This window comes from Sciurus vulgaris (genome assembly GCF_902686455.1).
Source record: "Sciurus vulgaris genome assembly, chromosome: 16".
In the NCBI taxonomy this organism is placed as follows: Eukaryota; Metazoa; Chordata; class Mammalia; order Rodentia; family Sciuridae; genus Sciurus; species Sciurus vulgaris.
In genome coordinates, this window is record NC_136477.1 from 73,850,848 (window position 1) to 73,922,936 (window position 72,089).

Below are 72,089 nucleotides of genomic sequence, written 5' to 3' on the forward strand. Positions count from 1 at the left end.
TTAGACCACTAGAATAAAGACTAAAAGCTACAAAAGAGAGATTCTTTGGCAAATGTACATGATAACTATCAAAAGAAACTGCCAGAGTCAGAAGTTTTTAGTCAGTTTAAGGCCTACAGACACAGGTAGGCCTAATCTATGTTTGCTAGAATCTCTACTAAATGTTATGTTTACGTTCCTGATAACCTAGACAAAGTTAAAGTTTCAAAATAAAGGCCTTGTCCTCTCCAGCCTTTGCTAGGCCATGTTATGGGAGCAACTTCTCAGTTCTTCCACCCCCTGGTAAGGAATTATTGACTTCTGTCATCTTTATAATATGCATTGGCATGTTCCAGATGCTGCAATATTTATTTTGTATCAATCTCACTTCAGTATTCATGTCTTTTTGTTCTTCTCTCGTAGAAGCACCCATCCCCAGATGCCTTTACAACCTGGTCTTCCCCAACCAGACTTCTACCATGGACCCCTCAATTAACCTGATTTCTAAAAAGGGAACTCTAAACTGCTCGCCCCATGCTGCCCCCTTTCAGCTCGAAGAGGTCAGAGTGGTCATCGACCCCCTTTCCCTACAGCAAAGGAGTTCCTAGAATTAGAGGGGTAAATGAAGTCAGAATTGAGGACAGGCAGTTAGTGTAGAAATAGGGGATCAATTAAATTGAGGAAATGAAGTCCATGAAAACCATCTGCCTTTGGAAGTCTGGAAGGAGAATGGGCTTTTTACATCTCACCTGCAAAACCAGCCCCCGTCACTTAGGCAGGAAGGAGAGAGAAGTCTTCAAAAAGAACTGGAGAGCAAAAGATTTTCTTATAAAAAAAGAAATGGGGGAATGTAATGCCTAAATCTGCTCCCCCACCCATCAGGTGCAGAATTTTCCCCACCTCCAAACCACTTGTCAATCTGTGAACATCCTGGCTAGCTATTGGTTCATCAGCACCTTGCAAGTATTCTTCTCTGATATTCCCCTGTTAGCCCGGAGGAATTCAACTGTTTTACTATAGCTTCCCCGCCATTTTTTCCATTCTTCTTCCGTCTGTCCTCACTTTCTCTATCCTCCTGGCTTTTCTACTCTCTCTAGCATGCACCCTTTCTTTTCCTTTCCCTTTTCCTCTCATTTTCTCTCTTACCCTGCAGGGAGACACTGTTTGCTTAATAAACTCCCTTATGGAATTTTCCCGTGTCTGGCGTTGTTCTGTGGAAATTCCCTTACAGTACCCTAGGTACATAGGTATATAAAGAGAGAATCTCTGGGTACAGTTGACAGTGGGGAAATCACTTGAAGTTGATGGCATTATGATGATGATGATAATGGAGACTGACAAACAATAACCTGTGTTCCAACCCCTTGAGTGCAAATTGGAAGAAAAAAGGTTTAAGGTACCATTTTATAAATATACCAGACCAATTACTTTCCTGGAATAAAAGTTATTGTGTAAATTAAAAATACAGATAAAAAACTCAACCCAAAATTAACAACTTCATTTGGAAGTGCCTTCCAGAAAACAAAACAGAACCTGCTCGGCAGAAGATCTAGTAAAAGGGAGTAAGACTTTTAGGCCAACGGGACCCTGAAAAACATGATCAATGCTATACTAACAAATATTTGTTTTAGTAGAAAATAACTTGCCCCAAGGAAAAATAATGATAACCACTTAAGAAAGAGGTATTCATTCTCTTCTGGAAACTTGTTCAAATTGTACAATTGTTACCACCGTTTAACAGTGACGAGTTCTGCTCCTTTTAATGTTGAAGTTTGAACACTAGAGAAGCACACCCAGGCAAGCATATTAAGCAGGTTTTATTTAAAGGTAATAATACAGACTTCTCCCAGGAGGAAGAAGGGGGGCATGGCTGATGTTCTAAAGTCCCAAGAAGTGAGCACACCCTACATCTTTTATAGGTTAAAATCTCTTTTGTTTTCCAGTTCTCTCCCCCCTTATGTCTTCTTCCTGCCTATGTGACTAGGGCTGGTTTTGCATTAAGTGAAAAGCCATGGGCAGGGAGAGGGCCAAGGTGATTCAGGCAGATAAGGGCCCAGGAGGAATTAATTAGCAGCTCCTTGCTTGCAGTCCTTGATAAAGGCAGGTAAATTTGGTAATCAATGGACTCTGGAGATTCTTGACATTCCATTCTTCCAGGGGCAGTCTCCAACTTCCAGAGGCAGATGACTTCATGGCTTCATTTCCTCTATTTGACCTGATCCCCTATTTCTACACTACCTGTCCTTAATTCTGGCTTCACAATGAGTCAGCTTTGCCAGATATCCTATTCTGCCTCATGTTCCTGTTAAAAAATCTCACACTAATGAGTATCAATTTGTGCAAGACATGAGAGCTATAAAATATTAAAATGTGATGTTCATTGCTTTTAGGCTATTTCTTTGTTAGAGAAAAAGATTTTAAGTGCAAAAGAATTAGAGGCAGACTTCAAAGGATTCAGAAAAGCCTTCATTTGTTTGCAAACTTGGACAATGTTGGGGCCCATTTTATGGTTGGGGAAAATGACCCTTAGTTACAGAGGGGATTTTGGTTATATAGGGTACAATGATGTAATCATTGGAAGCTGTGTATGTGCAGTTTTGACCATCAGGGACTAGTTGTACAGATTAAAACTTTAATAGGGGGGTGGTTGTAAAAAATTCAAGTTCTTATTCTGGGATCCATTTTTTCCTAGAGTTTTAGTATTTGCTGTGCCTCCATTTAGGGTTAATTTGAAATGGGGGAAGGTCTAAGTTCAGGGCCCCTTGCTAATTTTAGAGAAGGGTCCACTGGGAGAGGCTTAATTTTTGGCCAATTTCCCCTCCCTCCTTCCAAGCCACAGTTTTCCTTGGGGAGATGCCTTTTAGGAATATTATTTTCCATAACCCTTCAAAGATGACTTAAGATCTTGACCAGTCTTGATTTTTATGAATAACCTAAATATATGTGACTAAATTAATGTTTGTCCAAGCCTTATCTAAATGTTCTGTAAAAATTTTTTTTAAAAAAGTTCTTATAGTTTTAACCAAAAAGTGCTATCTTTTATACATTACATCTGGCATACAAGGGCAACATTGCCATTTAAAAAACTGACATATCTGTCTTCTTTAACTGAGTCTAATTCTGATTATGAACACTGTTCCATCAATATATAAGAGATTTCAGTCTGTCTTTGATTTTTTGTTAGTACTTCTAAGCTCTGCAAGCCTGTAATATCAGTGGATTCTGAATTTTATTATGAAAATTAAACCTGGTTAATATAAGTGATGCTAACTATTCTTTGTATATTAAGTATACTCATGTTCTTCTAATACAAGTTTTAAAATATAAAACTTGAAAGAGCACTTTACCAAGCTGGTGTTCTCCAAACTCAAGTTATATAAAGTGATAATTTTAAACTATTGGAGTTCAATATCGACTGATCCCCAGAAAGTCAAAGTGCAAACACGGCAATGCAAATCACACAATGAGGTTTTATTGCAAGCTTGAGTCTGGACCCCAACCAGCCTCTCAGACCACTACCATGGCCGAGTGGGGAGCAGCCCCAAGGGATGAGAAAGCACTCTAATTAAGAAATTTCCAATCATTCACATACAAAGACCTGTATATTATTTGTGAACATTGGAACAGCTAAACATTTGTTCTCTTTTGGTTGGTTCCTGCCAATTTATTTGAATTTCTTTGGGTCCCGCCAAAACTGAATGGTCCTGGAAGAAGGGAGGAGGAAGGGGGTGAACTATGCAGGAGATGAGTCAGGGCTAGGCCCCCTCCCCTGTCCTTGATAGATAAGGTTTCTGGGCAGGTGGCCATTTCTCTCTTAACAGCCTAGATAAATCCTGGGAGCCCATTAAGTCCTGTTTGTCCTGTATTGGCTCTTGAGGGCAGTAACAGTGTGCCCTTCCCTGGGGGGAAGTTTTACAGACCAGTTCCTGAAATGGCTTGTTCATACAACATGGCTGCATAGATGTCACTGTTGTGCCAGTGGCTTGAGACCCCACAAACACCACGAGAGACCACGATCAATGCAAGCACAAAGAGTCTTTTATTAGCAAGCTCGAGGCTGGTCCTCCATGCACTCAGTAACTGGTGACGCTAAGAGGCCCTGAGCCCATGATTAGCAGGGTTTTTATACTGAAAGGCAAGTAGGTTTACAATGTTCTTTTTGATTGGTTAACATATAAAATTGTATACAAAGCATGTTACTCTAAGTTCTGGTCACCCTGACCACCGAGAGGAGGGTGATCGATATTTTTAAGTTTGCTTTTGTGCCAGCAAAGTTTGCTATTGGGTCAGCCACCTGACCTTTACAGATAAGAGATGAAAATTCTTTGTGACTTTTCTGAGGGGTTGAAGGCAGTTTGGGAAGAGCCTCATATTTACACATGTGTGGGCTCTTTTTATCTTTTCATTCCGCCCTTTTCAAGAACATTTAGAAAGCCAATCTTGGGTCTCTATAGTTTTAACCCTTGCTGCTTCACAGGCTGATATTGGGCCCTTAGCACCATTAGCTGTACTGTATTTATTCTATCTTTAACAAAAGCAATTAACTTATTGATTATACAAGGTCCTATAGTTAAAGCTAGTAGCAACAATAATAGGGGTTCCACTATAGTGGACACCAGAGTAGTTAACCAAGGGGAAAAATTGAACAAGAATTCAAACCAGCTCTGACTAGCTTCCCGTTCTTTCTGTTTGCTAGTCCTTCTCTGACATTTGCCATAGATTCCCTCACTACTCCAGAATGATTAGCATAAAACCACATTCTTCTCCCAGGGTTTCACATAGACCTCCTTGTTTACAGTCTTTAAAGTCAGGTAAATTTGGTAATCAATGAGCTTTGGAGATCCTTAACATTTTATTTTCCCAGGGGCAGTCTCCAACTTCCAGAGGCAGATGGCTTTCATGGCCTTCATTTCCTTGAATTGATCCGATCCCCTATTTCTACACTAACTACCTGTTCTTAGTTCTGTCTTCATCAACCCCCCACTTTAGCTTTAGGAACTCCTAACTGCTGTAAGGAAAAGAAAGGGGCGCCGATCATTCTGGCTGCTTCAAAGCTGAAAGGGGACAGCATGGGGCAAGCAGTTTAGAGTTCCCTTTTTTAAAAATCGGGTCAATCGAGGAGTCCAAGGTAGCAGTCTGTCTGGGGAAGAGAAGGTTGTAAAGTAATCTGGGGTGGGTGCTTCTATGAGAGAAGAATAAAAAGACATGAATACTGAAATGAGATTAGTACAAAGTAAATGTTGCAGCATCTGGAACATGCCAATGAATATCATAAAGATGACAGAAGTTAATAATTTCTCACCAGGGGGCGGAAGAACTGAGAAGTTGTTGCCATAACAAGGCGTAGCAAAGGCTGGAGAGGACAAGGCCTTTATTTGGAGATTTTAACATTGTCCAGGTTATCAGGAGTGTTAACACAATATTTAAGTCTTAATGTCATTGATATCCCCAGAAAATAGTTAAGCTACTTAATGTCATCTGATTTTTGTAAAATATCCCTTTATTGGTATAGCCTGTGTTTAGTAGAGATCTCTATATTTCTGTTACTTAGGGCTAGATAATCATACTAGCAAACATAGATTAAGCCTACCTGTGACTGTAGGCCTTAAATTGACTAAAGTCTTCTGACTCTGACAGTTTCTCTTGATAGTTATCAGGCACATTTGCCTAAGAATCTTTTTTTCACTTGTAGCTTCCAGTCGTTATTCTAGTGTGCTAATACAAGTGTACATCTTAAGTTATATTTAATTATTGTTTCTTTTAAATGCCCAAGAATTGCTATAGTTTGGTTTTAACTGTTTTGCTGGGTGTCTAAGATCAAGCTGGTCAAACTGACCTGGTTCCTGTCTTGTTAAAGAGTCAACTGAGTTCCCACAGGGGTCACTGATAGAGAACTTAAGAGTGGCTTCTTAGCCCCACGAGTGCCTTTGGTTAGGCAGGCTCTCCTTGATGAGTTGGCTTCCTTTGGAAGCATCAAGGAATGTCTCCCTTTTTCCATGACCCTCCTTTGCAGCAGATGCAATGAGTGATTTTTCATCCTCTAGTCTCAACAATCTCCTTGATCAGGAGGTTGTGTGACCCAGAGTTGAAATGCTCCTTAGAGAAGTTCTCTTGTTCATGGGTTCAGGCTGACTGAGGGCAAAAGACCCAAATACTGGTCTGTCTTGCCCTCTTTTTTTAATTCCAATCTCTAAGTTTGATCTTCAATCATCCAGCAAAGCCAATCTCACCAGTCATAAAGTAAGAGTACTGGGCTTTAACTTCAATGTCCATAACTTTACAGTTATTTACCTTTTATCTAACTGGAGCCTGTATTAGTGCTGGAAGTTACCACTATCTCTTCTATAGGTGATGACTTATTACCACAAGTTACCTAGGTTGTGTGTTCTTGAAACAGCTACTTCTGCAAAACATTAACAGGTAACAGTTTTACAAAATGAAATTAGCAAGAGTAAAACTATATATTCAGCTTGTATAATAGCTATCTTGAATTTTGACTGAGAACCACATTATATCCCCTATTTGAGATCATAGTAATTTTACAACAAAAACCAATCTTTTGACTATAACTTTAAATAAGCTGTAGTCTGGCTTATTTTGGAGTCACTCTAACATGCAGCAGGGTGAGGCAGAGCCTTATCTCAGGTAAGGCAGGGCTCTTCACAAATCTTAAGTAAAATGTTCTAATCCTGAAGTTAATTTTTTCTCCTTTTGCCATGACCAGCATGACCAAATTTTCAAGTTCAGTGAGGGGCAAAGGAGTATTAGAAAATGAAGGTTTATAAACACAGATTTTGAAGATTAAGCTGAGATCAGATGGAGCTCTGTTCTCTGATGGAGATGCAGATCTAAAGAGTTATGTTAGCAATCTTTATACATGTCTTATTATTAGGTTAAAGACCATGTAAGCATTATTCTTTGCTTTCAGAAGAGTTACAGAGAGTAGAACATCTATGCAACTTTTTTCCACAACTGCAAAGTGCAATGTTAGGAACTCTGTGTAGCTCTTAAAGAAGTCCACTGTCCAAAGTTACTGTAAGGTGGGCAGGAACTAGAGAAGGGAGCTGATGAAACACTGGTTATCTAGCAAAACAATTTCTTTCTGCCCAAGAGCTGTGTGCCTGAGATCAATGTAAGAGCTGACAGGACTCCTGTACAGAGCCTCCCCAGGGAGGGTACTGCCACAGCAGTTAGGCATCTTGTGCTCCTATACAGGAACAATGCCAGGCACCAGGCAAGCTATAGTCATGTGTTCAGAGACCCCAATCTTAGTCATTTTGTCCCATTTTTGCTATTGCACATTACACTCTTTCTTAAATGTCATTTTAAGAAGATTACATATATTGATTCCTGAGTCTATATGAACATTAGTTAACACAGTCTAACATTATATTCAAAACAGGAATCAATCAAAGAAAGGCTGAGAGAGCTTTCAAGTTTTCTTTTGCGTAGCGAAATGCTTTCACCTTCTACTATATGAACCTTTAAACAAATCAGGCTCTCACTACCTCTTAGAAATACATTTACATTTAAACTTATCAGTGAAATAAGTAACCAATTTTACATATATCTTATTGATCATAGGTCCCATAATAGAACATTAAATGATAGAAATAAATCCCCCAAAAATGTACTTTATTTTTAAAATTGACATTACAGATAAGTTTATCCTGGAGAATAGGAGCTTGATAAATTTCCTGCTTTAAAGATGAATATCTGGAAATTTGAACACATTTAATATACAAAGAGTGACCATTTCACAATTACCTTGATACCTTTATGTTAACCAAATTTAGTTTTGAAAGAAAAATTTAGACTCTAATATAGTACAATAATTTAACAGTTGTTTAACCATAATTGTATAAACCTCAATTTTCAAGACTAATTGTCCTAAAGAATGAAATTTAACAGATATAATGTTAAGAGTAATTAGTGTCTCTAAGAAATACTTGTCAATTTAACATAGAAATGAAACTTTGGTTTATATCAGTACAGTAGTATTTGACTTTAAGAAAAACCTTAAACAGCTTTAACTGATTGTTTCACATACTTGTAACCTACTTAGTTACATGCAAACTTGTTGACATTTGCCCTTTACTTACACAGACTTTCTTAGCACTTACTTAGACCCTCATGTATGTCATCATATAAACACTTTCTTATCCAGAAAGATTTTGTTCTTCACTAAATATAGTTCCATTTCTAGAGCCTTTTATTTTCTCTTTCCTGTCTGTTGACACCTTTTTGTTGACATTTTGAAGCAACTCTTATGAAATTTCTGAATTTAGATAAATTACTCCATTTTAACAAGATAAAATACTTTGTTGTTTATAGTACTCTAACTGAAACACAGGAGATGGTAACTCTAAATCCAAATCTAAGAGCTCCTTGGAGCTTTGCAGAACTGGAGGGGGAGCAGGGGAAAGTGGTAAGGAAACAGATGGAACGCTTAACTTCTGGGTTGGGGTTTTACGTGTTAGGACATAACTCTTAATAACCTTGTTTTTAGTAATGACACAAAGCAATTTTAAACACTTTTTAATTTACCAATCTATGAAAACACCAATAATGTTTAAGTATGTTACTCCATGGAATTAAGAACTTAAGAGTACTTAATGTTATTTAACAGTTAGCATTTTAACTTTGCAAATTAATCAGATGTTGCTAACAAACACATTTGAGTAGTCCCATACATGCTTAATTTAATTTACTTATTTTGAAAAAAAAACAAAACAAGATATCAGACACCGCAGCAACCTCGTTTTCAATCCACGTCACGGCACCAGATGTTAGTTTGGAAAAAAGTGGCGTGCAGTTGTGGTTCATCACTAGCTCCCAGAAACGCTCCACAGATACAGGTCTCATACAAGGAACCATTTATTTGCGCAGACGAATTTATGTATGCAGGGGGAAAGGGGGAAAAGCAAAGAGGGAAGATGGCGTATGGTTCGTCTCAGACACAGAAAATTTGCGGGCTGAGAGGAACCAATCACGGAGGAGAATTCTTACAGACTGACTGATGGGCCAATGACATAGTGGGACATAATGCTGGAGGCAGGAAGCAACATAAGCCAGAAATTCCTGTAACGTGAGAGGCGGGCTAACGCAGATTGACAGGTGGTGGGGACGACGGGAAATTCCTGTAACCGGAGAGGCGGGGAAACGCAGATTGACAGGTCATTGGGAGGTGGGAAATTCCTATCACGGGAGAGAAAGATGGCTTTATATCTTACAAGACAAGTGTCCTGAACAGTTTTTGCCATCTCTTTCCTGTTGAAGAAAAATCCTAGAGACAATTGATATTAGACATTGTTTAACATCAGCATTTCATTAGTTTGTCCACCTAGGGACTTGCAAGTTATTTCTAAATACATTTCACTTTTATTAGTTTACCCAATTTGAGTTGAACCTTTAAATCACATGAATTAAAAGTATCTGGATCCATTTTTAAATTTTAATTTTAGAAGTGCTCAGTTTCGATACAGACAAAACATGACATCAGACAGCATGACATACAAATAACACAAAATCAAAGGCCTTGTAAAGTTTATCTCCATTGCAAAGTAACAGATGTTTAAAAATAACTCTAGAGTTGGATAAAAATAGAACTGATCAAAAAAATCATTATGTAGGATCAAAATATGAGCTCAAAAATGCAGCATTAAAGAAAAACAAAAGAATCCTAGAAAATGAGTTAGTTCTGTGTAGCAGTCCAAGAGTTTAAAACAGACACCTTTTTCTTTTTTTTTTCTGTCTCAGGTCCCCCCCCCCACTCATCCCGCTGAGACTGCTGCAGTTTACATTGCAATGCAGATTTCAGCAAGGGGGGGGGGGGTTGCCTAGGACCTTTTAACCCTTTTTTTCCTGGTTGAGAAATCAGGTTAGGTTTGAATGCAGAAAATCATGAAACATTATTTCCCACTACTTTTGAGGAATAGAGCTGCTATATTATACTCCTTACTGCCATGGGTACTCCAAGAGTACAGAGGGGGAGGGGCAGATGGCAGGAGACCTTTGTTATTATTAGTGTCTCTCTCCTCCTCCTCAGAAGTTACAATGTTTGAAGTGAAGGCCTGGGGGTCATTTTCTTGTCTTTTGGTTTCACCTTAAGCCTGCATTGCAAGCTGGGAGTTGCTGAGCTCTCCGCCTAGGGGGATTGGAGTAAACAAATCTCTTAGGAACAAGGAGTAGGACTGTAAAGTAGTCTGCAATGAGTATCCCTAAGCCTAAGAATAGGGGACCTGAGGGAGGACAAAGGGAGCCCATCCCCCCACAAACAAAGAGGTGCTTAGGACAGACTAGTGACGGGTAACTATGCGAACTAAGGGAATCTGGGCATTTCCATACTAATTGTCCCAGGTCTTAATCCTACAGTTTGGATTCCTATGTCTGACCAGCAAGGGAAGGGGAGCATCCAGGAGGGAGTGAATGTGCAGGAGTATTGTGTCGCCCATTTTACCCTCCAAAAATGAAGAGACAGAAATCTGCACCTCAAACAGATGTGGGGTGCATGGAGAGAGAAGCTTACTTACCTCACTCAGCGTAGATCTTGATGAAGATTGGCTACTCCGTGGAGCAGAGTGTAGCCAACCCATTCTCCTTTAGGTGGTCCACACCAGAATTCCATCCTCCAGTGCAGACCTCTGAGAAGTGACTCAGGAGGAAAGTCTTAGAAGTCACCTGAGCCTGTTCCCTGTATAATTCCAAAAAAATGACATGAATTTGACCGTTGATTAGTATTTTTCCTTTCCATTAGGAGATTTATAGACCCATTTTCCTCCAGATTAGAGATGAGAAATTTAAGAGTGAGAAACAGTGAGCATAGTAGCAGACTAACACAATGAAGAATTTAATATGAGACAAGAGTAAAGACCATATGGTACAATTCACAAACAGACAGACATATAGTGGGCTAGACCAAATTGGCTAGTTGGTATTTTGTTGACAAAAACAAAAATTTCCGATTGCGACAAAGAGTCACCCAGATGCAACACAAAAGTTGCCCAGATGCGACAAAGAGTTGCCCCGATGGGTTGAGGGGACGTCTCCTGAGACCCTGCTGGGGTCCTATAGCCCTTCCGCTAGGACTTTTCCAGCCCAGAACCAGAACCTGCAGGCAATCCAGACAAGAAAAAAAATGCAGCAATGCCTTACTCACTGGCCAATGATGTCACTATGACTCTATGATCAGGTGTCTGGGTGGGCTTGGGGTATCCTGGGTGAGCCCCCAAGATATTGTGCCCAGTGGCTCAAGACCCCACAAAGACCACCAGAGACCACGATCAATGCAAGCACAAGGATCTTTTATTAGGAATCTCGAGCCTAGTCCTCCGCACACTCGGTAACCCGTGACACTGAGGCCCCTAGCCCATGTTTACCAGGGCTTTTATAATGAAAGGCAAGCAGTTTTACAGTGTTCTTTTTGATTCGTTAACATATAAAATATAAATTCGTTAACGTATAAAAGCATGTTACTCTAAGTTCTGGGTCACCCTGACCACCAAGAGGAGGGTTTCATTATTTTTAAGTTTGCTTTTGTGCCAGCAAAGTTTACTTTTGGGTCAGCCACCTGGCCTTTACAAATCAGATAAGAGACAAAAATTCTTTGCAGCTTTGCTGAGGGGTTGAGGGCAGTTTGGGAAGAGCCTCATATTTTCACAGGTGCGTGCTCTTTCTATCTTTTCATCACCTTGTTCTCAAGAATAGGAACAAGGTCAGTTTTGACCAGCTTGATCTTAAACACCTGGCAGGAGAGTATAGCCTGAACACAGTCCTACAGGAACAACTAAAAGAAAAAACAATGACTTTTTTTTTAATATAACTTAAAATGTACACTTCTGACAACCCTACAAAAAGTAAGTGAAGCTGGAGACTGTAAAAAAGGATTTTATATGTAAATGCCTAGTAAGTATTGAAAGAATGGACATTTTTTTAAGCTGTCTGTTTTATCTCAACTCCCTAAGGTTTCCCTCCCAGTAATGGGAACAAAGCCCTTAAATCTGTTCCAGGAAACAGCCCCAAACAGAGAGTAAAAGAGTAAATGGAGCCTGATAGCCAGATAGTGCTCAAACAGTAGGATTACCAGAAACTATTGACCAGAATCTACACCTGTTGTAAAACATTGTGAAACATGTTGTCAGCAAACCCAGACCCCCTTTGAAATTTCCTGGCAGCTTTGTTCCCCCTTTTCCCCCTTTCATGTGTGACCCCTCCCGATGTGTGGTTTCTGCCTTTATAAACCTACAAGATTTTCTGCTAGGGACTCGACTCCTGGAGTTGGGTCCCAGCGCTCTGGAATAAACACCTCTTGCGGTTTGCATCAAGTAATGCCTCCTGCAGTTGATTGGGGTTGCCGTCCATCCATGGGACAGAGTTGGGGTTTCCTTTTTGGGGGGCCTTACAGTATCACAAAGGATTCTAGACACACAAGTTTTCCTGTGTTTCAGAAGCTGGCTGAAACACTAATTACTATTGTGTTAATTATTTACACAAAAAAATAATGCATTACTGTCTTGTTTATTTTCCTAGCATAAATCTTGCCCTATATGTACTTTTTTCAGTCACCTGCCAACTACCACCATGGACCTCTGGACTGCTAGGATGCTAAAAACCCTTAACTGTCCATACCAAACCTGACAGAAAACAATAACTTTAGGTCACTTCCTTTTGACTTTGCCATCTCTCAGCAGGAAACATCTTTAAAATGTCATTGCACATTTTTCCATAATAAATAAAATGTAGAAATTGACTGTGGGGAAATGTAGCAGTGGTCCACTTAACTTGTTGAATATAGCTCTGAGACTTATTTTTAAAAGGGGCATGTTTTCCTTTTTCCTGTTCTCCCTCTTTTTCCTCCCTATCCTGGGGGCAGGGAACAAGATTACCTTCAGTTATCTGGTCTCCACAGGAAGAAGATATCTGTCAGAGGATCTAGGAAGTGAATATCTTTGAAATTAACAAGTGAATGTTAACACATTATCTGGGCATCCTGGGACCCACTTTCAGGGCACACCTAAAATGTAACCTTTGAATAGCCCCTTTAAAGTACCCTTTTTCAGGGCTGCATGTGGCTCTTTGGCAGTGCAATTGCCTGGCATATGTGAGGTCCTGGATTCAATTCTCAGCACCACATAAAAATAAAATTGTATTGTGTCCACAAATTAAAAAAGAAAAAAAATATCCCCTTTCTCCTTCAGATGGGGAGAATCACAGTCTCTAGGACAGGAGTCCCCTGTGCTTCTCCTTTGCTAGCAAAGCAATAAAATTTCTTTTTACTTATCTCAAAACCATGTACTCATTATTGAATTGACATTGGGGACAAGGACTGACTTTTGCTTACACTTGGACACTTGGTTAGGGTTGCCAAGAGAAGATCAGGGCTCCTGACCTGGCATATTGTGACTCATCACTGCTTAGCAATTGTGCATCTGAATCCACATCCTCATATTCAGGCAGTGAAGGAGGGAGTGGACTCCAGCAGACCAGAGTGGCTTAGGCCATGGCAGAATAATTTTAGGGTCCAGCAGGGAATACTCTTTTGTTTTCTGTTTTTGTTTTGGGGAGACTGCTTACTGTTTTGAAATAGTGACTGGAAACTAAGTCATTCTCCACACCATAATTGTGAACAAGAACAGAGCCAGAATCTAATACATGTAATTAATTCATTTTCCAGAACACATGGGCATTTTTAAATGTTACAACTGAAAGGAATATTTGTAATAGAAGTGAAATATTGAGAAAGGTTGTGTAAGTTATCCCATTTGTATCTAAGAAGTGGCAAAGCCCAGGTTGAATTCAGGTAGATCAGCTACACTGCTGGACCCTAATTCATGACCCTATCCCTCACATGTTCTGCACAGGAAGCCAGAATTAGTGACAGGAGAGACTGTGATGACCCTCAGCTTCTTTCCTCACTCAGAACCAGGAATATGTCAGCAATAATAGGGGTAGCAGCTCAAGGTGTCAGCCTGGTACCCACAGTGTACTCTCATCAGTGGCAGCATTTTGACCTCACAAAATGATTGACATAGTTTTCCATTTTAAAAAAAGAGCTCTTACATTCATCGTGTTCCACAGTTCTCACAAGGCCTAAAGAAAATGTAACCTACATATTATTGGTGAAGAAATGGAAGTGCTGAGAAATTAAGGGATATGTCAATGGCCTTGAAACTTGTAAGCAGCTACCCTCAGGGCTTGTAATCAAGGGCTACCCTCAGGGCTTCTGTTAATCATGGACCCTTTTAAGAGAAAATACTCATTATTTTTTTGATAGGAAGTATAGGGTTATAAAAAATAACATTTCCACAAGACAACCCTCAGGAAAATGGACAGTGTGACTTGGGAGGAGAGAGGCGAATTAGCCAAACCTCTCCAAATAAATCCTTTCCCAATAACAATTGGCCCCAAGGGAAAAAGTAAACTTTCATCCCTTCCCAACTTCCCAACCAATAGGCCCTGAAGGGAGCAGGAAAACACTGAAATTCTGGGCCCTATATTTTTACCCTTTCCCATTGCTGATCCAAATAAGGAATAGACCTGTTTGAGAAAGGAGGTGGAGTGTTTCACCTAATTCCTGTATGTAAAACACCCTGGGAGGTTTGCTTTCCAGGTTCTTTAGTTGGTCTTCTCCTTCCCTTCCTTTTTGATTTATTGAACCATGATGGAATATTTTTTTTAATTTTTAGTAAATGTTTATATATATATATTTTTTATTTCCAGAACATAGCTAAGGTGAACTTCTTAAAATCAATCCATTTATGAGACACGTGGAAACATTATTTATTTATTTTTTCTTTTTATTGTTTGTTTTATTTAGTTATACATGACAGCAGAATGCATTTTGATTTATTGTACCCAAATGGAGTATAAATTTTTATTTCTGTGGTGGAAAAGTTCTTCACTAAAAAATGTATGCATAGTTTTCTTTATCATTGCCAATTCACATTGTATGATTGCACTGATAATTAGAAATAATTCATATAAAGAGGAAGTCTTCTTCATTGTTGTTAATGAAGTAGAATTAATTTCTACTCGTAACATTTTACTTTAGGGATCATACCAATTGCTACTTATTGAAACATATGTAGTTCACTGTTTCTCCATGGTTTTATGGTGAAGGACAGTTTTTAAACTTTTCCAAACTGTTGTAGAACAACACTCAAAATACAATAAAAATGCATATGTAGAAAAATGAGATGAAAACATCTAAGATACACACAATGCAAATCATATGTTGGTTTGTGTGACAGTGTTCGATGGTATACCTGTTTCTAAAGTTTGAGTCTGGATTCCTGTGCTGAGCATTTTATGACCCAGGCATGGTCTGAAGCATCCACAACTGCATCTGACATGTGGAGGAACATCCCTATGGAATGTGGGACCCCTCTGTCAGGGTGGTTGGCCATGACTTAGCAGTGCAATTGTCCTTCTCAAGGGACCTGCTGGAGAGGTCCTTGAAGGTAGATTAATAGCCCTTATCCAACACTGAATATCCCAAGAGTTTAAATTTATGTTAAGTTTATCTCTCAATATTTTCCCTGTGAGGAATTAAAACTGAGGATTTAGATTACATTCACTTAAAATGTTTTAAACTGGAGCTGGGGAGATAGCTCAGTCGGTAGAGTGCTTTCCTTGTAAGCACAAGGCCCTGGGTTCGATCCCCAGCACCCCAAAAAAATTTTTTTAAACATATTACATGTTAACACACATAGTATTTTTAGTAAAATATACTTTTAACACACAAAAAAAATCAATGGAAAGAGTGGTATTGTAAAATTTTGCAAATCTTGCTGTTTGGTTAATTAGAACACAGCTGGATTCCCCTCTTTATACATTTTATTTTAAACTTGTATCATGTAACTTGTGGAAAAGTCAACTCTATACTCTTGAGAGAATTAGAATAAAAAAAAGGCAAATAGCATTTTGCTATTACAATAAAACAGCTTTGAACCTATGGTACCCAAGAAGCAGCTCTGGTGTCCCAGAATCTGCCTTGAAAATGCTGTTCTGTATCATGACGTTTTACCATGCTCTAGGGCTCACAGTGAATTGTTGGTATATAAAAATCTTTCACTTTTTAGAAATAATTGTTTTGTTCTTGTGGTTATCTTCCTTCAGTTCCTTAGTCCCTTGATTTTTAGTTAAACTTGTACTACATGAATTGACATGTTTTTGTCCTTATACTTTATTGAGATATAATTGATTTATAAAAAATTGTACACATTTAGCTTGTGCCCTTAGGAATCTTCAGAACATGCAGGATAATAAATGTATCCATTCCCCCCTGAATTTCCTGCTCCCCCTTTATTGCCTTCAGTTTGCAAGAGAGTGCTGCTGTGTCTTTTCAAGTTTCACATGTGTGTATTCATTTTTTCCATTTTAAGTACTGATTATTTCTTTGTGTATATTAAAATTTTGTTTATTCATACACTTATTTACATTTGATATACATGCAGAATTTAGGTCTCATCAATGCAGTTGTTGCAAACATTGCTCTGTGGTATTTTTGTAGAACTCTTTTTGCATTGTTCTTGATTAATGCCCTCTGAAGCTTCTTAACTTTATTCTTGATTATTCTGTTCCTCATTTTTTTTGCCTTCATGATTTTATAATGATCGAAATAAGTCACCTTGGCTTTCCTTTCTCTGGCATCAATCTTCTCAGTCCATCTTGTGGCGGCCCATTTTGTACTGATATCTGCCTTCTGCCAGGCTTGTTGAACACATTTCTGGTGGGACCTGTGAGGGAACTTGAGCATGAAATCAGTGAGGTGCACACATTTGAAAGGCATGGCCTGTCTCTTTTCCTGAGTGCAAGGTTCATCAACCAAAGCCCTGTTCTGATCAATAACATCTACAATTGCAATCAGCTTTTCAGCATGAGGCCCAAAGGAGACGTAGGCTACCTGGCCAACCTCTTCAAAATGCCTGAAAACCATGCCGGTGGGGCTGGGTGAGAAGAAGCTATATTTGGCACTTTTTAGGAGCATAATGTTTAAGATTATTATGTGCTTTTATGAATCGACACCTTTCTCCTTAAATGACCATCTTTATTCCTAATATGATGGTATCTACCTAGAAGTCTACTTTGCCTCATAAACAAGGAATCAAGAGTAGCATCCCTAGTAATAGGACTGAGTGATATCATCATATACCTCCTGACATGATACATGGGGTATGTACCTAAAACATAGTCATGTATTGATGGGGACAGCTCTGGCCTTGAGCACTTTCTCTATATTAGGGATGGTTCCAACACCCTCATATCTTCATGTCCTATCCTCCAGACCATTCTGCCAGTGATGGTATTTCTCAGTTTACAGATGATGAGATACTCAGGTGGGACATTTTTTGCCCAGTGATGAACCCAGGATAGAGAGCCCAAAGTCTGACTTCAAAGCTCTGTTGGTTATGTTGACCTGTTCACAGTGCTCTGAGGTGCAGACTGTGAGCTCATGTTGTCTTTCCTTGGATGTAATAAATATTTTCTTCAGAAGGCAAAGTCTCACAACCATGTCTTATGATTTCTTCTCTTCTCAGCTGAAATTATTCTGTGTATATCTCATTGTGGCTTATCATCTGCAGTGTCTTTGGAATTTTCCCATGTTTGCTGGATAAGAGACTCTTTTCCCAGGTTCACTGTTTCTATGGAGTGACTGAGTTGTATTCTAATCAAGCCAACAACACTCCTTGTCAATGATTGAATCATAGCTTCTGTCACAGTATGCTTACACAGGGGTTTATGTAACTGATAACACCTATAACACCAGTATTTGTAGTTCACAGAGCCTTTCAAACACATGGGCTGGGTGGAATGTCCCCATGCATAGATAAGAAACTGAGCTTCAGTGAGATGTGTCACCAGTCTGAGGTCACTCAGCTAGAAAGAACAGGACCAGGGTAGGACCCAGGCATTTTGACTACAAATCCATTACTTGGACATGGTCAATCCTGCTTACTTGGAATCCTGGAGTAGTCATATCTCCCAGGATGCCCTGGACCAATCCTTCTGTAGACACTGCTGCATTCTGAGCTGTTTCTTTGTTTATTGCTTTATTTTTCATCACCTGAATTTTCAAACATACATGAAAGCATGGTGTGATATATTTCCATGTACCTGATCCCCTGCTTCAGTATTTATCACTACCTCTGGATTGCATGGTTGACAGTTTCAACATGTAGCTGTAAAGGATAAAACTTCCTCATTATTTACATCTTACTTACTATTGTACCTTTCTGTTTAACAGTTAGCTTGAGGGCTGGGGAGATAGTTCAGTTGGTAGAGTGCTTGCCTCACAAGCACAATGCCCTGGGTTCAATCCCCAGCACTGCAAAAAAAAAAAAAAATTGGCTTGGATCAAAGTATAGATAAATGCCACACATTGTAGTTTGTTGAGCAGTGTCTTAGTTTATTCTTGTATTTTCCCTTTTAATTTATTTATTTTGGTACCAGGGACTGAGCCTGCAGTGCATAACCACTGAGCCACATCCACAGCATGTTCTATTTTTTGTGACAGGGTCTTGCTTAGGGCCTTATTAAGTTGCTGAGGCTGACATTAAACTTGCAATCTTCTTCCTGCCTCTGTCTCCAAAGTCAAGCTACTGAGATTACAGGTATTTTTTTTCCATTTATTTTTATATAAATAACACAAATGCAAAATACACAAACATTGTGTGGGGGGTTAATTTACATCATATGTTTAGTTTTGAGGTGTATATTCATACATACATACCCACACATAAAATCTTGTGATATGATTCTTTCTAGAAGAATCCTTGTTCTTTGGGGGCAGAACCTGAACTGACTGGGAAACTCTTTTCCACCCCATGCTACTGCTCTGGCCGCATGTCTTGGAAAATTGTGGGGAATTTGGAACCTAGATTTTTTTCTATTCTTACACACTTGGTTTCTGAGAAACCAAGGACTTTACTCATTTGACCTTTAGTTTAATGGGCAGCTGAATTTGGATAGTCTGACAACTTGGTAAAAAAAAAAAAATCACAGCGTTCATAGTAGAACAGGACTTTGGAGAAGTTACTGCATAGAAACCTGAAAATTCATTGGACATTCAACAATAAGGTTGTGTGTGTGTGTGTGTGTGTGTGTGTGTGTGTGTGTGTGTGTGTGTGTCTGAGAGGAGAGAGAAAAGCAGATCAACATTTTAGCAACATTTCAGTACACTGAAATAACAAGACTTGAGACGTAAATAATGTGGGTTTTGATTAAACATTTAACAAAATCAGATTAAGATAGCCACAAAAATCTTCTGTGGTGAAGATTAGTTGCTTGAAACTAACTCATACATTTAGCAGACCTCAACTGCATACCTCCTTGTATATTGAACTTTGGTGATTTCTGGGAGAGTGAAAAGAATGAAGATCAACCTTGGGGTTGGGGCACAGTCATAGACACTATAAAGGGCAGAAAATGTGGTGTTCTATGACAGCCAACCGACTTTCTTCCTGGAACCTTTCTCCTTTTGCTACCTATATGCCCATCCAGGCAACCTGCCATCCCCAGCGAACATGCAGTTCACTTGAGCCTACTTTCTTCTAAGTTGTCTTTGCCTGTCCAGTGCTGTCATGGGGTCCTAAATTATTTTTCTCATGGGCCTGTCTCTTCTGGTCTCAGACTGTCTGGGGGGCAGACTGTGTTGCACTTTGTCACCTCCAGTCACTTTTATCTTTGGGGACTTTGTATTTTGGATAGCATTAGCCATAATTCTTGGGCTAAGAGTCCAAGCATCCCTAAGCTCTACCCTGAATCCCACCACTTGGAAGCTGTACAAGCTCATTTCCTTTCCTTGCTGCATTTTTATCAGTGAGAGGAAGTACATGCTGGATGGAACCTATTGATCTTGTCCCCATGGCAATATACTGACCTATGAAAGTCAGATGAGTACTGGACTCTGAACACTTAGCCTTCTATCTCTGTCCTGTAAAACACTGGACTGCCCCAAAGAAATAAGTTCCAAATGCTTGCAACAAGTGGGCCATGACTTGTTAAATTTTCAAAAAGTAAGACACCCCCAATGTAACATATACAAACCCATACCTCCCCTGTAATCTGAAGCAGCTTTCTGCCCAGTAAGTGAGCCATCTGACTCCTGACCTCACTGCTGAATAAAGCTTTGGCTGAATACATGAGGTCTTCACCATCTCATTCACTTTTGGGTTTATAATTTTACCATTTGAACTTATTTGAAAGTGACATAGGTAGTCCCTGAATATTCATCATTTCACTTAGTTTACTCAGACTAAGTATGTAACTCTCAAAATGTGTGACTCTAAAGCATAATTATAGTAACTTTATTAACTCCTTGAAGTTATATCCATTTGATTTGATTTAATTTTCTTATTTTTAGTTAAAAACCTCGCAACTTTAGTAACTTTGAACAACTAAGAGAAAAGTTATATTTCTGTATGCTGTATGGTATTTAATGTTTATAAACCTGACCAGGGCAAAGTGTTGTAGCTCAGTGGCAGAGTATCTTATTATTGCATGTTGAATCCCTGGGGTGATCCTAGGCACCTCTGACACTCACATATGTGTATGCGTGCGCACACACACACACACACACACACACACACACATGAAACATTTACTTTGAGAACATTAATGCTCTTTGGAAGCGTACTGGGTATTAAACCTGGGGGCACTTTACCTCTTAGCTACATTCCAGCTCTTTTTATTTTGAGACAGGTTTTTACTAAGTTGCTGAGGCTGGCCTTAAACTTGCAATGCTCCTCACAGGTATAGATCACCACATCCTGCTGAGAACACTAATACTATTTTAATATTATTCCTATTTACAAAAGTTTACTGAAAGTGCATACACTGTAGAAACATCAGTGTCAATTTTTCAATTTGTGAGTGTAAGCAGAAATAACCAATACAGTTTTGTCACCATAATAAAAATACAAATAATCAGGATGGAAGCAGACCGCAAATGGATCAGCAAGCTTTTCTTTATTCTGCAGCAAAGTCCATCAATCAGGCATGGGAGGGCTCATTCTCTGGGTATGGAAATGCCCCCAAGGTTATAGAATAAGTCTAAGTTTTACAGTTTGCAATGAGGGTTAATTAATCTGGAGACAGCAGATGTGCTAGTCAGAGAGTCAGGGACCTAATGGTGCAGGTTATAATTTTAACTCAAGAAGGCTGTTGTAAAATCTTTGAAATGCATTGCAACTGGGTAAAGCTCAGAACTAGGTATTCACTGGTTATCTTCCTCTGGGATCCACTTTTTCTAGAGCTTCATTATTTGCTTTTCTCCTTCCAGGACTCATTGGCAATGAGAAAGGGTAAAAGTCCAAGACCCAGCATTTCAGTATTCACCTCCTCCCTTCTAGACCCATTGTGATTTGGAAGGGGTGTGTGTTTGCTTTGGTGTAGATGCTGGGGATGAACCCAGGAGGAATCAAAGTTTGTTTTTTTTCTTTAGGGCCTATTGTTACTTGGAAAGGATATACTGGGAGAGGTTTAATTTTGACTAAATTCCTCTCCCTCCTCCCAAGCCACAATGTCCCTCCATTTTTTCCTAGACTGTCTTGCAGGAATATATTTTCATAACCCTTCAGTGAGCATGCTAGGTGTAAGCTCTTGGTCCACAAATGACAGAGACAGAATACAGGAAACAAACCTCTCAGATCAGCAAGTTTTCCTTCATTTTGCTGTGAAGTCCATCCATCAGCCATTGGAGGGCCTATTTTCTGGGTAAGGAGTTGCCCCCCACCCCGGTCACAGAAGGTGTCTAGGTTTTTATAGTTTCACTGGAGACTGTGGACACAGTTTGAACAATCAGGGTTAGTTGTACAAGTTAAAACTTTAACTGAGGAAGGTAGTTGTAAAGTTTGAAACTCATTATCTGGGAAAATGAGAGTCCAGATCCTAAGGGATGATTACTCAAATATTGCCCATTGTCCATCCCCACCCATTCATTGTTTCCCAGAGTTTTAATATTTGTTGTGCCTTCATTTAGGGCTAATTTGCAATGGGGGAAGGTCAAATTCCAGGGCCCAGAATTTCAGTTTTTGCCTCCTTTCTTCAAGATGCACTGGGATTGGGAAGGGGTAAATATTTGCATTTGGTGAAGATGCTGGGGATAAGCCTGGGAAAGGATGAAAGTTTGCTTTATCCCCTCAGGGCCCATTGTTATTGGCAAAGGGTGTTCGGGAAGAGGTTTAATGTTTGGCTGATTTCCCCTCCCTCCTTCCTAGCCACACTGTCCCTCCATTTTTCTTGGGGAGATGTGTTGTAGGAATATTATTTTCCATAATCCTTCACTAGGTTAACTTGGTCTGATGTAGACAATTTACAAACACATCTAAAATATATGTGCTGTCAAAACATACCACAAACATATGCATACAGGTGAGAATACAGACAGATGGTGAAAGAATGGACATTTTTTTAAGCTGTCTGAGGTCACCCTCCCAGTTATCTTAACTCCCTAAGGTCACCCTCCCAGTCATCTCAACTCCCTAAGGTCACCCTCCCAGGAATGGGAACAAAGCCCCTAAAGCTGTTCCAAGAAACAGCCCCAAACAGAGAGTAAAAGAGTAAATTGAGCCAGATAGCTAGATAGTGCTCAAACAGAATGATTACCAGAAACTATTGACCAGAATCTACGCCCTGTTGTAAAACATTGTGAAACATGTTGTATGTTATCAGCAAACCCAGAACCCCCTTTGAAATTTCCCTGCAGCTTTGTCCCCCTTTTCCCTTTCATGTGCGACCCCTCCCGATGTGTGGTTTCTGCCTTTATAAACCTACAAGATTTTCTGCTAGGGACTCGACTCCTCGAGTTGGGTCCCAGCGCACTGGAATAAACACCTCTTGCGGTTTGCATCAAGTGACGCCTCCTGCGGTTGATTGGGGTTGCCGTCCATCCATGGGACAGAGTTGGGGTTTCCTTTTTGGGGGCCTTACAATGGAAATAAAGATCTTGTGATTGTTGTTTGTTTTAAAATTGTAGTCACAAGGGCTGGGGAAGGAGCTCAGTGGTAGTGTTTGCCTAGTCAGCTGGAGGCCCTGGGTACTACCTTCAAAAAAAAATTAGTCATGAGACATGTACAGGAGTTTGGTAACTTATAAAGGTGATGGGAATCAGTAGAGAAAGCAGAGGCCTCAGAAACAGCCCAAGTGTCAGTTTTTAATCAAAGTGACTTGATATTGGGCTCCTTTAAAAACCCTCTAAAACATCTGATTATTGGGTTCATTCTGGGACACACATATCCTTTTAACCTTTTTCTCTCCTCTCCACAACCTCCACTGAGAACCACACCCTGTAAATTATTCATTTTCAAACAAGTCATTTATTAGGTTAAAAATGGGAGAGGGGGTGAGTTTTTATCTCAAAGAGACAGAGGAGGGCTGGGAGAAGAAAGCAGTCAGTGGAAGAACTCAGACTGAACTCAGACTGAACTCAGACGAGCTGCGTGAGACCTTGGGTTCTGGTCTCCAGCAGCAACAGTTTTAAAAGGAAACACAGGAAATAAATACTGTATAATTTTTAGCAGAAAGGAGTTTGGAGAACCCAGTGTGATGGTGCAGGCCTGTCATCCCAGTAAATGGGGAGACTGAAACAATGGATCACAAGTTCAAGATCAACCTCAGAAATTTAGGGAGACCCTGTATCAAAATCAAAAATAAAAGGTCTGGGTATATATGTAGATCTGTACTACAGCACCCCTGGGTTCATTCCTCACAGGGGAAAAAAATTCAGAAAGGAGTTTGGCTAGACATATTGATCTATTGAATGCCTTGGGTAGGGTAATACCTATCTTGATTTCCTTTTATTGTGGGGGGAGGGTCCTTTTTAGTTTCCTGAATTACACACACACACACACACACACACACACACACACACATATTGCAGTTGCTATAGGTACTCTGAGACTGATAGATGGATTTTAAACAGCTTCCAGAAGTGTATTTTTGTCTTTGTGATCACTTGATATGCCAAAATAGTAAGTCCTTTGCAATCTCAAGCATCTCACCTATCCATAAGATTTTATTGCCTTATTTTATTTTATTTTTGCTTCTCTTTCTTTATTATGGAATATGAGGTATCCCCCAAAGCTCACATGTGAGACAATGCTAGAATGTTAGGTTCAGAGGAGAGGTGATTGTGTTATGACGGTCTTAGCCCAATCAATGAATTGATCTGAGAGGGATTACTGAAGTGGAAGGGTGTTGCTGGAAGAGGTAGAAATTGGGGTGTGGTTTTGTGTGTTTAATTATATGTGGCAAGTGAGTTCTCTCTCTCTCTCCCTCCCTCCCTCCCTTCCTGCTTCTCTCCCTCTTCCCCTCTCTCTCCCTCTCCCTGTCCCTCTCACTCTCCCTCTCATTCTCCTTTCTGAGAACCATCATGTGAACTGATCCTGTGTCACACTCTCCCACAATAATTTTAGTCTTCACCTGGGGCCCTGAAGAATGGAGCCAGCCTTCTATGGACTAAAAATCTTTGAAATTGTGAGCCCTCAAATAAAATTTTCTTCATCTACAATTGTTCTTGTCAGAACTTTTTGTCACCATAGCAAAAAAAAAAAAAAAAAAAGACTGAAAGCTTTCTTTTATGATGCTGTGCTAACAAAGAAATTAAGGGCCTTGTGCATACTCCATAAATACTGTAGATCACTGGTACACACATCCTCAGCCTTTGCCTTTATTTTATCTCCTCCATACCCCAGAGATTAAACCCAGGGAAGGCCTCAGGCCTACGTAGACCAAGACAAATGATATCCCACTAAGCTTTTCTTCCCAGCCCCCATTTTTATCACATTTTGTTTTTGTTTATAAAATTTTAATCTTTTTTAAACTGTTAAAACATTTCATTCTTTCCTACAAAATACTTTATAATTTTAAAAAAATACATGGAAAATGATTTTTTACAGCAACTACCCAAGTTGTTGCTTATTTTTTCCAGCATTTTATGATCTTTTACTTGTCCTTGGCATCAGGGAGCAGATGTTTACCTCAGAGAAAAATATAGATTTCACTTTCTGAATGTAGAGTGGGTTGTCTTTAAATTATCTGAATAAAGTATTTCTTTCTGAGTACGTAGCTCCATTTATACCTCCCATTTTTAGAAAAGAGGTGAAAACAAACAGACATTTCTGCCAGTGACAGATTAAACAGAAACCAAAACTTTTAGTCATCAGCAGAAGTCCTCACCTTTAGAGGTTCTGACTAGATGGGAACTTTATAGGTACTTTACTAAGAAGTCAATGTTGTAGCATGGAGCGTGGGCTTGGGTTCTTTGTTTCACAAATTTGAAAAATGAAATCCAGGGGCACAAGGGTAAAAGCAAATTAACAGGATTTGTTAGCATAATAGAAAGAAGGTTAGTCCTCCCAAAGAGGGAAGGGCCCCAAAAGAAGGACCCCAGGGAATGATGATTGATATATCAATCCACCAATCCAGTAGGGGTTTGTATGGATTTACAGAGTAGAGAGTTAGTCCTCTACCCAATCCCAGGTAAGGCACTCAGCATCCAGGAGCTCTTCATCCACCCACTGTATTGTCAGGTGACAGAGGAAATCAGTTCACATTGTCAGGTTATTGTCATCCCCATTTTTGGTCATTGTCTGGGTACCAAGGCAGCAGATACTTCACTGAATCAAGAACTAAAGAGAGGCGGTCAGTGTAGATAAATAGTAATCAGGTCAAATTTTGAAAAGAAGGCTGGTTTGTGTCTGGGAAGTTGGCAACTGCCCTTGCCCCTGGGAGATTAGAATATTACTGCCTCCAGAGCCTTTTGATTACCAAGATTATGTGACTATACTGCCCCTTCCAGAAGGTTGTTAATGAAGCACCTGCTGAGCAGATGGGGAGAATGCCTCCTGGACTGCTACCTGCATGACTCACTCCATTTGGCCCTTCCCCCAGCCCATCTGCTTCTCACTTTTTGGATATCCCTCTGTCATCTCCTGGGCCTAGTAATGTACGCAGGAAGGAGAGAGATAAGGGGAAAGAAGACAGAGAATAAAGCAAATCTAAAGTGTATAAAGGGGGTAAGATGATCTCGCTTCTTGGAATACCAGGACACAAGATATGTCCCTCCAGGGACAAGTCTGTTTTACTATTTTTAAAATAAAACCTGCTTTCTACACTTGCCTCAGAGGACTTCTCTAATGTTCAAAGTTCAAGATTTGAGGAAACAGAATGTAAGTAATTCCACGGAACCACGCCAGACACGGGAAATCACATAAGGGAGTTTATTAAGCAAACAGTGTCTCCCTGCAGGGTAAGAGAGAAAATGAGAGGAAAAGAGAAAGTACATGAACTAGAGAGAGTGGAAGAGAAAGGAGGAGAAAGAAAGAGAGTCAGGGGGAGAGAAAGCATGAGAGAAAAGATGGGGTGATAGCTATCCCTAAACAGTTGAATTCTGCCAGACTAACAGGGGACCAATATTGGAGAAGGATACTTGCAAGCTGACTGATGAACCAGTAGCTAGCCAGGATGTTCACAGATTGACAAGTGATTGGGAGGTGGGGAAAATTCCTGCACCTGATGGGCGGGGGAGCAGCTTACACAGAACACATCACTGGAAACTGGCAGTATCATCTCTATCATTTAGTTCTTCTCCTTCTCCTTACATCGGAGTAGACCTAACCTTGTTGAGGCTTGATTTCGTGCAGTGTCTCAGTTCTACTGCAGAAAGAACTGCACTCTAGAAGCCAAGTTTACTGTCTGTCCATTTTAACCCTTTCTCCTGCCTCAACACGAGAGTATGTGTGGGTGGAGAGAGAGAGAGAGAGAGAGAGAGAGAGAGAGAGAGAGAGAGAGAGAGAGAGAGAAAGCTATAGATCAAGGCTCTTGTTTACATGAGGGACATCCTGTTCATGACTTACCATGTGTAGGAAAAATGAGGCATGACAAATGGCCCTTTTTCTTTATTTTTTTCTCACACTCCTTCCTTCTCCTTCCAGTACTGGGGACTCAACCCAGGGCTTGGTGTATTTTAGGGAAGTGCTCTGCTACTGAGCTATATTCCTAGCCCCATGGCTCTTTTTAAATTTACAATTGCTCCAGTGATTGCAGCTTCAGATAATTAATAATCTGAGCATATTTTGAGAAGGCATACCTCAAGACTCCTTGAGTTGCAGAAGGTACTCACTTTATGGTTTTTCTTCCTTCCATACAAAGTGTCATTGCTTTAATTTTTAAAAGATTTTTTAATGTTGTATTTCTTCACACTTTTTAAGCTTTATTTTCATGAGGTGCTGAGGATTGAACCCAGTGCCTCACACATAAGCTAGAGCTCTACCAGTGAGCTACAACCTCGGCCCTCTTGAATTTTTTCTTTTTTTGGGTTGTAGTCAATAGAATAACTTTGTTTTATTTATCTTTAAATGTGCTGAGACTCAAACCCAGTGTCTCACACATGTCAAGCAAGTGTTCTACTGCTGAGTTGCAATCCTAGCAAACACACATTCCAAAGAACTGTGGGTAAAGCTCAGTGGTAGAGCTTGCCCAACAAACTGGAAGGCACTTGATTTGCTGCCTTCACCCCACACTGCCAAAAAAAGTCCCAAATAAATAACAACAAAAACACCATATTGTACCACCATCACTGACATTCATATCTATGATGATTTTCCTGTCCTCACAACACTGAAATATCTCAACACAGAAAGCTACATTTTTTTAGAAAGTTTTATTTTCCACCTATGTTGTGCATGTATTTTACCTAAAATTAATTTGCTATTTGACTTAGATTTTAGAATTAGTAGATTTAAAGAGGTGTGTGTGTGTTCTGTGCATATCTCTCATGTAACATGCACCAGATATGTGTTACCCAAGTTCAAAATCTCAAAATCATCTTGTTTGTGGTTTTTAAATTTTTTGTACTTCACTCAGAACAGCAGCACAAATTATTTCACTTATACAGTTGTATTTTCTTTAACAAGAATAAATCAAATAAACCAATGAATAATCATTTTCTTGAATCTCACATGCACCCAATGTGTATATACTAAGCATTTGCTGTAGATTGCCTAGTAAAATACTAAGGCTAGGGTCATTTTACATATGGTCTATTGAAGCCTGATGTTTACTAGAGAAAGCATCATTATTATAAATATTTGATATATGTGCAGCCAGGAAAACAGCACATGCCTGTCATGGGTGACATGGTGGTGCAGCAACTCAAGAGGCTGAGGCAGGAGCTCCGGAGTTCAGTTAACCTCAGGAACTTAGTGAGACCCTAAGTAAATGAATTAATGAATAAAAAATAAATAAATAAATAAACAAATAAATAAATAAATGGGGCTGGGTATGTGGCTCTGTGCTCAAGTGCCCCTGGGTTCCATAAAAAAAAAAAAATAATTGAAGAAAAATATCATTTTGTCCTTTTTGTTTTTTTCTCTTTCAACCGCACCCAGGCCCTAAGAACTTCATTCCACTGTCTCAGGGAGAAGTGTTGTATTATTTTTCAAATTTATTTGCTGATAGATCTTTATTTTATACATCTATTTATAAGTGGTGCTGAGGATAAAACCCAGTGTCTCACACGTGAGGCAAGTGCTGTACAACTGAGCCACAACCCCTGCCCAAGTGTTTTATTCTTGACCTCTGGTAGTGACAGGTACAGAGAAAACTTCTTGGGATGTGGGGTGGGCTGGGCCTGGAGGTAAGGGTGGGTTCTGACTTAAATGACAGAATGGAATTAGGATTCTTTGCCAAAGGCAGGAGAGAGTGACCAGAGACATCATCTGGGGCATGGTTGAGACTGAGGAACTTGATCAGATAAGAAGGGTGAAAGTAGTGTCTCCCCACTCATTGCTTCAAGCACAGTATATAACAAAAAGAAAAAAAAAAAGAAAAGACCAAACCAGGCATGGTGTCCTATGTCTGCCTATTTTCCAAGGAAGTTGGGAGGCTAAGGAAGATAGGAAGATCTGCAAGTTCAAGACCACCCTAAGCAATTTAGTGTGGCCCCATGCAACTTAGTGAGACCTTGTCTCAAAATAAAATATAAAAAGGGCTGGGAATGTGGCTCAGTGGCAAAGTGTCCCTGTGTTCATTGCCCAGTAACAGAAACAACAAAAAAAGAAAGGACCAGAAAGAAGCCCCATCCCTCCTTTTCCCCTGATGCTTGGATAACTGCTCCATTTCTTCTTCCTCAGCCAGAGCTAGATGTCTATAGAAGAAAAAAACATGATGGCTAGGGGTTGGGGATCATTTCAGCCGTGATAGAGCATGCACAAACTGCTGAGCATGCCAGAGGTCCTTGGTTGGATTCCTGGGGACCTACAACAAAGAAACAAAGGAAACAGCAATACCAAAACAAAAACAAAACAAAACAAAAAAACATAAAACACAGTTGATTCTGTTAGCATAAAAAGACCAGGCCAGATGGATGCAAACTTCATGAATCATTTGTTTAAAATGAAACAGAGTTTCATGCTTCTGATGAACCCACTATCTTAGTGGAAAATGAGCCACTGAAAAAAGGAGAGAACTAGGTTTATACAGGTTATTCTGAGAGGTTGTAAGTCCCCCAAAAAGGAAACCCCAACTCTGTCCCATGTATCGACGGCAACCCCAATTAACCGCAGGAGGCGTCACTTGATGCAAACCGCAAGAGGTGTTTATTCCAGCACGCTGGGACCCAACTCGAGGAGTCGAGTCCCTAGCAGAAAATCTTGTAGGTTTATAAAGGCAGAGATCACACATCGGGAGGGGTTGCACATGAAAGGGAAAAGGGAAAAAAAGCTGCCGGGAAATTTCAAAGGGGGTCTGGGTTTGCTGATAACATACAACATGCTTCACAATGTTTTACAACAGGGCGTAGATTCTGCTCAATAGTTTCTGGTAATCCTATTGTTTGAGCACTATCTGGCTATCTGGCTCAATTTACACTTTTACTCCCTGTTTGGGGCTTGTTCCTGGAACAGCTTTAAGGGCTTTGTTCCTGTCACTGGGAGGGAGACCTTAGGAAGTTGAGATAAAACAAACAGCTTTAAAAAATGTCCATTCTTTCAAGGTGACTTAATGAGCATGTCAGTTTGGACACTCAGAAATTTGGGATGTTTTACTGGACAAAATTGGAAGGGTCTATGTTCAGCAGTCAGCTTGGGCACTCAGGAAACAGGTTTTTGAGAATATGAAATTTTTTATCGGGCAATATTTTTATTTGGTAAAGAGCGGAGGCTCTGGGAGGATCAGCTTTCAGTGTTTATGTCTTTCCCTTCATGGTCCCCCAATGTATTGTTGCTGGGAAAGGATTTATTCTTTGGCTTCTTTTCTAGGGATTGTTCTGTCATTGGGAAAAATGAACTGGGAAAGCTTTCAATATATGGCTTTCTTTTTTATTCCCTTTTCTCAGGTCTCACCATTCTGGACTTTTTTTTTTTTTTATCCAAATTTTAGACTCTGAAAGGAAAGGGAAAATTGGACATTAAGGTATCTAGTTTTGTGCTGGTGATACTGCTGGTTATTGTTGATGAACTTTGATTCCTCAAATGTTGCAGTTTGAACATTAGATAAGCAGACTGAGGCAAGCATATAAAGCAGGTTTTATTTAAAAGTAGTAACACAAATTTCTCCCGGAAGAGCGAAGGGGGCCTTTGTCAGTATTCCTCTCTCCCAAGATAGTGAAAGCACCCTGCTTCTTTCTTTTTCTTTTTTTATTTGTGGCACTGGAGATTGAACCCAGGGCCTTATGCTTACAAGGCAAGCCCTCTACCAACTGAGCTATATCCTCAGCCCCTGGAAACTTTTATAGACTAAAGTTTTCTTTGCTATCCTACTCTCTCCACCTTTATCTCCTTCCTTCCTAAAAGATGCTGGTGGGATGGTCAAAATATGAGAAGCAGATGGTCAGGTGGAAGAACCAAATGGAGTGGTTCAGGCAGGAAGCAGCCCAGGGGGCATTAACTAACAACTTACTTTCTGCAACATTTTGGAAGGAGTAGTAAAGGCCAATAATCTTGGTAAACAGAGGACTCTGGAAACATTGATATTCCAATCCCCCAGGGGCAGTTTCCAATTTCCGGAATTCAAACTGGCCTCCATTTTCTCCATTTGACCCATTCACACATCTATCCTAACTGCCTGTCTTTAATTCTGTCTTCGCTGGGAGGGGGTAACATAGGAAAGGGAACTTTCTTTTAGAGTCTTAAAATTTAATATAGGGGTCATGCAGAGGGGAATGTGTGTGGTAAGTTCTGAAGCCATTTTGATTAATGTCAGTTCTCTTTATGTTGCTCCAGAAGATCAGAGTGGCAGAAGGAGAGATGCCCTGAGATGTTTCTGAGATATTGTTGTTGAACTGATTACTTTATTAAGAAATTAAAACTAGGGCTTGGGATATAATTCAGTTGGTAGAATGCTTGTGTTGAGAACAGGGTGATATTTGTGCAGCTAACTGTCTTAATCACCAGGATGCAGGCAGTTGCCACTGCACCCTCAAAAGCCAATACAGTGCAAGCAGGACTGCTGGGCCCCCATGCTTATCGAGGTTGTTAAGAAATATTTGTCTGAGAAATGTGCAGCTGCCTAGAAACCTTAACTATCAAGGACAGGGGGCCTAACTCCGACTCATCTCTTGCATAGTCCACCCCTTCCCTCCTCCCCTCTTCCTCTAGGACCGTTCAGTTCTGGTGGGACCCAATGAGAATCAAATAGATTGGCAGGACCCAACCAGAGGAGGACTAATGTTTAGCTGTTCAAATGTTAACCAATTAAAAAGAACACTGTAAAACTGTTTGCCTTTCATTATAAAAGCCTGCTGAACAAAGGCTCAGGGCCTCTTAGTGTCACCGGGTTACCGAGTGCCCGGAGGACCAGGCTCAAGATTGCTAATAAATGACTCTTTGTTGCTTGCATTGATTGTGGTCTCTGGTTTTCTTTGTGGGGTCTCGAGCCACTGGGCACAACACTTGCTTCACAATCACATGGCCCTGGGTTCAAATCCCCAGTACTGCCAAAAAAAAAAAAAAAAAAAAAAGAAAGAAAGAAAGTAAGTAAAACGAAAATAGGGGAAAGAAAAAACATTATACAAGTTCATGAAGATTAACTAGTTCTGTTAGGTTAGGGGAAATAATTGTAGCACACAGAATAAAAATGAATTAACTTACTAATGTTATGAGAATAATACTGAAGCCAGAATTAAGGACAGGTAGTTAGTGTAGAAATAGGGGATCAGGTCAAATCAAGGAAATGAAGCCACGAAGCCATCTGCCTCTGGAAGTTGGAGATTGTTCCTGGAAGAATGGAATGTCAAGGATCTCCAGAGCCCATTGATTACCAAATTTACCTGCCTTTATCAAGGACTGCAAGCATGGAGCTGCTAATTAATGCCCCCTGGGCCCTTGCCGGGCTGAATCACCTTGGCCCTCCCTCTGCCCATGGCTTCTCACTTTATGCAAAACCAGGCCTAGTCAATTAGGCAGGAAGGCGAGATAGGGGGGAAAAAAACTGGAGAACGAAAGAGACTTTAACCTATAAAAGATGTAGGGTGTGCTCACTTCTTGGGACTTTAGAACATCAGCCATGGTTCCCTTCTTCCTGCCGGGAGAAGTCTGTATTATTACCTTTAAATAAAACCTGCTTAATATGCTTGCCTTGGCGTGCTTCTCTAGTGTTCAATCTTAAACTTTAGAAGGAGCAGAACTCGTCACCATTAAATGGCGGTATCAATACTAGCATGAAAGGTGAAGATTAACTTATTTTTTAGTGCTAAGAAAATGACTTTGGCATGTAATATAAATGAGGACTTATTCTTAATTAATGCCCAATCAGATTTAGGATGTTTTTCCCATGTTTTCAGGGGTCTGGTTTCTTTGCAGCATAGCAAGCATGATTAACCTAGGAATTGTATTCTCCTGGTGAAAGAATGGACATTTTTTTAAAGCTGTCTGAGGTCACCCTCCCAGTTATCTTAACTCCCTAAGGTCACCCTCCCAGTCATCTCAACTCCCTAAGGTCACCTTCCCAGGAATGGGAACAAAGCCCTTAAAGCTGTTCCAAGAAACAGCCCCAAACAGAGAATAAAAGGGTAAATTGAGCCAGATAGCCAGATAGTGATCAAACAGAATGATTACCAGAAACTATTGACCAGAATCTACGCCCTGTTGTAAAACATTGTGAAACATGTTGTATGTTATCAGCAAACCCAGACCCACTTTGAAATTTCCCTGCAGCTTTGTCCCCCTTTTCCCTCTCATGTGCGATCCCTCCCGATGTGTGGTTTCTGCCTTTATAAACCTACAAGATTTTCTGCTAGGGACTCGACTCCTCGAGTTGGGTTCCAGCGCGCTGGAATAAACACCTCTTGCGGTTTGCATCAAGTGACGCCTCCTGCGGTTGATTGGGGTTGCCGTCCATCCACGGGACAGAGTTGGGGTTTCCTTTTTGGGGGCCTTACATTTGGGGGCTCGTCAGGGATAAGATGGCCCCCCCTCATCCACGGAGTCGACCTTGGAGGTAAGAAGGGGTACCCCGAAGTTGTCTGTCTTTGTCTTGTGTTTTGTTAGTTGGTCTGGTTCTGTGAGCACGCTGTCGGTTTCGGTGGCAGCCGTTCGGTGACTCGTGAGAGGGGCCGGACAGTGGCCGGTAGATGTGCCTGGGGGGCCACAGGTTGCGGCCGTGGGGGACGCCCTAAGAGTAGAAGGAGAGCCAGGGACGCCTGGTAGTCTCCGTCGGTAAGGGCGCTGATGGGGTTCAATTGGTGGATCAGAGATTGGCGCCCGTCTGGTTCTGGTTCTGTTGTGTGTTTGTGGCGGAGGTGGAGGAAGGGTTGGAACAACTGGGGGGTTCTCGGCACGGGCTACTCTCAGGTGGACCCCAAAGGTTCCTTCTCTGGATTCCCCCTCCTGACAGCCCTGAAGGGTAACTTAGCAAAGTAGCTTCAGTCTCAAAAGTAATGAAAAATAAGGTCTCATAATTTTAACATCCAACCTGTCCGGATGAGATGGCTAAAATGCCTTAGACACAGAGTTTCTGTTAAAACCTGTTTGATGCTTCCAGATCTCAGTCCAGGCTTACATTGAAATATAAATAAAAGAAGCCTAAAGGCTCAGTAGGAGACCAGTCTCAAACCCAGGGAAAGAAAAGGTAAAAAGAGTCTTTAAAACTCCAGCAAAGTAAATGCTATATTTTTAATTATATGTTTTTTTGAGCTCATGATTTTTTGATCAGTTCTATTTTTATTCAACTAGAGTTTTTGAACATCTGTTACACTGCAATGGAGATTCACCTATAAAGTTACAAGGGCTTGATTTTGTGTTATTTGTAAGTTGTGCTGTCTGATGTCATGTTTTGTCTGTATCAAAACTGAGCGCTCCTAAAATTAAAATTTAAAAATGGATCCAAATACTTTTAATTCACGTGATTTAAAAGAGGTTCAAATTGGGTAAACTAATAAGAGTAAAATGTCTTTGAAAATAACTTGCAAGTCTCTAGGTGGTCAAGCTAATAAAATATTGATGTTAATAAAATGTCTAATATCAATTGTTTCTAGGACTTTTCTTCAACAGGAAAGAGACAGCAAATACTGTACAGGACACTTGTCTGATATCTTGGTTTTTTTTTTACAGAATAAGTGAATTAGAGTTAACATGTATGGGATTACTCTAATGTGTTTGTAGAGACATCTGATTAATTTACAAAGTTAAAATGCTAATTGTTAAATAACATCGAGTACTTTTAACTCCTTAAATTCCATGGGGTATCATACTTAAACATTATTGGTGTTTTCATAGGTTGGTAAATAAAAGGGTTTAAACTTGATTTGTGTCATCACTAAACTAAAAACATGGTTACTAAGAGTTATGTCCTAACAAGTGCAATTCTATATATAAAGGGTCCCAAAAGTTTCAACTGTGTTTCAATTAGAGTACTATAAACAACAGAATATTTAATCTTATTAAAATAGAGTAATTTATCTAAATTCAGAAATTTCAAAAGAGTTGTTTCAGAATGTGAAGAAAAAGGGGTCAACGAATAGGAAAGAGAAAATAAAAGGTTCTGGTTATGGAAATATATTTAGTAAAAGGAATTAGGAAATGTTTCTGGGTAAGAAAGCGCTTGTGTGATGAAATACATGAGGGTCTAAGTAAGTGCTAAGAAAGTCTGTGTAAGTAAAGGGCAAGTTTCAACAAGTTTGTGTGTAACTAAGTTGGTTATATGTATGTGAGACAGCTAAAACTATTGAAGTTTTTTTTCCTAAGGTGAAATACTAATGTTCTGATATAAACCAAAGTTTAATTTATATGGTAGAATGACATGGTAAAATGACAAGGATTTGAAACACTAATTTACTCTTAACTTTGTGTCTATTAAGTTTTATTCTTTAGAACAATTAGTCTTAAAAATTGGGGTGTATACAATTATGGTTAAACAACTATTATAGAGTATTGTACTTTGTTACAGAGTCTACATTTTTCTTTAAAAACTAAAATTGGTAAGATAAAAGTGTCAAGGTAATTGTGAAATGGTCACTAGTTGTATATTAAATGTGTTCATATTTTTCAGGACCACAAGTTTTTAAAGCAAGGAATTTATTAAGCTCTGCTATCCTCCAGATTAAACTTGTCTGTAATGGTAATCTTAAACTTATAAAGAGTAAATTTTATTGGGGATTTATTTCTATCATTTAATGTTCTATTATAGGACCTGCTATCAATAGGGAATGTGTAAAATTTGTTACTTTTTACACTGGGATAAAGAATTTCAAATGTAAATGTATTTCTAAACATTAGAGTCTGATTTGTTTAAAGGTTAATATTGTGAAATATAAAAGAAACATGAAAACATTTTGCCACTTAATCACAAAAGGAAAGTTTAAAGCTCTCTCAGCCTTTCTTTGATTTATGTTTTAGATACTATGTTAAATTGTGTTAATTATAAAGTTTATATAGACTCAGGAAACAGTATATGTAAACTACTTAATGATATTTAAGGAAGAAGCAAAGATCAACATCAGAATTAGAACACTTAAGATCTGGAAAGAGCCCTGCCTTACCTGAGATAAGGCTCTGCCTCCCACCTTACTGCATGTTAGAGTGACTCCAAAATAAGTCAGACTTCAGCTTATTTAAAGTTATAGTCAAAAGATTGGTTCTTGTTGTAAAAGTACTGTGATCTCAAATAGGGGATAGAATGTACTTCTCAATCGAAATTCAAGATAGCTATTATACAAGCTGAATATATTTTTACTCTTGCTAATTTCATTTTGTAAAACTGTTACCTGTTAATGTTTTGCAGAAGTAGCTGCTCCAAGAACAAACAACCTAGGTAACTTGTGATAATAAGCCATCACCTATAGAATAGATAGTGGTAACTTCCAGTACTAATGCAGACTCCAGTTAGATTAAAGGGTAGATAACTGTAAAGTTATGGACATTAAAGTTAAAGCCCATTACTCTTAATTTATGACTGGTGAGACTGGCTTGCTGGATAATTAAGATCAAACTTAGAAATTGGAGTTAAATACAGAGGTCAAGAAAAGTCCATATTTGGGTCTTGCCCTCAACATTAGCCTGAACCCAGGGAATAAGAGAACTTCTCTAAGGAGCGTTGCAACTCTGGGTCACAAAACCTCCTGATCAAGGAGATTGTTGACTAGAGGATGAAAAATCATCCAGTGCATCTGCTGCAGAGGAGGATCATGGAAAAGGGGAAACATCCCTTGATGTTTCTAAAGGAAGTCACCCCATCAAGAGACCCTGCCTAACCAAAGTCACTGGTGGAGCTAAGGAGCCGCTCTTAAGTTCTCTATGAGTGACCCCTGTGGGACTCAGCTGACTCTTTAACAAGACAGGAACCAGGTCAATTTGACCAGCTTGATCTTAGATACCCAGCAAAACAGTTAAAACCAAAATATAGCCATTCTTGGGCAATTAAAGGAAATAATAGTTAAATGTAACTTAAGATGTAGCCTGATAACTATCAGAGAAACTGCCAGAGTCAGAAGTTTTTAGTCAGTTTAAGGCCTGCAGACTTTCCTACGCTACACAGGTAGACTTAATCTATGTTTGCCAGTATGATTATCTATTTGTAAGTAACAGAAGTATAGAGATCTCTAGTAAACACATTTTATACCAATAAAGGGATATTTTACAAAATCAGATGACATTAAGTAGCTTAACTATATTTTTGGGGGACATCTATGGCAATGTTAAAGTCCCCAAATAAAGGCCTTGTCCTCTCCAGCCTTTGCTAGGCCTAGTTATGGGAACAATTTCTCAGTTCTTCCACCTCCTGGTGAGAGATTAACTTCTGTCATTTTCATGATACTCAGTGGCATATTTCAGATGCTGCAACATTTACTTTGTGCTAATCTCATTTCAGTACTCATGTCTTTTTGTTCTTCTATCATAGAAGCAGCCACCCCCAGATGACTTTACAACCTGCTCTTCCCCAACCAGGCTTCTTCCTGGGACCCCTCGATTGACCCAATTTCTTAAAAAGAAGGAACTCCAAACTGCTTGCCCCTCGCTGCCCCCATTCAGCTTCGAAGCAGCCAGAATGACCGACGCCCCTTTTCATTTCCTTAACAAGCAGTTATGGGTTCCTAAAGCTAAAGGGGGGAATGAAGCCAGAGTTGGGAATAGGTAGTTAGTGTAGAAATAGGGGATCGGGTCAAATCGAGGAAATGGCCATAAAATCATCTGCCTCTGGAAGTTGGAGACTGCCCCTGGAAGAATGGAATGTCAAGGATCTCCGGAGGCCATTGATTACCAAATTTACCTGCCTTTATCAAGGACTATTTATCAAGGACTGCAAACAAGGGGCTGCTAATTGGTGGCCCGCCCCCTGGGCTCTTGCCTGCCTGAAATCACCTAGTCACCTTCATCAGGGAAAGAATAAGTGCTGTACAGGTACTAATGCTCAGGCAATAATACCAGTCCCTCCACCAAGGAAATAGCTTTGGAGAAGAGTATATAGAGACAGAAGTTCCATGATTAGAATTTACCAGAAAAGAAAATGGGGAAATGAAAGAATGGACATTTTTTTTAAGCTGTCTGAGGTCACCCTCCCAGTTATCTTAACTCCCTAAGGTCACCCTCCCAGTCATCTCAACTCCCTAAGGTCACCTTCCCAGGAATGGGAACAAAGCCCTTAAAGCTGTTCCAAGAAAAAGCTCCAAACAGAGAATAAAAGGGTAAATTGAGCCAGATAGCCAGATAGTGATCAAACAGAATGATTACCAGAAACTATTGACCAGAATCTACGCCCTGTTGTAAAACATTGTGAAACATGTTGTATGTTATCAGCAAACCCAGACCCCCTTTGAAATTTCCCTGCAGCTTTGTCCCCCTTTTCCCTTTCATGTGCGACCCCTCCCAATGTGTGGTTTCTGCCTTTATAAACCTACAAGATTTTCTGCTAGGGACTCGACTCCTCGAGTTGGGTTCCAGCGCGCTGGAATAAACACCTCTTGCGGTTTGCATCAAGTGACGCCTCCTGCGGTTGATTGGGGTTGCCGTCCATCCACGGGACAGAGTTGGGGTTTCCTTTTTGGGGGCCTTACATTGGTGGTTTAGTCATTTCCATCCTGCTTGAAAAACTATGCAAAACAAGAATAGGGATACCATTAACAGTATAGTTAAAATTAATAATCCATTTATGTTTGTAGAAAAGCCCCTAAAAGTGTTAAAGGAAGAAATACATTCAGCTACACTTCCCCAAATTTCTTCATTATCAAAAGTAGTGGATTTGGCATTAACTATGACCAGGATCTGAGATTGTTTTTAACACATCTAAAGAAACATTATAAAAATTATCAAGTCCCATTAGATGATGGTGTACACTCTGCTTTTAAATCTCAGTGTAATTGTATGGAAATCTAATAACACAAAAGTGAGTAATATTATAATGCCATTGAAGTCTCTGAATCTACTCTAAGTCTTTTATTTGTTTCCCTAGCCATATAACAGATTTTTTACTTTCAGGACCTCACTCAGAATTTCCTGTTCAATATGTACTTGAGTTTGCTGGGTTTCATTATAATTTTTATGAAATTGCTGAAGGTAATATGTTCTTTGGACCTCTTGTTTGAAGGCTATGACCACCATAGAGACAGAGGTAATGGTGCCACACAAACCAACAATATCAGCTATTAATAATCTGATAAATCATTTAGTCCAGTGCTTTAAATTCTTAGTGACTCCTGCATGAAAGTTACTGAAGGTAATTTTTCCACTTTTTTTTTCACTTTTATAGGGAGCCAGGTACCTACTGGCCCTTTAAGAATCTTAAGAGTTTGTTCTGGGTGCTGCTATATGGTTTTCACATTTAACATAATATATATTTTGTGAGACATTTTACTGTATTTGAATGTGTAAGGAATTTCCACAGAACCATGCCAGACATGGGAAATCATATAAGGGAGTTTATTAAGCAAACAGTGTCTCCCTGCAGGGTAAGAGAGAAAATGAGAGGAAAAGAGAAAGGAAAAGAAAGGGCACACGCTAGAGAGAATGGAAAGCCAGGAGGATAGAGGAAAGTGTGTAGGACAGACAGAAGAAGAATGGGAAAAGATGGTGGGAAATCTACAGTAAAACAGTTGAATTCCACCGGGCTAACAGAGGACCAATATCAGAGAAGGATACCTGCAAGCTGACTGATGAACCAATAGCTAGCCAGGATGTTCACAGATTGACAAGTGGTTGGGAGGTGGGCAAAATGGCTGTACCTGATTGAACAGCTTTATACATTACATTTCCCCATTTCTTTTTTTATAAGAAAATCTTTTGCTCTCCAGTTCTTTTTGAAGCCTTCTCTCTCCTTCCTGCCTGAGTGACTGGGGTTGGTTTTGCAGGTGAGATGTAAAAAGTCCATTCTCCTTCCAGACTTTCAAAGGCAGATGATTTTCATGGATTTCATTGTCTCGATTTGACTGATCCCCTATTTCTACACTAACTGCCTGTCCCCAATTCTGACTTCATTTACCCCTCTAATTCTAGGAACTCCTTCACTGCTATAGGGAAAGGGGGTGAAGACCATTCTGGCTTCTTTGAGCTGGAGGGGGCAGTGTGGGGCAAGCAGTTTGGAGTTCCCTTTTTATAAATTGAGTCAATTGAGGGGTCCAAGGTAGAAGTCTGGTTGGGGAAGAGCAGGTCGTAAAGGCATCTCGGGATGGGTGCTTCTATGAGAGAAGAATGAAAAGACATGAGTACTGAAATGAGATCGATACAATATAAATATTGCAGAACCTGGAACATGCCAATGTATATCATAAAGATGACAGAAGTCAGTAATTCATCACCAGGGGGTGGAAGAACTGAGAAGTTTTTCCCATAAAAAGGCCTTGCAAAGGCTGGAGAGGACAAGGCCTTTATTTGGGAACTTTAACATTGTCTAGTTTATCAGGAATGTAAACACAACATTTAGTAGAGGTTCTAGCAAACATAGATTCATGTGAATTAAAAATATTTGGATCCATTTTTAAAAGTTTAATTTTTATGCGTGCTTATATTTAACACAAAAGTAAAGGCCTTGTAGTGTTTATCTGCATTGCAATGTAACAGATGTTCAAAAATAACTCTAGAGTTGGATAAAAAGAACTGATCAAAAATCATTAACCTAGGTATGTAGGATCAAAATTGTGAGCTCAAAAATATAGCATTTAAGAAAAACAAAAGTCCTAGAAGAAAAATGATAATGGTCATTAATTATAGCATGAGAAAATGAGAAGGAGAGAAAAGTTGAAAGGAGAAAAGTATTCTGAGTTGTAGCCCAGGAGAAATTTAAAATGGACACATTTTTCTTTAGGCTTCAGACTGGTTTCCCACAGCGCCTTCCCCATTTACATTTCAATGTAAGCCTTGAATGAGATCTGAATCTGAAAGGGGCTAATATGTTCTAGCAGAAACTTGATGCTTAGGTCCTTTTAATTTAGGTTTGGAGGTGCTTGATCTTGCAGGGAGAGCTAATAAGTGAGAAAGAAAAGGTTTGAAAATAAGGAATCCCTTTCGATCTGCCCTCTCGCTCACGGAAGCTGTGTGCCATTACACAAACGGATTTTGATGGCTTTAAGTACTGGGGTTGGGCAAAGGGTTCCCAGGGTGGAATTTGCCAGGTTGGAGGGTCCAAATTCCATGGTGGGGACTGATGCAGCCAAGTCTGTGGCCAGGGCATCCCGAGGCCAAAGTACTGGGCTGGAGATGAGGGGCAGCACACTGATCGTGTTGTCACACAAAAATCAATGTAGGGTCAGGCAAAAGCCGATAAGAGTTGAGGACCTGATTTCAGGAATTTCGAAGACAAGTGCATGAGTGCGAGATGAGCCTCAACTGTGAGAGAGATCTCCACCATAAAATCAGGAATCCACCCAGCAGATAAACCGGCAAACTCACCAACCTGAAGTCTGGTGATAAATGCAGAGCAGAGTGTTCGGGCAGAATGGAAGGTGGGGCCGTATCTGGGGGTACTGGGGGTCTGATGGGGTTCCACTCCCTTGAGAGACAGTGGAAGATCCCATCCAAGTCTCGGCACCAATGTAAGGAATTTCCACAAAACCACGCCAGACACGGGAAATCACATAAGGGAGTTTATTAAGCAAACAGTGTCTCCCTGCAGGATAAGAGAGAAAATGGGAGGAAAAGAGAAAGGAAAAGAAAGGGCGCATGTGAGAGAGAGTGGAAAGCCAGGAAGATAGAGAAAAGTGTGTAGGACAGACAGAAGAATGAGAAAAGTTCGTGGGGAAGCTACAGTAAAACACTTGAATTCCACTGGGCTAACAGAGGACCAATATCAGAGAAGGATACCTGCAAGCTGACTGATGAACCAATAGCTAGCCAGGATGTTCACAGATTGACAAGTGGTTGGGAGGCAGTCAAAATTGCTGTACCTGATGGATGGGGGAGCAGCTTTGTACATTACAGAATGGACCCAGATGATTAAACATAGGGATATAATACATATACCATGAGGCAGAATTCTTTATGAAAGAAACAGTTAAGATAGAAAACAGTTTTTGATTTCCCATATTGAGACTCACATTTCAGACCCAAAAATCCTGAGTCAGACATTTTCCATGTTTAAGGTCATACTGAAGCTGTTCAACCTTGTTTCTTACCATTTCAGCTTGATTTACATAGAATATGTAAACATAGTGATACTGCCTTTTAATGATGACAAGTTCTGCTCCTACTAATGTTGAAGACTGAACACTAGAGAAGCACACCAAGGCAAGCATATTAAGCAGGTTTTATTTAAAGGTAATAATACAGACTTATCCCGGGAGGAAGAAGTGGGCCATGGCTGATGTTCTAAAGTCCCAAGAAGTGAGCACAACCTACATCTTTTATAGATTAAAGTCTCTTTTGTTCTCCAGTTCTCTCCCCCCCTTATCTCTCCATCCTGCCTAATTGACTAGGCCTGGTTTTACATAAAGTGAGAAGCCATGGGCAGGGGGAGGGCCAAGGTGATTCACCCAGGCAAGGGCCCAGGGGGCATTAATTAACAGCTCCATGCTTGCAGTCCTTGATAAAGGCAGGTAAATTTGGTAATCAATGGGCTCTGGAGATCCTTGACATTCCATTCTTCCAGGAACAATCTCCAACTTCCAGAGGCAGATGGCTTCATGGCTTCATTTCCTCAATTTGACCTGATCCCCTATTTCTACACTAACGATCTGTCCTTAATTCTGGCTTCATTCCCCCCTTTTGCTTTAGGAACTCCTAACTGCTGTGAGGAAAAGAAAGGGGCACCAATCATTCTGGCTGCTTCAAAGATGAAAGGGGGCAGCATGGGGCGAGCAGTTTGGATTTCCCTTTTAAAAATCCGGCCAATCGAGGGGTTCAAGTTCGAAGTCTGGTTGGGGAAGAGCAGATAGTAAAGTTCTGGGGGTGGGTTCTTCTATGAGAGAATAACAAAAAGACATGAGTACTGAAATGAGATTAATATGATATAAAATGTTGCAGAATCTGGAACATGACAGTGAATATCATAAAGATGACAGAAGTCAATAATTCCTCACCAGGGGTGGAAGAACTGAGAAGTTGTTCCCATAACAAGGTCTAGTAAAGCTGGAGAGAACAAGGCCTTTATTTGGGAACTCTAATTTGACCAGGTTATCAGAAATGTAAACACAACATTTAGTAGAGATCTCTATACTTCTGTTACTTAGGGCTAGATAATCATCCTAGCAAACAGATTGTCTACCTATGTAGCTTAGGAAGGTCTGCACACCTTAAACTGACTAAAAATTTCTAACTGGAAGCTTCTCTTGATAGTTATCAGGCACATTTGCCTAAGAATCTCTCTTTTGTAGCTTTTAGTCTTTATTCTAGTGGACTAACAGAAGCGTACATCTTAAGTTACATTTAACTATTATTTCTTTTAAATGTCCAAGAATGGCTATATTTTGGTTTTAACTGTTTTGCTGGGTGTCTAAGATCAAGCTGGTCAAACTGACTTGTTCCTGTCTTGTTAAAGAGTCAGCTGAGTTCCCATAGGGGTCTCTTGTAGAGAACTTAAGATCAGCTTCTTAGCTCCACCAGTGTTATTGGTTAGGCAGGGTCTCCTTGATGAGGTGGCTTCCTTTGGAAGCATTAGAGGTGTCTCCCTTTTTTCATGACCCTCCTCTGCAGAAGATGCACTGAGTCATTTTTCATCCTCTAGTGATCTCATCAATCTCCTTGATCAGGAGGTTGTGTGATCCAGAGTTGCAATGCTCCTTAGAGAAATCCTCTTATTCCCTAGGTTCAGGCTGACTTTGAGAGCAAGATACTGGTTTTCTTCTTGGCCTCTTTATTTAATTCCCATTTCTAAGTTTGATATTCATCACCCAGCAAGCCAGTCTCACCAGTCACAAAGTAAGAGTACTGCGCTTTAACTTCAATGTCTATAACTTTACAGTTATTTACCCTTTCATCTAACTGGAGTCTGTATTAGTACTGGAAGTTACCACTATTTGTTCTATAGGTTATGGCTTATTATCACAAGTTACCTAGGTTGTGTGTTCTTGAAACAGCTACGTCTGCAAAACATTAACAGGTAACAGTTTTACAATGTGAAATTAGCAAGAGTAAAAGTATATTCAGGTTGTATACCAGCTATTTTGAATTTTGACTGAGAACCACATTATATCCCCTATCATAGTAATTTTATAACAAAAACCAATCTTTTGAATATAACTTTAAATAAGCTAAAGTCTGACTTATTTAGGATCCATTCTAATATGCAATAAGGTGGGAGGCAGAGCCTTATCTCAGGTAAGGCGTGGCACTTTACAAATCTTAAGTGTTCTAATTCTGATGTTGATCTTTGCTTCTTTCTCAAATGTCATTTTAAGAAGTTTACATATTTTGATTTCTGAGTGTATATGAGCACTAGTTAATACAATTTAAGATTATATCTAAAACATAAATTAAAGAAAGGCTGAGAAAGCTTTTAACTTTCTTTTTGTGTGGCAAAGTGGCAAAATGCTTTTATGTTTCACAATATTAACCTTTAAACAAATAAGGCTCTAACATTTAGAAATACATTTACATATAAAATTCTTTATCTCAGTGTAAAAAGTAACAAATTCTACATATACCCTGTTGATAACAGGTCCTATAATAGAACATTAAATGATAGAAATAAATCCCCAATAAAATTTACTCTTTATAAGTTTAAAATTACCATTACAGATAAGTTTAATTTGAAGAATAGCAGCTTGATAAATTTCCTGTTTTAAAAACTTGTATACCTGGAAATATGAACACATTTAATATAGAAAGAGTGACCCTTTCACAATTACCTTGACACTTTTATATTACCAAATTTAGTTTTTAAAGAAAAATTTAGACTCTATAACATAGTATAATACTCTAACAGTTGTTTAACCATGTATAAACCCCAAGTTTTAAGACTAATTGTTCTAAAGAATAAAACTTAATAGACACAAAGTTAAGAGTAAATTAGTGTTTCTAAGAAATCCTAGTAATTTTACCATGTCATTTTACCATAAAGATTAAACTTTGGTTTATATCAGAACATTAGTATTTCACCTTAGGAAAAACCTTAAATAGCTTTAGCTGTCTCACATACATACAACCAATTTTGTTACATGGAAACTTGTTGAAACTTGCCTTTTACTCACACACAGACTTTCTTAGCACTTACATATACCCTCATGTATTTCATCACACAAGCACTTTCTTACCCAAAAACATTTCCTTTTCCCTTTTCTATCTGTTGACCCATTTTGTTCACATTCTGAAACAAGTCTTAGGAAATTTCTGTATTTAGATAAACTATTTTAATAAGATTAAATATTTCTTTATACTATTATTTTTTTTCAGGCTTGCATTATTTGTTTGTTTATTTCAGTGCTAGGCATTGAACCAGGGTCATGGCTACTAGGCAAGTGCTTTACCACTGAGCTACATTCTCTGCCCATTTTATTTTCTTTATTTTTTAATTTGTTTTATTTTTTTATTGTAAACAAATGGATGCAAGTTGTTTCTGTTTGTACATGGAGGAGCAGCATAAAATTTGCATATTCATACATTTACATAGAGTAATGATGTTTGATTCGTTCTGTTATTTTTTTCTTCCCCCCACCCCTCCCACCTCTCTTTTCCCTCTATACAGTCACTCCTTCCTCCATTCTTGTGCCCTGCCACCGCCCATTACGTGTTATCATCCGCTTATCAGTGAGATCATTCATCTTTTGGATTTTTGATATTGGCTTATCTCACTTAACATGATATTCTCCAATTCATCCATTTGCCTGCAAATGCCATAATTTTATCATTCTTTATAGCTGAGTAATAGTCCATTGTGTATATATATATATATATCACAGTTTCTTTATACATTCATCAATTGAAGGACATCTATGTTGGTTCCACAATCTGGCTATGGTGAATTGAGCAGCAATGAAAATTGATGTGGCTGCATCTCTGTAATATGCTAATTTTAAGTCCTTTGGGTATAGGCCAAGGAGTGGGATAGCTGGGTCAAACGGTGGTTCCATTCTAAGTTTTCTAAGGATTCTCCACACTGTTTTCCAGAGTGGCTGCCTTAATTTGCAGCCCCACCAGCAATGTATGAGTGTACCATTTTCCCCACATCCTCTCCAACACTTATTGTTGCTTGTATTCTTGATAATCACCATTCTAATTGGGGTGAGATGGAGTCTTAGTGTAGTTTTGATTTGCATTTCTCTTATTACTAAATATGGTGAAAATTTTTTTATATGTTTGTTGATTCCTTGTAGATCTTCTTCTGTGAATTGTCTGTTCATCTCCTTAGCCCATTTGTTGATTGAGTTATTTGTATTCTTGGTGTAGAGTTTTTGAGTTCTTTATATATTCTGGAAATTAATGTTCTATCTGAAGTATGAATGCCAAAGATATTTTCCCACTCTGTAGGCTCTCTCTTTGCATCGCTAATAGTTCCCTTTGCTGAAAGAAAGCTATTTAGTTTGACTCTATACCAGTTATTGATTCTTGCTTTTATTTCTTGTGCTATGGGAGTCCTGTTAAGGAAGTCTGATCCTAAGCCAACAAGGTGAAGATTTGGACATACTTCTTCTATAAGATGCTGGGTCTCTGGCCTTATTTCATGGTCCTTGATCCATTGTGAGTTGAGTTTTGTACAGGGTGAGAGGTAGGGGTTTAGTTTCATTCTGTTGCTTATGGATTTCCAGTTTTCCCAGCACCATTTGTTGAAGAGGCTACCTTTTCTCCATTGCATATTTTTGGCACCTTTGTCTAGTGTTAGAAAATTGTATTTATTTGGGTTTGTGTCTACGTTCTCTATTCCATACCATTGATCTACCTGTCTATTTTGGTGCCAATACCATGCTGTTTTTGTTACTATTGCTTTGTAGTATAGTTGAAGTTTGGGTATTGCGATATCCCCTGTTTCTTTCTTCCTGTGAAGGACTGCTTTAGCTATTCTGGGTTTCTTATTCTTCCAGATAAATTTCATGATTGCTTGCTCTATTTCTGTAAGGTACATCATTGGGATTTTAATTGTAATTGCATTGAATCTGTATAGCACTTTTAGTAGTATGGCCATTTTGACAATATTAATTCTGCCTATCCAAGAACATGGGAGATCTTTCCATCTTCTAAGGTCCTCCTTAATTTCTTTCTTCAATGTGTTATTGAATTCTCTGGTTTCTTTGGTTGGATTTTGTTTGGAAGATCTATCTAGTGGTGAGAGTGGTGCTTTAACGTCACACAGAATTATTGTCTTGTAGTCTATGTGATTCCTGAAATTGAGAAGGATTTGTTTGATGTACAGGGATGCACCATTGTTTGGGGCATAAATATTTACTATCATTATGTCTTCCTGATTTATGGTTCCCTTAAGCAGTATGAAATGTCCTTCTTTATCCCTTCTGACTAATTTTGGCTTGAAGTATACTTTATCTGATATAAGGATGGAAACCCTCGCTTATTTTCTGAGTCCATGTGCATGGTAGGTTTTTTCCCATCCTTTCACCTTTAGTCTGTGGGTGCCTTTTTCTATGAGATGAGTCTCTTGCAGGCAGCATATTGTTGGGTCTTTCTTTTTAATCCCTTCTGCCAGTCTATGTCTTTTGATTGATGAGTTTAGGCCATTAACGTTCAGGGTTATTATTGAGATATGATTTGTATTCCCAATCATTTGGCTTATTTTTGGTTTTTAAGTTGGCTTGGTTTCTCCTTTCAGTGGTTTTCTTCTAAGGTAGTTCCTCCCTTTGCTGACCTACATTGTTGTTTTTCATTTCCTTCTCATGGAATATTTTGTTGAGAACATTCTGTAGTGCAGGCTTTCTATTTGTATATTCTTTTAACTTTTGTTTATCATGGAAAGATTTTATTTCATCTTCAAATCTAAAGGTTAGTTTTGCTGGGTATAGGATTCTTGGTTGGCAACCATGTTCTTTTGGAGCTTGAAATATGTTGGTCCAGGCCCTTCTAGCTTTTAGAATCTGGGTTGAGAAGTCAGCTATTATCCATATTGGTCTCCCCCTATATGTAATCTGATGCTTTTCTCTCGTGGCCTTCAATATCCTACCTTTATTTTGAATGTTAGGCATTTTCATTATAATGTGCCTTGGTGTGGATCTGTTGTGATTCTGTGCATTTGGTGTTCTGTAAGCCTCTTGTATTTGATTTCCCATTTCATTCTTCAGGTTTGGGAAATTTTCTGATATTATTTCATTGAATAGGTTGTTCATTCCTTTGGTTTGTATCTCTGTGCCTTCCTCAACCCCAAAAATTCTTAAATTTGGTCTTTTCATCATGTCCCATTGTTCTTGGAGATTCTGTTCATGATTTCTTACCATCCTCTGCTTGGCAACTTTATTTTCAAGATTAAATATTTTGTCTTCATTGTCTGAGGTTCTGTCTTCCATGTGGTCTAGTCTTTTGGTGATGCGTTCCATTGAGATTTTATTTGGTTTATTTTCTCCTTCATTTCAAGGATTTTCTTTTTTTTTTTTTTGAGAATCTCCATCTCTTTGTTGAAATGATCTTTTGCTTCTTCCAGTTGCTCTTTCAGCTTATTGGTATTATCATTCATTGCCTGCATTTCCTCTCTTATCTCATCCTTTGCTTCACAAATCATCTTAATCATGTATAATCTGAAGTCCTTTCTGACATTTCTTCTAACATACTGTCGTTGGATTCTATTAATATAGAATCTAGATTTGTTTGGATCATTTTCTGCCCTTCTTTTTTCATGTTGTTCATGTATCTTCCCCTCTAGCAGTACAGATCTGGTGTATTGCCGATTTCCCCCTGTAGGCTTATAGTGGCCCTATAGGTTTCCAAAACCCTTTCTTTAAGGGGAGATGAATATTAGCAGTGCCCAAATCAGATACTATGCAATCCTAGACCAATTAGCCCCTATGGGGACAATAACAAAATTGTCATAGTAAAAAAATTGAGTTCAAATATTATCTTCGGTAAAACAAACAGGTTTGCAATAATGTCTGCAGTATCTAATGGAGGACAAAGAGGATGCAGAGGGATGTAGAATGTGGCTGTTAATGGGATAAGAATATACAGAAGTTCTAGAAATTAGAAAGGGTGAGAGTGTAATCAAAAGAAATCAGATGTTAGCATGCAAAAAAGGGAGAAGAGACTCTGAAGGGACAGGTAAACAAAAGGAAAAGAGAGTACAAAAAGTAAAGAAATAAAAACTTAAATTTTTTAAAAAGGAGAAAAAAGAAAATGTACTGTATAACAGTCATATACTAATGAAACCTCCCAGTGTTCTGTAGCCTGATGCATGAGAGGTACCTGACAATGAGCTTCAAGCCTCCAGCAGGCGTTGCAGGATGGGATTTGCCCCACCCAAAGATCGGAGCTACCGCTTCCAGGATTTTCCAAGATGGCCGCTCTGGCTTCGAAATGTGTTGGCAAATGGGGAGCTGCAGCTCAGGGGTGGACGTGGTCAGCTGGAGGTCCTGGAGATGGTATGCGGTTGATCTGGCAGGGGTCCTGGAGTTCCAGTGTGTTTGGTGTAGTTGTGGGATCCTTGAGGCCTGTGCAATCAGTCGGTCTGGGGTCCCAGTGATAGGGCGCAGTCAGTTTGTCTGGGGGTCCTGGTGACAGGGAGCAGTCAGTTGATGTGAGGACCCTGGAGGCAGGGAGTGATCTGTTGGGCTGAGGTATCCTGGAGACGGGGCTCAGGCAGTTCGGCCAAGGTCCTATGGGGCCTGGCTGTTGTCTCAAATTGGCGGCAGCCACGTGTAATCAAACCTGTAGGTACTGTAACAGTGAACTTCCAGGCAGCAGTAGGCAGCTGGTTCTCCACTAGCGGTCGGCGATCAGTTTGCTGACTGTTGTCGGAGGAACGGGAGGTGAACCTCAAGCGTTGGGTGATGGATAGGTATAAGGCAGGCGATGGACAGGCAAGAGGCAGGCAAATGGCTGATGATAGATGCCTGACAGTGAGCAATCTGCTCTCAAAAAAGGCATTGATATGCTGGCAGACTGCAGGTCATCACAGCAGACAAATGGGTAAACACCAGGAGATTGATAAGCAGCAAAAACTTCCTCACCGAGAAACAGACATCCTCTGCTTGAAACCGGCGTTACGGACCAACAAGGAACGAAGCCTCCTTCTAGTCTGCTATACTATTATTTATAGTACTCTACTTGAAACACAATTGAAACTTTCTGAATTTTGTATGTAGAATTGTACGTGTAAGGTTTAAAGCCGCTCCCCCACCCACCAGGCACAGGCATTTTGCCCGCCCCCACCACTTGTCAATCTTTGTTCTGCCTGCCTCTTCCTTATAGGAATTTCCAGCCTCCCCATCACCTGTCAATCTGCGTTCTGCCTGCCTCTTATGGCTTACACCACCTCCATTTTCCTGCTTCCCACGTTATGTCTTAACATACTATTGGCTCCCTCCAGCCCACAAGATTCCAATATCTGGGAGAAGCCATGCACCGCCCACAAGATTCCAATATCTGGGAGAAGCCATGCACCATCTTGCCCCATTTTGCCCCTTCCTTTCCCCCTGAATAAAGTCCCTTGTGTGAGATCTCATGTCTGTGGAGCATTTCTGGGAGCTATCGGTGAACCACAACTGCCCTTAACATCTGGTGCTGCATTTTGCATTTTTTTATTTTTCCTAACATCTGGTGCCGAAAACTGCCCCTTAAATCTGGTGCCAAAACCCAAATGGGTTCTTTCCACTGAAGCAGAATCTCATCCAATAGTCTCAGCGCCCATGGACAGAGGCTCACCTTCCATTTACCTGGATGCCCATTTTCTGCATGCAACGCCGGACTCCAAAATTGGTGAGTTCCCCTTAGGCAGGTCCTCTAGACCACTTAAACACATCTCAGCTGATCTGAGAAGTGGCTGTTGAGTAATATCTGGGGCTCTCAAGACTGCCGAGGTATGGGGGTGCCTCCAACGGTTGGCCCCTATAGTAGGTCCTATAGTTGCTGGGTTGATTCCTGATTTTGTGGTGCTGAGATTCTTTTTCAGGGTTTGAGGCTCATCTTATATTTTTTTCATCTCGCTCAAAATCCTGGCCAGGTCCTCAAACTCTCTTGGCTAATGCCTGTTAGACACTAGTACTGGTGATGAGCAGACTGTGTACTAACCTTCTCATTGCCTAGCACGTGGTTGTGGGACACAATTAATCACTAGCTCGGTGGGTCTCAGTCTTCGCAATGCGATCTAGGACTTCTACCCCAGCAAACTCACCCCTGAGATGTTTATTAAACAATCTCAAACACCTTCACCTGTTCCCTGAATTAGAGCTAAACTGTCCTTTAGATAGTAAGTCAGAATGGTCTATTTATGACACCCTAAATTCTAGCTTTATACTAGGTATAATTATATGCATAATTATACTAGTTATAATTAAGTACATATGTGGGCAACCTGGTGAATGGAAAGGCTTTTCCCCTTCGTGCTTTTCCTTTCTTTTATGCTCAACCAAATCTCTGCTCTCCTCAAAAACCTGAACATGTTCTCTTGGCTTCTTCTCCTCCTTTTAATCCTTCTTTCTCTTCTGAGTTTGATCCAGCTGATGAATCATCTCCTTACAGGCCTTCTACTGCAGAAGCCCCTGTTCATTCTTCTTCTTTGCCTCATTCTGTTTCTCCTTCCGCTCCTCCACTCAGCCCACCAAGTCCTCCCACCAGGCGGTCTCCTAGCTCCTTTATGGGAGGTGGCTGGTGTGGAAGGAGTAACCAGAGTCCATGTCCCCTTTTCACTGTCCAATCTGTCTCAAATAGAGAAGTGCCTAGGTTCCTTCACCTCCAACCCTACAACATTCATTAAGGAATTTCAGTACCTTACCCAGTCTTATAACCTTACCTGGCATGACATTTACATGATCATGTCCAACACCCTAACCCCTGAGGAGCACAGGAGAGTCTGGGAACATGTGCGCAATTATGCAGAGGAGATTCATCAATTGAACCCAACCCACCCCATTGGGGCTGAAGCGGTACCGGATATGGAGCCCCTATGGAACTATAATACTGAGGCTGGGTGTCGACAGTGGGATAGGTTTCAAACCTGTGTCATTGCAGGTCTACAAAAGGCTGCTATTAAACCCATTAACTATGATAAACTTCAGGAAGTAATACAGGACAGAGATGAAAACCCATCAGCATTTCTAAGCCACCTTACAGAGGCCATGTTCAAGTACACTAACCAGGATCCTGAGACTCCAGAGGGACGGCAGCTACTTATGACTTATTACTTTTCCCAAATTTACCCTGACATAAAGGTTAAGTTAAGGGAGTTCGATAGGGGGACCCTTACCCCACAGCCACAGGTTCTAGCAGTGGCATTCAAGATTTATAAGAGAAGGGGAGAAAAAAAAAAAAAAAAACCAAAAACTAACATACCAAATGCTGGCTAAAGCCTTTCAGCCAGCTAGACCTGTCCAACTATCCACTGCTAGGGGCACCCAAGCTCCCAGAAGACCTCAAAGCTCATGCCTCAAGTGTGGGCAAGAGGGCCACTGGGCACGAGCCTGCCCCAACCCCCGGCAGCCCCCAGGGCCTTGTCCAAGATGCCACCAACTAGGACATTGGGCAATGGATTGCCCTGGTGCTCAGAGAAGTGTCAGGTCATCCTTGGCCCCTCCCTCCAGTGACTTGCTGGGATTGGCAATGGATGAATGAAGGGGCCCAGGACTTCTGCACCTGACGACCATCAGGTGCAGGAGCCCCGGGTGAGCCTTACAGTGGCAGGCAGGCAGATCCCTTTCCTTATAGACACTGGAGCCACCTTCTCAGTGCTGTGGGAATTTTGGGGACCCACTTCCCATGCCAAATCCTCTATTGTCAGGGTAGAGGGAAAACCATATAACCCCTTACAAACCCCTCCAATAAGCTGCCATATAGGACAAATTGGCTTTACTCATTCCTTTTTAATAATTCCTTCATGTCCCATTCCCCTTATGGGAAGGGACATCCTAACCAAACTGGGTGCCTCTATTTCCTTCTCACCCACCATGCACCTTAGCCAAGACTCCTCTGCTATTCCTCTCCTTATGACTCTAAAGAAATATACAGATCAAACAGGGTCCTCATATCCCCTTCCTCCCTCCCTGGTTGACCCCAAGGCCTGGGACACTCATACACCCTCTGTAGCTAAATGCTTACCTGTACTCATTCATCTAAATGACCCAACATCCTACCCAGCCCAGACCAAATATCCCCTTCCCTGAAGGAGCCTTATAGGACTTCAACCAATCATCCAGGATTTATGGCAGAAAGGCTTCCTGTGCCCTGCCAACTCATCTTATAACACCCCCATCCTGGCTGTTAGGAAACCTAATGGATCTTACCATTTAGTGCGTGACCTTCACATCATTAACTCAGCAGTGGTCCCCATCTTTCCCATTGTGCCCAATTCTTACACCCTGCTGTCCTCTATCCCTTCTTCCACCACATACTTTTCAGTGCTAGAACTCTTTGCTTTTACTTGGACTGACCCTTTCACTCGAGTTTCTTCTCAGCTAACCTGGACTGTTCTCCCACAGGGATTCCAAGATAGCCCTCATCTCTGGTCAAATGCTAACCCCTCTCCAGCTCTTGATCCTCAGGCTTCTTCCAAATGATACTTGGCCACTCCTGTGGGACCCCTTCATCTCAGACTGAAGATCATGAAACCCTCCACCCTTTCTTCCATTCCAGAAATTGAGAACCAGACAACTGAAATTCCAGACAACCACGCTCAGCCATGAGGACTGGATTCCTGTTTGTAATTTTCCTAACCACTGAGTTTTTTTTCCCAACAGAATGCCAGATGAAAAAGGGAAGCCCCCTTGTCTTTTACTTCCATGTCAACTAATCAGCTTGTATTACAGAAAATATCAGGATCTTACAGAAAATCAGAGCCCAACTACAGGTGTGACCCCAGAGGAACTATCAAGTCCCCAACTCTTCCTGCCACAATGATATCTCTCTCCTGAATCAGCTCTGCATCCACACTTAGCAGGAAGCAATTACAGAAGACTTACCTTCATCCATGTACCCCAAAAAAAAAAAGTTTTTTTTTTTTTTATAAAAAAGGAAATGGGGGAATGTAAGTTATAAAGCTGCTCCCCCACCCACCAGGTACAGCCATTTTGCCTGCCCCCATCACCTGTCAATCTGCGCTCTGCCTGCCTCTTACGTTACAGGAATTTCCGGCTTACACCACCGCCATTTTCCTGCTTCCCACATTACATCCTAACATACTATTGGCTCCCTCCAGGCCGCGAGATTCCAATATCTGGGAGAAGCTACGTGCCATCTTGCCCCTTTTTACCCCTCCCTTTCCCCCTGAATAAAGTCCCTTGTGTGAGATCTCATGTCTGTGGAGCATTTCTGGGAGCTAATGGTGAGCCACAACTGCCCCTAATATCTGGTGCTGCATTTTGCATTTTTTATTTTTCCTAACATCTGGTGCCGAAAACTGCCCCTTACAGTACCTGTTAGGTCATAACTCTTAGTAATCTTGTTTTTAATTTAGTGATGATACAAAGCAATTTTAAACCCTTTTTATTTACCAACCTATGAAAACACCAATAATGTTTAAGTATGTTACCCCATGAAATTTAAGGAGTTAAAATACTTGATGTTAATTAACAATTAGCATTTTAACTTTGTAAATTAATCAGATGTCTCTACAAACACATTTGAGTAATCCCATACATGTCAACTCTAATTTACTTATTTTGTAAAAACCAAGATACCAGACAAGTGTGCTGAACAGTATTTGCCATCTTTTTCCTGTTGAAGAAAAGTCCTAGAAAAGTCCTAGAAACAATTGATATTAGACATTTTATTAACATCAATATTTTATTAGCTTGACGACCTTGTGGTCAAGAGACTTGTGAGTTATTTTCAAAGACATTTTACTTTTATTAGTTTACCCACAATTTGAATCGAACCTTTTTAAATCATGTGAATTAAAATTATCTGGATCCATTTTTAAATTTTAATTTTAGGAGCGTTCAGTTTTGATACAGACAAAACATGACATCAGACAGCACAACATACAAATAACACAAAATCAAAGGCCTTGTAATTTTATAGGTGAATCTCCTTTGCAATGTAACAGATGTTCAAAAACTCTAGTTGAATAAAAAAATAGGACTGATCAAAAAATCATGAGCTCAAAAAAAAGTAGAATTAAAAAAAAAAGAGTCCTGGAAAAATGACCCAGCCGTTAATTACTTTAGTAAAGCACCATAAAATTTACTTTTGCTGGAGTTTAGGTAAGACTCTTTACATTTTTTTCCCTCTGGTTTGAGACCAGTCTCCTACTGAGCCTTTAGGCTTCCTCTATTTACATTTCAATGTAAGCCTTGACTGAGATCTGGAAGGATTTAACAGGTTTTAATGCCAAGGGAATTTTAGCCATCTCTCATCAGGACAGGCTTGGATGTCAAAGAATATTATGAGACCTTATTTTCCATTACTTTTGAGAATGAAGCTACTTTGCTAAGTTCCTCACTGAGATATGCCATTGGTTATTTAGTTGCCTATAACTGCATATCTGGGATTTATTTTCCCCTCAGTGACAAACAGGTTAAATCTTGCTTCATAGGTAAGTTGAGGACAGGAGCTTGAAGTAGGCCCCTTTGTTATATTCCTGGGGCAGAATATTGTCCTATGGTGGCTATTTCTTGTAGTATTGAACATGTTGATGACATAATTAAGCTTCATTTTTTGAGATCTTATAATTTCTATCGGCTAAGAAGTTTAAGAGTTCTGTAATGGCCTTTTGATATTCCTCCTGGGTGGAGACACATAAAGGTTGTCCTTTACTTACTGGAGAACAATCACAGAAGGTTTTATCTCTGAATTTTGTTAAGTCCTTAGCTAAGGTTTGTCTGGAACAGGTGAGGGCCATCTAAATCCTGAGGCGATACTGTCTAGGTTAGTTGAGATACAGTATCTTGTTCCTCAAAGGCAAACAGAAATTGCTATTAAGAATCTAGCATAAACAGGAAAAGCCATCTTTTAAATTGAACTTAGTAAACCAAGCAGCAGTGAGAATCCAAGATAAGTGTATGAATTAAGAACTACAGGGTGGGGGAAATTACTGCTTCATTGTTCTAAGGTTTTGGACTAGGCAGTTTGCTTTTTAACTCTTAAAATGGGTGAAATGCATGAGCTATTGCAAGACATTAAAATTTTCTGTCATTTTGAATGATCTTTAATAAGTCCTTTTTCTTGCCTATATGTTCCCTTTTTTTTCTTTTTGATCTCTATTAAAAATGGAAGGTGCAAGCTGGAGATCATCTGAGGACTGATCAGGGCCACGTGCCAATTTTTGTAATTTACTCTAAATGTTTGGGGCTGACTGATAAATTTATACTTTAAAAGTAGGTGGCCATAAATGGATTCAGGATTCAGGGTGGTGTGTTTTCTTATTGCCTTCCTAAGTCTCTCCATGAAAAAAGCAGGACTTTCCTGAAGGCTGCATAATAGTTTTTTAGGCATCCTACTCATTATTCGAATCCCAGTTAGGATGGTTTCTGGGAACTGCCTGTGCTCTAGATAGTTAATAGCATGATTTCCCAGGTGAAGTCAAAAACCTGGCATAAGTTTTGAAACATCTCAATGTTTATTAGGATCTTCCAAAGGCCTCCTTAATTTTTTTTTTTTTTTGCCTGTCTTAAGTTGGGAGAGTCCCCTCGATTTTCCTCCCTTAGTAGGGGATTCCTCAAGGTTTTCTCGTCTCATGGTAGAAATTATTGATGTCAAGCATGGTAACATATGAAAAGCACTTTTCATTTGCAATTTAGCAGTATGCAGGCTAGTGGTGAACCTGGCAATACTGTTGAGAGAGAAGCTCCCTTCTGAGTTAGAAGTATTACGGACATCTCCCTAACTAAGCTTCCTTACAGTCCAGAAAAACCCATCTCTCACTACTTGGCTTTGCCAAAGTTACTTCTGGCCTTCTTTGATAAAGTACTAGGGTCCTAGTTTGCCCTGTGCTAGAGACCCTGGGAGGATTCAGACTTAAGGGCATTACTGCTTTCCTCCATGCCACTAAAAACTCCTAATTATGAAAAATGATGACAAAAGTAAACAGTGTGCCTTTTGCCTATCTTTTTGCTCTGTAGACTAAAGGACTCTCCAGAGGGTGAGGGCACATCTACTGGTTGTTAGGCGTATAATGCCCTTTGCTAGGAGGGTCTCACGGGAGGGGTTTTTAAATGACTCCCTCTTGCAGCTTAAAAAGAACACAGTGAACGCATTTAAGCATGGGAACAGTAATGGGGAGACTCTTGATGTCTAGACTAGTGAAGGCTAACTATGCGAACAAAGGGAACCTGGGCATTTTCATACTAATCATCCCAGGCCTTAATCCTACAGTCTGAATTCCTAATGTCTGACTGGCAAGGGAAGGGGAGCATCCAGGAAGGAGTGGATGTGTGGGAGTGTTGTGCACTGTATGGCCCATATGGAGGCAAAGGTAATTGGTGCTTTCCCTCAGTGCCATTTGTCTACCGATCACCCTGGATACCACTCAGGGCAGTTGGGAGAGGGAGTCCAGAGAAGGAATCTTTGGGGTCCACCTGAGAGTAGCCTGGGCCAAGAACCCCGCAGTTGTTCCAACCCTTCCTCTGCTTCCATGCATCCTGGGCAGATCAGGACTAGGGACACGGTGTACTGGTGGCAATTGCGCTCCGGACCTGGAGAGAAAAGTAGGAAACAGCTTCAGCAGAGTCCAACATGCCTATAGAGCAGATGATTGGAACTTGCCTGGGCCGGGAAACCTCTCACCCAAGTCTTAAGAATGGCAGCTACACTAACTGTGTTTAAGTAGATGACGAGTGCCCATTTTGCCCTCCCAAAATAGAGACACAGAAAGATGCATCTCAAACTGATGTGGGGTGTGTGGAGAGAGAAGCTTACTTACCTTGGCGTAAATCTCAGTGGGACCTCAAATCTGATACCACCATTTACCGGTGACGAGTTCTACTCCTTCTAAAGTTGAAGATTCAACACTAGAGAAGCACGCCAAGGCAAGCATATTAAGCAGGTTTTATTTAAACTTAATAATACGGACTTCTCCCGGCAGGAAGAAGGGGACCATGGCTGATGTTCTAAAGTCCCAAGAAGTAAGCGCACCCTACATCTTCAATAGGTTAAAGTCTCTTTTGTTCTCCAGTTTTCCCCCCCCCCTTATCTCTCCTTCCTGCCTAATTGACTAGGCCTGGTTTTGCATAAAGTGAGCAGGGGGAGGGCCAAGGTGATTCAGCCAGGCAAGGGCCCAGGGGGCATTAATTAGCAGCTCCATGCTTGCAGTCCTTGATAAAGGCAGGTAAATTTGGTAATCAATGGGCTCTGGAGATCCTTGACATTCCATTCTTCCAGGAACAATCTCCAACTTCCAGAGGCAGATGGCTTCATGGCTTCATTTCCTCTATTTGACCTGATCCCCTATTTCTACACAAACTACCTGTCCTTAATTCTGGTTTCAATAGTATTCTTCCCTTATAGGTTTTGCAGGAAAACAGATAACAGGGAGTCCAATTGATTTCATAAAATCAGGATCCAGTAAGTAACCTGTTGGATATCTACAATAACCTGTGTTATTTTTATTGTGAACAGAGGTTCTTAATCCTCTTGCTTCTATATTAATCCTGGTGTATTTTTTAGCACTAAGAGTAAGGAAATAATTTGGGGACTCTCCTACATCTGGTGTTTTGGGAATGGGTAGGCTTTGGTTATGGGATTAAATGTCAATTAGAGGAGTAAGAAAAACTAAGTATAGAGGCTAGTTTAAATTTGGTAGGCAGGAATAAATGTGACCCTCACAGAGAACAAACCTCTGAAGTTTGGGGGCTTCAGCGCTGTGGACTGACAAAGTGTACATCTTAGGTCTGTTTAAAAGAACTATTGTTTTTCTGCTAAAATGCCCATGCATGGCTGTATGTTGGTTATAACTGTTTTTGCTAGGTGTTAAAGAACAAGCTGGTCAAATTGACCTTGTTTCTATTTGTTGTTAAGAGTCAGGTAAGGGCTGGAGATATGGGGATATAGCTAAGTTCATAGAGTTCTTGCCTGTTAAGCATAAAGTTGTGGGTTCAATCCCCAGGATCCCCACTCAAAAAAAAATAAATAAATAAAAGTCAGCTGAGTTCCCACAGGTGTCACTTTGGGGAACTTGATAGCAGCTTCTAGCTCTTTTAGTGTCTCTGTTAGATAGAGTCTCCTTGATGAGGTGGTTTCCCTTGGAAGCATTTGGTGTGTCTCTCTTCTCCAATGACCCTCCTCTTTGCAGCAGGTGTACTGATTGGCTTTCCATTCTCCAGTGGTCTCACTAATTTTCCTGATCAGGAGGTCATATGGCCCAGAGTTGTAAAGCTGCTTAGTAAAGGGTTATGGAAAACAGTATTCCTCTATGACAGCCCCCAAGAAAATGGAGGGATGGTGTGGTGAGGAAAGAGGGAGGGAAATTGGCCAAATATTAAACTTCTCCCACTGCTTTCTTTCCTAATAACAATGGTCTCTGGGGCAAAGGGGCAGATACTAAATACTGGGCCCTAAACCATGACCTTCCCCCATGGCAAATTAGTATTAAACAGAAGCACAGCAAATACCAATGGGCAAGATTTGAGTACTCATCCCTAGGGATCTGGATTTTTATCTCCCCAGACAACAATGAGATTCAACCTTTTACAACCACCCTCCTAAATTAAAGTTTTAACCTATTCATCTAACCTCTGAGAGTCAAGACTGCATGTTCAAAACTGCAAGTGCAGGGTTTCTGATGATTACATCATCCTCATTGTACCCTATAAAATCAGAATCTCCTCTGTAACTGATGACAATTTTCCCCATGTGGAAAATGGGCCCAATGGTGCCCAAGTCCAAGAAGGAATAAAGGCTTCTCTGAGTCTGTTGATGTCTGCCTCTTATCCTTTTGTGCTTTCAGAAATTAACAAGAATAAAATCATATTTATTTTGTGCAATTTCTATCTTGAATTTGGTCTGAGTTATACATTATTTCCCTGTTTGAGGTCACAGTAATTTTTACAAGAAACATCAATCTTCTGAACACAACTTTAAATGAGCTGAAGTCCTGCCTATTTTGGAGCCATTCTAACATCCAGTAAGGTGGGAGGTAGAGCCTTATCTTAGGTAAGTTGGGGCTTTTTATATATTTTAGGTAAAGTGTTTTAGTTCTGAAGCTGACCTTTGTCATTTTACAAAGTTTATATATATTATTTCCTAAGTCTATATGGACATTAGTTAATATAGCATTACATTTAAAATATGAATCAATGAAAGGCTGAGAGAGCTTTTAACTTTCTTTTTGTGTGGAAAAGTGGCAAAATATTTTCATGTTTTACAATATTAACTTTTAAACAGAGCAGGATCTTATTATGTTTTAGAAATATATTTACATTTTTATTCCATTGTAGAAAGAAACAGGTTCAGTTACAGAACATTAAATTATATGAATAAATCCCCAATTAAATTTGTTATTCTTATAAGTCTAAAATCACCATTATAGACAACTTTAGTTTGGACAGCATCAGCCTTGTAAAAATGTTATTTTAATTTTCCTGCTTTAAGGACTTACATACCTGGTAGATATGAACACATTCAATATACAAAGAAGAGTAATAGCATCACAATTACATTGATGTTTTTATATTATCCAAGTTTTTAAGGAAAATTTAGACTCTTTAATGGAGTACAATACTTGAGAATAACAGTTGTTGCTGTGTAACCAGTGTTGTATAGATCTTAATTTCTTTAAGACAGTTGCTTTAAGAATAAAACTTAACAGACACAATGTTAAGAGTAAATTCATGTTTTAAGAGATCTTTGTAAGTTTAACATATAGATTAAATCTTGGTTTATATGAGTATATTAGCATTTGACTTTAGGGAATAACCTTAAATAGCTTTAACTGATTGTTCCACATAACCAAATTAATTACACATAAACTTAGTGAAATTTGCCTTTATTTACACAGATCTACTTATCACATAGACCTTCATGTTGTTTAATTCATCACATAAAGATTTTCTTATCCAGAAACGTTTTCTTTTTCCTTCTCCTAAATATATTTCTATACCTGGAAGCTTCTAATTTCTCTTTTCTATGTGTTGACCTCTCTTTTTGCTCACACTCTAAAACAATCCTTTTGAAATATCTGACTTTAGACAAATTATTTCATTTTAATTAGAAGAAATATTTTATGTTATAGTACTCTAATTGAAACACAGTTGAAACTTTTGGACCCTAGTGCATAGAAGTACATCAATTTTTTTTACCAATTTATGAAAACACAGTGTTCAATCTTATTACCCCATGGCATTCAAGAAGTTGAGTATTTTGTATTATATTTAACAGCAGTTTAACTTGCAATTTAATCAGATGTCTCTAGCAAACCCATTCATAATTAATCTTATATATGTCAAATCTAATTTGCATATTTTTCTATAAAAACTGAGATATCAGACAAGTGTATTGAACAGTACAGTCATTTCTCCCTTATTTAAGAAAAGTTCTAGAAACAATGGATAATAGACATTTTATTTATTTATTTATTTGTGGTGCTGAGGATTGAACCCAAGGCCTTGTTCTCATGAGGCAAGCACTCTACTAACTGAGCTATATTCCTAGCCCTAGACATTTTATAATAAACATCATATTAGTTTGACCACCTAGAGAAACTTCCAAGTTAGTATTTTTTTTTAAATGTCTCTGTAAGTTAATGGCCCACAAATGATGGAGGCAGCAGATTGGAACAAAACTTCAGGTCAGTAAGCTTCCCTTATTCTGCAGCAAAGTTCACTGGACAGGCATGGGAGGGTCCATTTTCTGGGTATGGAGATGTGTCCAGGGTTACAGAAGGAGTCTGGGTTTTATAGTTTTATTGGAGAATGTGTGGATGTGCAGTTTTTACAGTCAGGGGCTAGTTGTATTGCTGTGCCCAGATCATGAATCCCCAAAGACCACCAGGGAGCCATCTCCAAAGCAAAAGCAAGAGGGTCTTTATTGCAAGCTCAAGCTCAGACACAGCATTCACTGATGCAGCAGGTACTGGCTTCAGTGGGATTTTTATGAGCTCAACAGTACAGTGGAAAAACTGAATGAAGCAAAGTACATGATTGGCTGGTCTTTCAGGATGTGTGGTTTGGCTTGTTTCCTTTGGCTTAGGGTACCCAGATCTTAACATATTTACATATATGGTTTGGAATGTTAGGTATTGGCTTTTTAGCTCCCAATTGGTTGTTTGCCAAAGGCCAGTCCTAATCTTGACTCATTTTGTATGCTGTTTGTTCTAGTGGCCTTCCTGGAATCGGCTATCTGAGCTGCAGGAAATAGAAACCTAGGCCTGAAATCTTTCATGCCTTAAAAGCAACCTGTCATGGCACAGTTCATCTCTCTTTTCAGTACAAGTTAAAACTTTAACTTATGAGGGTAGTTGTAGAAAGTTTGAAACTCATTTATGTCTGGGGAGATAGGAGTCCAGATCCCTAGGAATGAGTACTCAATTCTTGCCCATTATTTTACTTTCTCTCAGACCCATTGTTTTCCAGAGTTTCAATTTTTGCTGTGCCTCCACTTAGAACTAATTTGCCAAGGGGGAAAGTCAAGGTTCAGGACTCAGCATTCAGTAGCTGCCCCTTTCCTTTAAGGCCCAATGTTCTTAGGAAAAGATTTGTTGGGTTGTTAATCCTTGGCTAGTTTTGTTCCCTCCTCCTGTGCTGCACCTCTCTCTGGTTTTTCTTGGGGGCTATCTTGTAGGAATATTATTTTACATTACCCTTCAAAATTAAACTTTTTAACCACGTGAATCAAAGGTATTTGGATTCATATTTTTGAACAAACAACAAAGGCCTTATAGCCTTTTAAAAATCCTATTAGATTAAGAGTCAACCCTTGTAAATTGGTCTGTGAACAAAACAGTATTAAAAAAAAAAAACTTTATAGTTGAATAAAATAGTTCTAATCAGAAATTTCGACTTAGGTGCCCAGAATCAAAATCAGGAGCTAAAAAATGTAGAATTAAAAAAAGTCCTGGTTCCTAGAAGAGAAAAAAATGGCATGGCCATTAATGAAAGCAGTGAGAGAAGATGAGAAAAAGAGGAGAGAGAGAGAGAGAGAGAGAGAGAGAGAGAGAGAGAGAGAGAGAGAGAGATCAAAACACTTTTTCTGTGTTGCAGCGCCCTTAGAGAAGTTAAAAAACAAATTTTTTTTTTCTAGTCTTAGGTTGATCTATTCAACTGGGCCTGCTGACTTTTGCAATTTACATTTGAATGTAAATTCCCTGTGATCAGGCCAGGGAAATTGTGCCTAGGACTTTTTAACTCTTTTTCCCCCAGTTGGGAATTTGGCCAGGTTTGGATGCAGAAAATTATGAAACATTATCTCTCAATATTTTAAGTATGAGGTTTGAGACATGCTAGTGGCTGTTGGACTGATTAGGGTTAATTTTCCTCTCAGTGACAAACAGGTTAGATTTTTGCTTCATAGTTTAATTGAGATTAAGAATTTGATATGAGACTCCTTTTTATATGATTTTTGGGTTGGGACCTCACTCAGAATAAATGATACTAATTAACATTATGATGATGATTAAGTTAAGGGAGGACATTTACCAACTAGTTGTACCCTTAAAACCTCTTCAGAAGAGAAAAATTTGCCTGATGCTTTTCCATTCACCATCCTGTAACTTGGGGCTCCTTGAATATATTAGGGAACTAGGGAAGCTGGCAGCACTGAGGGAAGGGGCACTCTCTCCAGGTACTTAGTGAGTCCTGGTGCAGAGGTTTAAAGACTGCAGGGGTGTTTTCTGTTTATTGTGGTGTGTCAGAGTGGTGGGCCTGTGGGGAGACTGGGAAGGGCCCAGAAGATATTGATTCCCTCACAATCTGCTTTTTCCTCCACTTGGGGTGCACATTATGTCTTGCAGCTGGTGGTCTTTGGGGGGAGGTTTCCTAGGTGTCTCATCCAGTGAGTACAATGAAGACTCGGCTCTCAGATGAAGTTTTAAGGTCTTTATTTTTATGGGAGAGCTTCTGAGCAGAGTGCCTGGTTCTTCTTCCTCCTCCACCGCCTTCGTCTTCTTCTTCTTCTTCTCTTGTTGCGCAGCTCTCTCTCTCTCCTTCTCTCATCACGCGGCTGCTGCCTGCCCTCGCCACACAAAGTACGCAGCTTTATGGAATGTAACAGCCAATCACCTTAACGGGTCAGGCGTTTGGCTTGTGGAGACTTAATGGTGGGTAATGAGGACATGTACTGATCACGAGCTAAGCAAGGACGCGGAGGAGATCAGTCAGCCAATAGAAAGCACTTCCTTAAAGTTGTTTTTCTTTGCAGTTGGGCTTCTCGGTGCCATCTTAGGGTGAGGCCAGGCACCACTGTGGGCCCCACAGGGCAGCGGTCTCCAACATCTTCCCCTTTCTGTTTTATTAATGGACTTAGGATCAGGTCATCATGATAGCTCATGTGGCGAGCACCATCCTTACCCATCATCGGAATTTTGACCTCCAGGCGTCAGAACCCTGTCTTAGGTTGGTATGGGCCCCCATGAGCCTATCTGTGACTCTGGATCCCCAGGATCGTGCCTGTCTTAGGTTGCATAACAGCAGAACATATTCTTACCCATCATTGGTATCTCACCCATCTTGGGATGAGGACCTGTCTTAGGTTGATATATGTCTCTGTTTGCTTACCCGTCATTGACTACCGATCCAGCATATTTAGCCACACCTGGGGAGATGTGCCAGTTTCAAGCTCCATAAGTGCCATTTTGATGGTCTGATGTTCTCCCTGTTGTTCGCATCTTACGTGCATAAGGCATCAGATCATTAGTCCAAATCCCAGTACCATAAGTATTCCGAGAGCCATGATGTCTGCCCATGTTTTAGTCTCTAATCCTAATTGAGTGGTAAGGTTATCAGGAGTACAAGATCAGTTATGCCAGCCTTTAAGTGGGCATCGATAACATTTTGTGTTTGTAAAGCTGAGGCGGCTCTTTCAGCTATATTATTGACAGCTTGTGCTATTGGTATTGTAGTAGCTAATGCTGTCACTGCTGCCACAGCTGCAGCAGCAGACACAGCCACCACTGTAACCACTGCTGCTGTAATACTGAAGTCTCTTTTGTTTCTAGACAAAATCATAGGCAGCTCTTCATCAGTTATGGAGACTGTTTACTGCAACAGAAAATTGGGAGGCATTCCAACATTGTGAAAGGAAACAAGTTACGTTAGCATCAGAACAATTTAGGACGGTAGTACCATGGTTAGTTAATAGAAACATGAAAGGGGGTGACACACAAACTGGAGTGGGAGGAAAGGTTATGCTTCCATTATAGGTAAGAGACTGAGTAGCAGATAGGAAAGAAGAATTGTCCCAATTAGAGGAGTTCCACTGGCACAATTTATGTTCCACTCCCAGAAGGCTGACAAATGACTGGATATTAGTATATCCTTTTGTGTTAGAAAGCAGAAGCCAGTTATCATACGGATTGACACGTTTCATTTCTAACTGAACATCATCCTGGTAAAGAAAAAGATTTAGCATTAAAAGAACGGTCTGTGAATCAAAGGGAATTGCAGGCAATCCTGTCGAAGCATTGATACTAAAAATAGGTGGAAGAATAGAAGAGGTATTAGTTAATGGTAAAGGATGATGACGTCTTAGATGCGGGTCTTGTTAATCTCTCTGGGATCCAGACTGGTGTTTTTTCACCCTGTGGGAAAACACATACGGGGCCTCAACTCCAGAATAACACTGGATCCGGGCCTCTCCATTGTCCATTGAGTACATCCTTCCATTGTACAAGGACCTTTGGAGCCGCTGTAGGATTTTTGTGTCTATCTGTGGCTGTTTTTCCATCTTTGTCCAAATTTAGAAAATTTAAAGTAAATAATGCTATGTTTAGTTTATCTTTAGGAGACCTGTATGTGTCTCCTATTCCCCCTTTTTGTTTATTTAAAACAGCCCTTAGTGTTTGATTGGCTCTTTCAATGATTCCTTGTCCCATCGGATTGTATAAAATTCCAGTGGAATGGGAAATATCAAAGGTACTTAAGAAATTTTTAAATGATGCAGAAATATATGCAGGCCCATTGTCTGTCTTATATTGTTTAGGCTTTCCCCAAGTAGCAAAGGCCTGTAAGCAATGTGATATTACGTCTTATATTTTTTCTCCACTATGTAATGAAGCAAATACAACCCCTGAGTAGGTATCAATAGTTACATGAACAAATTTGAGATTTCCAAACTCTGGAATATGTGTTACATCCATCTGCCATAGATGGTTGGGCAATAGGCCTTTTGGATTAATGCTATTATTAGGTGAATTTATGTATGTTACAAAATTATTAGTTTTTTATAATGGTTCGGGCTTGTTCTTTGGTTGTATTGAATTTTATTTGTAAGGTTTTAAAATTTACATGAAATTTACTATGGAAGTTTTGTGCTTCTTCTATTATAGAAAAAACATGAGGATCCCTTGTGGCTAGATCAGCTATATTATTGCCCTGTGTTAACGGGCCTGGCAAATCTGTGTGAGCTCTTAAATGTCCTATGTAGAATGGCTCTGTTCTACTCCAAATGAGTTTTTGTAATGCTAAGAGTATGTTGGATATGGTGGAATTTTTGTTGATTAAACAGGCGTCTTCCAGTTGTTGAACTGCATTAACAGTGTAATGGCTATCCAACAGAATATTACAGGAACTTTATGAAAATCTTTTAATGTTTGTTCTATTGTTAATAATTCTATTTGCTGTGCAGAAGCCTTTGGAAAAAGAAATGTTTGTACCTTGTCTTTATGAAAATGTGCTCCAGTACCATTATTGGAGCCATCAGTAAACACTACCACTGCTTGTCTTATAGGTTCCCTTTTTTGTAATTTTTATTTGAATCACAGGATTTCTTAGATAAAATTGTATATATGGATGTTTTGGATAATGATTGTCAAATTGGGCAGCAGTTGTGAACATAAGAATTGCCCAATCATTGTTATTATTGTTTAAGTAAGAAATTTGTTCTGAATTATATGGGGTTATTATCTTGTCTGGAGTTTTTCCAAATACTATGATGGCTGATTTTAATGCCTTGAATATTATTTGTGCCATCGCTTAAGGATAAGTAACTATTGTTTTTCCTGGAGAGTAGGGTAAATGTATCCACATTAAAGCTCCTTGTTGCCAGAGGACTCCTGTAGGGACTAAATTATTTGGAAGTACTGTGAGTGATAGACAGATCTATACGATAAACCTGTGCCTCGTCTAGTCTTTTTTGTACTACATCTAGGGTTTTTCTGGCTTCCTCTGTAAGTTTTCTGGGTGAAGAAGGATGAGCATCTCCCTTCAAGATATTAAATAATTGTCCTAAATCTTGAGTAGTTAATCTAAGGTAAGGCCTTCCTTATCCAATTAATATCACCTAATAACCTTTGAAAATCATTTAAGGTCTTAAGACAGTCGAGTCTAAGAGAAGTTTTTAGGGGTGTAATGATTGTGCTGTTTATTTTAGCGCCTAAAAATTCTTGAACTTGTTGTCTTTGTATCTTTTCAGGTGCTATAATAAGTCCTCTTGTCTTTAAATGACTGATTAGATCAGTAAATACCTTATCTAGTATTGTTTGTTCTGGGTGGCAAATTAATACATCATCCATATAATGGTATATAATTATATCTGGGTACTTATTTCTGATTGGTATTAAAGCACTATTTACATAAATTTGACATATGGTTGGACTATTGGCCATCCCTTGGGGTAGGACTTTCCATTCATATCTGGCATCAGGCTGTCCATGATTAATGGAGGGGACCGTAAAAGCAAACTTTTCTATGTTGTCAGGGTGGAGAAGAATAGAGAAAAAACAATCCTTTATATCTAATATTATTGATTTCCAGTCCTTTGGTAATGCTGATAAGACTGGTAGGCCCAATTGAATTGGCCCCATGGATTGCATTATGGCATTGATGGCTCTTCGGTCATGTAATAATCTCCACTTACCTGATTTCTTTTTTATAACAAATATGGGGGTATTCCAAGGTGATGTGGAGGGCCTTATATGCCCTGCCTCTAATTGTTCTTGTACTAATTCCTGGACCGCTTTAAGTTTTTCTGTATTTAGGGGCCACTGAGGGACCCAGATTGGTTTTTCTATATTCCATTTTATTTTTATTATTTCATCAGTGGACCCGAGGAAAAACCCAATCCCTGTCTATGACCTTTTTGTTTAATTGATATTGGTTCCGTTATGCCTTGTTCATTGATTCCTAAGCCCTTTCCCCACTTGTGCCCTTGTTTTTTCATTATGTTTTGTGCTTGTTCACTGTATATTCCTTCCGTGGTTATTTTCATCCCCATTTGAGTTAAAATATCTCTACCCCATAGTGTCACTGGGATTTGTTTTAAGACATATGGTTGGAAAAGTCCTTCTTGACCTTCTGGGCTTTTCCATTGTAGCCACATGGAGCTCTTTTTTGGTTCTGTGGCAATACCTAATCCTCTCAATGTTTGATTTGCCTTTTGTGTGGGCCAATCCTTTGGCCAGTCTTTTTCTGCTATGATACTTGTGTCTGCTCCCGTGTCTAACAATCCATTTATAATTTTTCCTTTTACAATTAATTCTAACATAGGTCTGTTTTTTAGTCCCATAGTAAGGCAGGCCAAATCAACACCTGTAGATCCCATACCCTTATCTCCCCTAAAACGTTGTTGTGACAGGAATGAGCCATGAAGACTAGGTAGTATACAAAGCTGAGCTATTTGGTCTCCCAGAGAAATGGAGAAATGGAAATAATGCCATGAGGTGATGAAGCAAGCACTTTAATTTCTCCTGTATAATCTTGATCTAGGACTCCTGGAACTATCATTAATCCTTTGAGTGCACTGGAGCTTCTGCCTAATAATCGTCCCATGGTGCTCTCAGGTAAGGAACCCTTAAAGTCAACAGGTATGACTTGTACTCCCATTTCTGGCATTAGTATTGCTCCGGTGGTAGAACAGAGGTCCAGTCCTGCACTTCCTGGTGTTGCTCTCCTTGGTCTGTTACTGGATAATGTGTCCTGGCCACTTTTTGAATCACCCCATACATTTGTGCCGGGCCCTGGGGTTATGGGCCCCGTCCCTCATATTTTGAGCTTCCACAAGGAGGGATAGTGTTACCATCTATATCTACCATAGATGTACATTCACTAGCCCAATGATATCCCTTTCTACATCTTGGGCAGATTCCAGGTTTAGGCCTTCTCTGGTGTCTGTCTTGCTGTTTTAACTGGGGACATTGTTTTCTAAAGTGTTCTTGTTGATTACAGTGGAAACATGATCCTGGGGGTCCTCCTCTTTTAAAGTTTAGCCTTTGCATTCCTTGTGTTCTTTTTTCTGTTGTGCCCAGCAGCTCGAGACCCCACAAAGACCACCAGAGACCACGATCAATGCAAGCAACAAAGAGTCATTTATTAGCAAGCTCTAGCCTGGTCCTCCGTGCACTTGGTAACCCGGTGACACTAAGAGGCCCTGAGCCTTTGTTCAGCAGGCTTTTATAATGAAAGGCAAACAGTTTTACAGTGTTCTTTTTAATTGGTTAACATTTGAACAGCTAAACATTAGTCCTCCTCTGGTTGGGTCCTGCCAATCTAATTGATTCTCATTGGGTCCCACCAGAACTGAATGGTCCTAGAGGAAGAAGGGAGGAGGGAAGGGGTGAACTGTGCAGGAAATGAGTTGCAGTTAGGCCCCCCTGTCCTTGATAGATAAGGTTTCCAGGCAGCTGCACATTTCTCAGGCAAATATTTCTTAACAACCTCGATAAGCATGGGGGCCCAGCAGTCCTGTTTGCACTGTATTGGCTTTTGAGGGAGCAGTCGCAACTGCCTGCATCCTGGTAATTAAGACAGCTAGCTGCACAGATATCACCCTGTTCTCAACATTTCCTGTTCCTCTTTTTTCTCCTCTAAGATGTCTTCTCCTTTTCCTAGCATATCTTTAAACGTTGGCCTCGGGTTAGTTAAGCACCCGCAAATCAACTTCCAAATTGCGCTCGTGCCCACTGGCAATGGTTCTACTTTCTCCCTCTTTCTTAGATCCTCTCCTAAGTGATCTCACTGTGGTATATTTAAGAGTCCCTCATCTAAAAACCATGGTGCAGCTTCCTCTATTGTTCTGAGGAAAAGCCTTGCAGTCTTTGTTTTTAGAGGTGTTCCATTTGCTTTTAATAAGTCGCTAAGCGGACCCTCCATTCTGATCTGTGATGTTTCGCCGCCCATTTTCTAAAGCTTTAAATGCTAACCACACTACAATGCTAAGCCACACTAAAATAACTAAAAACAGTAGTGCTCTGCAACAATACAATGCAACCAAAGACATGAACTCTTGACAAACAACAAAAACACGAAATCTTATTATTTTATTACCTGGCCAGTCCGCTGGGGGTTACTTTACCCAGCTTCGTGTATACTGCTTTAAACTTTCTTACTTGACTTGTTTAGTTTTAACAGCTGTTTTACCTGAATATTACTTACCACTTTTGTGGCGGTGCGAGGGGTCCTGGGTTTCGGCACCACTTGTCTCATCCAGTGAGTACAATGAAGACTCGGCTCTCAGATGAAGTTTTAAGCTCTTTATTTTTATGGGAGAGCTTCTGAGCCGAGTGCCTGCTTCTTCTTCCTCCTCCACTGCCGCCATCTTCTTCTTCTTCTTCTCTTGTTGCGCAGCTCTCTCTCTCCTTCTTCTCCTGTCACGCCACCACTGCCTCTCTTCTTCTCTCATCACACAGCTGCTGCCTGCCCTTGCCATGCAAAGTACGCAGCTTTATTGGATGTAACAGCCAATCACCTTAACGGGTCAGGCGTTTGGCTTGTGGAGACTTAATGGTGGGTAATGAGGACATGTACTGATCATGAGCTAAGCACGGACGGCGGAGGAGATCAGTCAGCCAATAGAAAGCACTTCCTTAAAGTTGTTTTTCTTTGCAGTTGGGCTTCTCGGTGCCATCTTAGGGTGAGGCCAGCCACCACTGTGGGCCCTACAGGGCAGCGGTCTCCAACACCTAGGGACATTTCATCTTCCAGTGTACCTGCTGCCCAGAGTTGAGCTAGGGCTTGACATGTTAGGTTAATTGTGTAAAGCAAAAAGAAAGTTTGGAACCTCAGACAACCATGCCATTCTGTAAATTTCAGACAATGTTGCCAATCAGTAATAGGAAATTTTTAAATTTTGGAGAATTTCTTGATGAAAGTTTTTGTGCTTGGACTATCAGTTCAAATTATCTAATTTGTATTGTGGCCAAATTTGAGTGCTGAGCCTAATGAGGTGTTTTAATTTTGATGTTAGTTTGGGAGAAAAGGGTCTTGAAATAGGTTGAGAGACAGCCCAAGGGGGTGTCTTTGGGAATTGACTGGGTAGTTTCCTTATTTTACAAAGGCTCAACAGAGGTAAAAGTTGAGGGCAAAGAGCCCTCTGCACTCTTTATGCCACTGGTGTGCCAGTCCCAGACTGGACTTTTTTTTTTTTGCTGGTAACTGGGGAAATGCCTTTACACCAATCTCAGTGTTGGGGGACACTTGGGGACTTGGGGTCTCAGGGCAGGGTCCCTGTCTGTTACATACTGGGTGTGGTCTTACTTCTCTGGAGAATTTAAAGTCTGGTGTTGGATGCAGAAACAAATGGCAATGAGGTCTCTAATCTGTGAGGTTTGCTGGGTGTGCAAGGGAAGGGAAGATAGGGAATGGGAGGAAGGGTGGGTGGTGGGGTCAGAAAGAGGCTGCATTCAGCACCATTAAAGGATTTGATACAAATCCTTGCTCCATCCACATTGCATAGGGATGTGAAAAATAGCACAGGGTTGGGGTCAGTTCTGGGTCACATAGTGGCAGCCTTTCAACCATAGTGGACACAGAAGGCGTGAAGGGTCTCTTTCTGTAGGATGAGGAGGGAGGCAAGGTGAGCCATCAGTCTGGGGATTCAGCTGTAGCTGTGTGAGTCATGAATGGGTGTTCCTTTGACCTCAGGAATGACTGAAAGGGAATAATGGGCAAGGCTATTTAATTTTTTATTTATTCACAAATACCTCCAACTAACTTTTACTCATTTTTGATGTTGCAAAAATGTCTCCATGATAATGCCACAATGATATTAAGATAGAACCTCTCTTGAGTGGGATTTTATTTGATAGCCTCTCATCAATTCTTGTCTCACAATGGGCATATACTAACTCACACTGTAAGTCCCATTACCCTGAAC

At 40.0% G+C, this 72,089-nt stretch overlaps 1 long non-coding RNA gene across 1 annotated transcript; it reads right to left on the minus strand.

The window, feature by feature from the left end:
* Positions 1-2,091: 2,091 nt before the first annotated feature.
* On the minus strand, positions 2,092-41,306 carry LOC306646633. The gene is made up of 3 exons (XR_013759904.1): positions 41,292-41,306; positions 39,857-40,078; positions 2,092-2,217 (listed from the first exon to the last, which is right to left on the minus strand). It is a non-coding gene; the product is annotated as an uncharacterized lncRNA (long non-coding RNA).
* Between the last annotated feature and the right edge of the window lie 30,783 nt (positions 41,307-72,089).